The following is a 72,089-nucleotide window of genomic DNA, read 5'->3' on the forward strand; positions in this document are numbered from 1 at the left end:
TAGTAATATGGATTTTTATCCTTGCAGCTTTCATTGTTTGTGAGCTGCTTTGGATAGGTTTCATGTGGGAAAATGGCAAATCATTGGTCACTCGCAAAAGTCTAGTGTCTGTAGAAATCCAAACTTTTGTTGATCTGAAAAGATTCCACCAAACCTGATACAAAGAGTGTGTTTCACAAAGAGTATGGCTGGGTTTACAAAGAAACAATGTGTTCAGGCAGTTGATTTCAGACTCAGAAAGACACCATTTTCCTTTCCCCATCTTTGATTACTCTAGGGCCAAGCTAGACATGACATTAATGATCTGAGTGTAATTAATGCTTACATTTTTAAAAATGAAAATAGCATGGGGAACTGAGAAACATCTGGACCAGGGTAGGTGGGAAAATGAACCTCCCTCCCTCCACTGTGGCCCCAACCAAAACTGTCCCCCTGAAGCTTCTATTTACATTGATAGGGAAACCTCTGTTGCCCTGTTTACACCAATAGCAGCTGGAGAAGGCAGTTCTGTTTGTTGTACTGAAACCAATGAATTTTTTGTGGCATTTTGCTAAGTTCTGAATAATGTTGACATTTTGGCTGCATACACATGCACCATTCTAACCCAGGGTAGATGCAGGCAAAAGATCATAGGCAAGCGGTAGCAGCAAGTGGTGGGCAGAGGCAGGCTGGCAGCCCCTAGCAGGCAGCAGCAGCAGCAGCAGCAGCAGCAGGAAGATAGATACCAGCAGGTGCCAGGAGCATGCAAATAGGTGGGCAGCATAGGCAGAATGCTGCCAGTAGCAGTAATTGATATACACAAACTCGCTTAGGTCTTTTGACACAAGGCCCTGCAATATCGTGGGAAGCATGGTGCAAGCAGCAGCAATTCTTGGGTTGTGGTGAGGTGGATACTTTTGACTCTATTTTTTTTTTTTTTATAAATGTTTATTAAGATTTTTTAAATACAAATGCAAAAATAATCAACAATATAGCATATATCATCACATATTTTCAAAACCTCTTTGGACTCCCTCACATTTCCCGCTCCCACTTACATCGTCTTAAGTTTTAACCAGCAAATTATCATCTTATTTAAATTCTTAGGTCCCATTCTTTTAAACATAATCTAATCGTTCTCCAAATGGTTTATATTTTCCTCGATCTACTTATCATCCTAATTCCATCTAATTTAGTGGTGGTCAATTATTTATGATCTAGCATCCTTCTTAACATTCAACCAAATTACAATACTTTTTTAAATAAATCTTAAATTTCTTCCAGTCTTCTTCAACCTTCTCTTCTCCCAGGTCTCGGATTCTGCCAGTCATCTCGGCTAGTTCCATATAGTCTATCAGCTGCATCTGCCACTCTTCCAGTGTGGGTAGATCTTGGGTTTTCCAGTGCTTAGCGATAAGTATCCTTGCTGCTGTTGTTGCATACATAAAAAATGTTCGGTCCTTCTTTAACACCTTCTGGTCGACAATACCCAAAAGGAAGGCCTCTGGTTTCTTAGTGAAGGTATACTTAAATACCTTTTTCAGCTCATTATATATCATTTCCCAGAAAGCCTTCACTCCAGGGCAAGTCCACCAGAGGTGAAAGAATGTTCCTTCATTTTCTTTACATTTCCAACATTTGTTATCAGGCAAATGGTATATTTTGGCAAGTTTAACTGGGGTCATGTACCATCTATATATCATTTTCATTACATTTTCCTTCAAAGCATTACATGCAGTGAAGTTCAACCCAATGGTCCACAACCTTTCCCAGTCCTCAAACATAATGTTGTGCCCAATGTCCTGTGCCCACTTTATCATAGCCGATTTAACCATTTCATCTTGTGTATTCCATTTTAACAGCAGGTTGTACATTCTTGAAAGTATCTTAGTCTTAGGTTCTAACAGTTCTGTTTCCAATTTCGATTTCTCCACCCGGAACCCTAACTTTTTGTCATTTTTAAAAACTTCATTAATCTGAGCGTAATGTAACCAGTCTCGCACTTTGTCCTTAATTTTCTCCAAACTCTGCAATTTCCAATTGTCTCCATCTTTTTCTAATATTTCCCAATATTTTGGCCATTTGGCCTCCATATTGGGTCTTTTTCGGGCCTTAGCTTCCAGCGGTGAAAGCCACCTTGGAGTTTTATTTTCCAGTAAGTCTTTGTATTTTGTCCAGACATTAAACACTGCTTTTCTGACAATATGGTTCTTAAAGGCCTTATTGATCTTAACCTTGTCATACCATAAATATGCATGCCGGATACTTTTGACTCTAGACCCCATCAGAAGGGGGCAGTGTCATTTTGGCCAGATGCACAGAATGTACTCAGAAGTACACCCCATTGAGTTTAGCAGGGAAGTATTCAGTGGTGGTGCTTGCCCACAGACTTTAAAAGTACTTAATTTATGTTGTTCTGCCAGAGAAACCATTGCCTCCCTGCTGCTCAGTATGGCTTTGATATGCTTTGATGAGCAAGCAGTTGGTGTTTCAAATAATTAGAAGTCCATTAGTTGTAACAAAGGAAATGCAACAGGAATTCGGAAGACGGGTAAGGTTGTCAAAACAAATAAATTTATTACATACCAATATAATTTACAATCAGATGTTAATGATATGTTTACATGGAAAACACACACTATTATTTATGTATGCTAGTTATTTTGTATCTTTAATCAAACTATGCAACATAGGGTGAAACTTTTTGGGATTTTTTTTTTTTTAAATAAATTACTTCTATTTCTTTGGTCCCCACCCACAAGACATTCAGTTTAGAGATGACAAATAAAGTTGGATGGAAGAATTGCAGTAAGCAGCAGGGATGGCAAAGGAGTGAGTCATTGGCAGTGGAGCTACATTATGGGAATGGCACATAATAACATAATAGTAATGTTTCAGAAAGTAGACCGGGGGTATCTTTTATTTTTCAATTAAGTGGTAAGTAAGCTGAGAACCTGTCTATTCTGTTTACTGTACCTGATGTCCACACATTAAGCTGAGCACATAAGAGCTTCAGAGATCCTACTGTTCTGACCTAGACATCATGCTTATCTTACAGCAGGGCTCTTCTGGCTTTCCTACTGATTCCGCTGACTCTTGATGTCACTCAGCTCTAATGGTGAAGGCACACATCTAATCATATTTGCAACCACATTTGTTTTGCCACTGCTTTTCTCCACTAATTTATTATAGTACAGAGAGTGTGGGGGAGAAAGAGGATGTCAAGGGATATATACACAGTATTTTTTTCTGAGGGGGATTTTTCTTTTTCTTGTTTATTTGCTTTCTATTCCATTTTATGCATCAAGGCTGCCTTGCAAATTTGCCACTTTTTTGAAATGGCAAGACCAACAGTACTACAAAACTCTGCCCTTTATAAGGTGCCAGCACCAAGAAAACGATGGGAAATGAGTGCTCTTGAAAGTCTCCCTTTATTTATTTACTAAATTTCTATCCTGCCTTTCATCCCAAAGGAGCCCATGGCAGCAATCAACAAGTGATAAAACAACTAAAACATCTTTAAAAGAATTCCAACACAGATGCAGACTGGGAAATTAAATGTGTGTGTGTGTGTGTGTGTGTGTGTATTAAAAGGCTTGTTGAAGATGGTATTCAGTAGCTGTTCTGTTGGGAGCTGCCCAGAGTGGCTGGGATATTAATAATAATAATAATAATAATAATAATAATAATAATAATAGGTACCCAAAAGATGACAGAGACAGCCCCAGTATAATATTTAATGTGAAGGAAGTCCAAATAAGAGGTGCCACAACCTGGATCCGACCCATTGTGTATGGAAAAGACAAACTGTATTGTTTATAACTCTTGATACACTGATTTTATATTCTGAGCCTAATTTTGTGCATTTAGTTTTTCCCTTTTTCTTTTTAAGAAAAAGTCTCCATAGCAGATTCTTGTGACCACTTGACTTTTTAAATATATTATTGTTGACAAAGAATTGCTCCTGAACATTGCACCTTTTATCTAAAATTTCAAGAGCTGAACTGAAATGGCTTAGAAGAGATTTTTCTGAGAAAACTATTAGGGAGCCCAGCAATTGCACCACAATGATCTCCCCACTCTCTTGCACCTTTTCCTCTCCATAACAGGCAGCAATGCACAGTGTTGGGAACCCAGATTAGCAGCGCAGCCCCCCACCTGTGCTACCCTGCTGGCTATTACAGAGTCCCCTAAGCTAGATTTTGAGCTTGGCTCAGGAGAAATCCATCAGCTCCTCTATGCTGAATCACTTTCTTCCACTATGACACTGTAGAGATGAACCATTCTCTTTCTTTCCCAGTAGAGCATTCCCAACCATGGTGTGCTTAGGTTCACCAGAGGTTTGCTATGAAAGGTGCTGTCAGATCAAATAGAGACTGAACTGTTGAACTGCTATAGGTTTCCTGACATTTTCACCTACCCGTTGTTTTCATGCTCCTGCGCAGGCCAGACAGTTCAAAAACTACAGTGGCTTATGATCAATCACACAGGGGAAAAAGCAGCATTTTACATTGTTGAACTCTGCAGGAAAGGGAGGGGGGGGATATTTTAGGCATCTGTGATGCTGCCAACTCCTTAAAGCAGCTGACTTTTGATGAAACACTAAGGTGGGGTCTGATGTCTGGATGGGTGCCATTTTGCTTGCCAGCTGGCTTCTTTGCCTGCCATGGACTACTACACTGAGTAATCTCCAAAAGAAGGAGCCTATCAGAACAATGCTCAGAGGTCTATCACAGATGTCTCGGGTTCTCATTGCAGACTGTGTTGTACTGAAGCAGCTGGCTGGTTCAGACTTTGAGGCTGGTTGATGCTACTGGCTGTGTGAATTGTGTGTCATTTTCAAACCAGTGGGTGGGTTTCACGATTGCATTCTGTGGGGCTCTGCAACTTGTTGTGTACTCCTGCCATCCCTCATATTTCTTTGCTATGAATCTGTTTCTCCTTTTCTCCTGTTATGGGCTCTGCAACTTGTTGTGTACTCCTGCCATCCCTCAGATTTCTTTGCTATGAATCTGTTTCTCCTTTTTCTCTATGTTTCTCCTTTTTCCGAACTTAGCTTCAATTCTCCACATTTCTGCAGGGATTCGCATTAAAAAAAAAAAAAAAACCTTCAGGAAAATTAGGCAGAATTTTAAAACATCCCCGTTCATCAAAGCATTTGGTGGGTGAAAAACATTGTTTTGGGCAACTTTGAAATTAATAGTTGAAAGGATACTTGGTTTCTTATTTATTTATTTATTTTATTTGAAAATAAAATTATATTTTAAAACCATCTTCTTGTGGCTTGTTGTCCTTGGTTTCTTTGGGAGGGAGGGATAAAAATTATAAGGGAGATGGAAAATAGAACCGGGGCACCTAACCCTGCTCCCTTCTTTTTAATCCTGTGGTGTTAACCTTTAGAATGTACTTTGTATAGCTAAGCCTTTAGCTCTATCCTCAGTACATTGTATTTTATTTTATTGCTATGGCTAGTGACTGATGCAAATAAAGATTCTATCTATCCTGTGATCCTAGCGTAGCTAAAGCACCAGTGGGTATCCATTGTGATGAAGGCTGGTCTGCTGTTTGGTGAGATTTTATGCATCAGTCATACCTTATTTTTAAATATTCCTAGATATGTACCAAAGAGCTGTAGAAGTCTGGAACTCATAGCAACTGCTCTTCTCCTGCTACTGAGAAAATAATGAGCATCATTTTTTTCCAGTGAAACCCAAAGTGTAGCCCTTGCTGGTAAACTGTATCCATTTGACTGCTTAGGATGGAAGGGTCCATTCATGAGTTATCAGTCAAAATGTTGCCAGTGCTCCCAGTCACTGGGATAGTATAATTTTTAGAAGCCTTGGTGTCTGCAACTCCAAATCACCTATCAGATTGCGACTTAGCAAAATATTTAAAGGTATAAAAAGTCACATAAATAGTAACTCACAATGAAATTGTGGTTTTAAAAAAGAGAATGTTAATGATTGAAGGAAGGAATAGGTTAAAATGGATATAAATGTAAATAACTGAACTTATATGTTTCTCCACTTGGGGGTAGTAAAGGATTTGCCAGTGTCTGCAGGGAGAAGTAAAGTGTCCAGTGATTATTAGGATCCATGTTTATTTCAAGAGGTATTTTAATAGTGCACTGTTATTTTGTGTGAATTGGAAGTAGAGTGTCACATTTGTTTGAACTTGTTGCAGTTTAGCTGAACTGGTGAAGCAGCATTTCTCAATACATAAGTTTAATCTTTTCACTGATAAACACTGAGCTATGTATTAGTAAGATAGATGCCTATGTGTAGATACTATGGAAATCTCAACATTCAGATATATGTTTATGTATGGGTTAATATGTAGCAATGTGACCATTTCAAGAGTATACTTCAATTCCATTTGATTTTCCTTGTGAAACTCAGAATAACTTAGAAATTATGGGATGCATATGATAGAGGGATCACTGTAATTTGAACAAGATGTGCTTCCTTCTTTGAGCAGTAGAGAAGAAAGAGAAGGAACACAACTGCTGAGCTTTGTTTTGATGCATCCAATTTATCTACATGTACCAGGACTCTGTTCAGTGAGAAAAACACCTTACACATGACTAGTGAGAAGATCTTCCATTCCTTACCACATGTTGGAGTTTGGCACGTCACAGATTTGCCTGTTGATCTGTACATTACACACATAAATGCCACACTTGTATCTGGACTGGTACTATGCTATCAGAACCACAAGAACGAACAATACCAAAGCACTAATTATGCTCATTCCACAATAGATAAAATAGGTGAATATACAATACCAGAATTTGTAGAGCCAGTGATAGTCTCATCTCTCTATTGACACAGTAGACCCAAATCTAAAAGTGTGCAAACTTATGTACATGTTATGTACCTTGGAGAAAGTCCCAATGAATACAGTGGGAAAACATGCTTCATATTGCATTGTAAGTCTGGGAATCTGTGCTCTGTATTCACATGACTGCTCCCTACTCTGCCTGACTGAAAAAATTAGTATTAATGGGAATGCATTTGACTGTAGCAAATATGCAAATCAGAACAAATTCTTTCTGTCCATCTAATGCTTCTTTTTCTATGGGGAGTTGTAGCATGTTGTTTATTCATTTAGGCAAACTAAACCTGAGTTTAAACTAATCCAGATACTTGAAGGAGCACCCCTTCCCACCTCAGTCTGAATTTGCCTTTAGATCTTCAGCTGAGGCTCTTCCCCAGGCATCTCCTATACTGCATATACTATTCTACCCCAAAGGAGAGAGGGCTCTTTTAGCTCTGGTGTCTCAGTTATGGAGATTTCTAAAGAGCTTTCTTAAAGAGATTTTTTTCCAGTTAGGGGCCTAGGAAGGTGGGGGCAGTTCGCACCGGGTGCCATCTGTGAGAGGGGTGACAAAAAGCCACACCGTGGGGGGCTTGCCCTGCCACCCCTGTGCTCGGCGGATCGCCCTGCTGCTGATTGCCCTGTGTAGTGGATTGCCTCACCCAGCGGATCCTGGTGGATTGCCCCGCCCGGCGAATCACCCCGCCACCACTGCTGATCACCCCATGAATCACCCTGTGTGGTGGATCCCCCCTCTCCCACAACTCGCCCCACCCCCTGGGTGCATGGCATGGCCACCGTTCTGGGCACCCATGCAGCTAACTCTGCCACTGTTACCAGTATCTACCCTGCAATATTTTAGGCACCAGACAAAGAAGATTTTTATTTACCCAGGCAAATGAACTTATCATAAATTTTAATTGATCATGTGACCTTATCAGTTGCTTTATTATTGTTAGTTGTATTGGAACATGCTGTACCCCAATCTTGGTTTCCTGAAAGGATGGTGGACAGTTTAGGAATGTTTTAAATTAAAAAAAATAAGCAAGGGGTAGATCTGAATCATAATAATTACTGAATATGAATAAGGGAATGAGACAGTCATTGTAGTGTAATGGATAAAATTTCATACAGTCCTCAAAAATGTCCTCTGATCTCTTGAAATGTTTATTTTCTCCCATGAAAGAAGCTTCTGTCATTCTGTTCCATTTTCAGGGTGCTTTAGAATGTCTTTAGTTTGTATTTATAACACTGGTGAATGCAGGACTGAGCTTACCTTACTGTTGCAAGCTGGCTGAAGGTGCTGTGCATATATATTTATTTCTATTCAGTAGGGACATGGGTAGCACTGTGGTCTACTCTGTGGTCTACCACTGTGGTTGGCATTTCAAATCCCCGTCATAGGGTGAGCTCCCATTGCTCTGTCCCAGCTCCTGCCAACCTAGCAGTCTGAAAGCATGCCAGTGCAAGTAGATAAACAGGTACTGCTGCGGCAGGAAGGTAAACAGCGTTTCCGTGCGCTCTGGTTTCTGTCACAGTGTCCCATTGTGCCAGTAGTGGTTTAGTCATGCTGGCCACATGACCCAGAAAGCTGTCTGTGGACAAACGCCGGGTTCCTTGGCCGGCCTGAAGGCGAGATGAGTGCCGCAACCCCATAGTTGCCTTTGACTGGACTTAACCGTCCAGAGGGTCTTTTACCTTTTTTCTATTCAATCTTTCTTCCAGCAGTCTCTAACCTCTCTGGATGCTGGTGCTACTTGATCTTAATAGCTCCATGGCATGAGTTACCTCATGATGCCTTTTCCCTGGGAATTAACTGAAGCACCAGAAGTTGCAGAAGCTGGCTACCGGGTGTCTGAGACTGGTCTCTTGCTGGTTTTGTTTTTAAAGGAAGAGCTTCCTTTTATTTATTCATTCCTTTCTTTAAAAACACACTCACTTTCCGCACTGATTTCTTTAAAAGGAAAAATAACAGTGAACAACTGTCAAAGACATGGTAAGTGCCTCCTCTAGCTTCTTACACTTACAGGAAATCCCAGATGAGTCCATAAGAGGACTTTCTGGAAGTATAGATACCCGGGAAGGCTGTAGAATGAACACCAACAGAAAGACAATTTGTAGGGTGAAAGGGTGCTCCCCAAAGCCCCCCGTCTCCTCAAAAGGAAGTGTAATTTCTATTTCTCCTCACATCTCTCACGTGGGCCTCATCCTTCAGCATCCAACAAGGTGCCCTTATGCACGAGCATCTCCTGCACAGCTGGGAAACCATGTGGCTGGGGCCTGATTGTGTAGCCTCGCCCACGAAACGAGCCCTGCTCCTCCTGGTACCGTGCCAGTTTCAAAGGAAATAAACACACGCTTGGGTCATTCATATGATCTTTCAGCTGTGCAAGAGCTGGTCATGGATAAGTAGCTCCCGTGCGGCTGGGAGGACATCCAAAGGTCACATTAGTCACAGACCGCCAGACAGGTGAGAGCTGCAGACAGACGACCTCTGCGGATATGGATGGCTTCTTTCTTCTGCAGACCCTGCAACATTGAGTTCCCCAAGCATGAAGATGCTCCGCTGGGATGGGAGGCGACTGGTAGTGTGTCTGGGGTGCCAGTGTTTGCACTGAGGAAAGATGACACTCAGGAAAGCCATCCTAAAACGCCTGGACAGCAAATTGTAGATTATAGGGTTAACAGCAGAACTCAGATAGAAGAAAATGCCTAGGAGAGGGGAAACAGCAGAAAGAAACAGGGAGACAACTTGTGAGGTATAGTTCCTCTGCACAGCTTAACTGGCTGACAGGAACAAGGCTAGTCTTATCAGGTGGTGCATTTACAGCCCCTGTTTCTGCCTAATTAAAGGCAATGTTTTTCAGATATATTAGCTGCACTTGTTCTCCAAGACAAAAATTATTGCAGTGCTGTCAAAGAGATTACAGTGCTCTAGTCTGAATACAAAGCAGTTAAGGGAAAGGAGCTGTTATGTTCAAAGCTTGTAAGAAAATGATCTGCTACACCTTGGGACCAACCTAAGTTACCACATGACAGCTGATAGCAAACCTGTGTCTTTCAAAGACAGGTCTGCCTAATTATATATAAATTAAGGAGTGTGTGTGTGATTTAAAGCTGGAGTGGGGAAACTTCAAGAGCCGCCTTTCCTTCTGAGCAACCTTCCCCCCCCCCTTCTCATATGCCAGCAATGACTGGGGCCAGAGGCAAAAGTGCAAGGAGCAATGAATGCTTTGTTACACACAGCACTCTATCCTCCATTCAGACAAGCAAGAAGCACGAACAGGGTTCATCTGTCATGGTTGTGGTGTATCTGGTATTCAGCCATCATAATGGACTTCCACTAAATACTAGAGTTGCTCGGCTGGTGGTTATTGCACCCAATGTATTTGCATTGTGTCTGCAGCAGTAATAGAATTAGGTGCTTATAAACCCTTAGACCTACAACAAGAATTTCTATTATCTATCATCTATCATCTATCTATATCTATCTATATCTATCATCTATCATCTATCTATCTATCTATCTATCTATCTATCTATCTATCTATTTCTTCCTTGTACTTTCTAATGAGATTCCTTGCTTGGCTGAGAAATCAGCAAAGAGAACGTCTATATTAGAGATGGTCTAGTAGCAATAATAATGGGTTTTGCTTATTTTATGAGTAAAAATGCTGAGTGTGGGTCACGATGGCCTTGGGAAGTCATGCTTTTCTTAAAGATACAGGTCCAAGCAACTAGCATTGTGGCACCTTTGCACCTTCTCTGTTTTCTGAACCTTAGCACAGATTTATATTATGGTCTTTAAGTCACATCTATCAAGGACGGAGGGAGAGGGAGAGTATTTGTATTGATTTGCAATATAATGCTTCCCCCACCTACAATAGCACAGGAGCACAGACTTTGGAGGAAGAAAGGCTGGAACCTTCATCCAGTAGTGGACAGTGGAGCGGTGGCAATCATCAGAGGTGGGTTTAGGGCAGCATGACCGGTTCTGCTGCACTGAGCATGGAGCATGAGCAATGGATAGAGCAAAATGGAAGACAAGAGATGGGGCAAGGACTGAATTTTGACCTCGCACAGGGCGCTGCTGAAATTTGAAAGACCAAAGTCCGCCCTGACTTCAGTCACCTGCATCACTGCTGCATACCAGGATAGCCCATTGCAAATGTACCAGAGGAGCCAATTCTGTGCTCCTGTTAGTGCATTTGCACTGCACCAACCCTGCCACCACACCACCTCTCTGCCCTGGTATGCAGGAGCAACACGGGTGACCAGAGGTCAGGTGAGCACCCCACTTCACCCCACTGCCTGCTACTGCCTTTTGCCTGACCCACAGCCCTTTGTAGTGTGGAAGGGAGGAAGAAAACACATTTTCATTCAGCAGTTGATGTTCACTGGAGAACATTCTTTCCAGGTCTCAGTTTATTGAATGATAGTTTTCATTGGTTTATCAGAGGGTCATTTTATGTCATTCTGACTCAACTTAACCATCAGAGTTTTCTTTTGGGACGCTTTGCTTGTGCTGAACAAACTGTGAGACAAAGAGAAAGTTACCTGACACCACATGGATTAAGTTGAACATATTGGCAAGAGGTTCTGTCCAGTTTACGACAAAGCTGTAGAAGAGTCGGTCTGTGTGGAACGGAGCCCAGCATATGCCAAAAACGATTACTAGGACAACTGTCAGGGAGAGAAGAATGAGGGAAGAGCAAGACATATAGGCTGCTATTTTACTGCATCAAACCAGGTGATTCAAGAAAGCAAATGAATACTTCAGATAGCTTCCCACTTTAATCAAACAGAAATATCATCCCCCCCCATTTTTAACATTTACTTTCCTCTTTTCTGTTTTGCTCATACAAGATGAAATTAGCTTACAATAAAAGTTTGATTCTACACTGATATCAGGCTTCAGTATGTCATTGATATATATTTTAAATCAGTGTGTTATTTTACAAGTGGAAATAAATACTTTACTGGTTCTTATTGAACATTCTACTTAGAATAAATGAACTCTAGACAAGCCATTGCCAGTGCAAATTTGGATGGGGCTGTATAAACTGAAGGTCTGGCACTGCTTCTCATGGGACATTTTATTATTTTATCAGAGGAATGGGCAAATCTGTCAATTTTGGTCTCTCACCGTTCTTTTTCTTCTCTTTTTGGTAATACTAAGTTCAGTTATCCACATTCCCACATCAGCTTGTGATTTAAAAAGAACTCATCATGAAAATTCATCAGCATGTTAGGCAAATTTATCTTAGTATGAACATTTTCCCTAACATAATGCACTTTGGATATTGTTTTCACAAATATATGCCTTTTATGCATACTTTACCATCCTGCGTGCTTTTATGTACAAATCACTTAGCCGCAGGATGACAGCATATTGTTTTGGGAAGTATGAATCACATTTAAGTGGAAACTGAATTAAGATTCTGCCCCATCCCTATTTTAGCATCTGCCACATAATGTAACTACGAGATGCAAGACTCTCTCAGGACTCCTGTATCTGTTGGTGAGCTTGGCCTACATGTAGATTTGAAAAAAATCAGTCATGTGCCTGCATAGACACCAGATCTATCTCACCCACAGGTGCAAGAGTCCTAAAGGAGTCTTGCACCTAATGGTATCAAGACGGACACATGCATAATGCTTTCCAGCTGTATTCATTGGTTGTAAGTCACTTTGGGTTGCCTTGGGCAAGATATAATAATAATAATAATAATAATTTATTATTTGTACCCCACCCATCTGGCTGGGTCTCCCCAGCCACTCTGGGCGGCTTCCATAAGAACCAAAAATACACTAAAATATCACAGATTAAAAACTTCCCTGAACAGGGCTGCCTTAAGATGTCTTCTGAATGTCAGGTAGTTATTTATTGCTTTGACATCTGATGGGAGGGCGTTCCACAGGGCAGGCGCCACGACCGAGAAGGCCCTCTGCCTGGTTCCCTGTAGCTTTGCTTCTCGCAATGAGGGAACCGCCAGAAGGCCCTCGGCACTGGACCTCAGCACTAGTCCTTCTTCGAACACTATTGTTCGAGAACTATTGTTGCTGTTGCTAAAGTAATAATTATTCATGTGTGAAAGAGGTTAAAATTCCTTTGTACAGTTCTTTGTGGCTGTAATTGCATGGATGCTTCCAAGTCCTTTTTCAAAATTAATCACAAGCAGAAGTGGAAAGTCCTGGTTCAGGGCAACCCAATGCACATCTACTAAGCCAGGGATTGTCAGCCTGGTCCCTACCACCCACTAGTGGGCATTTCAGGATTCTAGGTGGGCGGTTGGGGGTTCTACGGCACAAGCTGAATCTTCCTTCCATTGAGCACTGGTGGGCGGTAAGGAAATTTTACCATCAAGAAAGATACATTAGTTGGTGGTAGGTATAAACAGGTTGACTACCTGTCAGGGAACTGCCATCGGAAAGACAGGAGGTGGAGGGGCTCTCAGAAGTCAGGAGAGACTCAGCAGCGGAGGAAGGCACCAGTAGGGGGAGAATGGAAGATCAGAGAGAGAGGGAGGCGAAGGAATGGCTCAGGGAGTCTTCTAGCGATAACAGCGGAGAAGTCTCAGGACCTCCCATAGGTACACCCACTCCTCGCCGGAAACTGTCGCGCCGTGAATCCAGACGACACGTTTCCGTCAAGGAGCTTTTATGCTGGAGTAAATTCCGTAAACGCCCACTGTCGGATTCTGCCAGCGATTGAGGGAGCCATGCTTAAGGGCTCCGCTAAAGACAGAGCTTTGCTAAACTGAGCAACTCTGAGGGACTAAGCTTTTACGCACAAGCAGCTCATCATCCCATCACAGCAATCCGACAGTCTCTGAAAGCAGCTTGTGCAAGGAGAGGCATCATGAGCAACCCAGCCGGAGCCGGAGAAGCGTGAGGAGCTGGAGCGGGTCCAAGCCTGGAAGAAAGGTACAGGATGTTGGAGGTCCAGCTAGCGCTGCAAACGGCTAGGCTCGATGAGAGGAGGGCTCAGGATGCAGAAAAAGGAAAAGCCACCCCACTCTCAAGGAAGGTGCCAGGACTGGTGCAGAAGTTTGGGGGTGATCCCAGGAACTATCAAGCCTTTAGGACAGAGATGCAATATGCCCTCAATCTGCAGTTTGATGACTTTCCTGATGAGGAATCAAGGGTAGCGTTTGTGATTGGCCATCTCGAAAGCGGGGCGAAAGACTGGGTGAGACCCCTGATGGCAGCTAATAACGACGCCCTAAAGGACACAAGGAAGTTTTTTCGCGCCATGGATCTGATGTTTTCCAGCGAGATTGAGCAGGGAGTGGTGCGCAGACAGTTAATGGGGTGTAAACAAGGGAGCCGATCTGTCCGTGAGTACTGGACTGAGTTCACCATGCTGATCCATAAATTGGGTTGGGATTTGTCGGCGGAACCGATACAAATGCTGTTCGAAGAAGGACTATCTTCGGCAGTGAAGGACAAACTTTCCCGGGCCCCCAGGGCGGAGTCTATGGACCAGCTGACTAAATCCGCGCTGGCCATAGGAGCACGCCAGGAGGCGAGAGCCTTGGAGAAGCGGGAAGGGAAGGGGGAACGTTGGAGGGATTTCCGCATTCCAGAGATTCCCGAGCAGCATTCGCCGCCAGCAGAGCCGATGGAAATTGGAACAGCGCGCGCGCGCGCAGTTTCAAACCCCAGTGAAGGGCGGAAGAAGGAGGGAAAGAGCGCCAAGAAATGTTTTCTCTGCCAACAGCCAGGTCACTTTGCCAGAGTCTGTCCGCAAAGAAAGGAATGGCAAGGGATGGCGGGAGCTGTTGGGGGGGAGGAGGAGGGAGCTAAGGAGCAAGTAAAAGCCAACGCCTGGCTGCCACCATCGGGGCACAGCAGCCAGGCCAAGGAGCAGTGAATGTGCCCACGCCGGAACCCCCAAGACCAGCGCTTGTAATAGAGGTGTCGCTAGAGCTGCCAAACGGGCACCCACTAAAGATTAAGGCGCTATTGGACTCAGGCAGCTCCTGTAATTTTATGAGTAAGGAGTTTGCAGCCGAACACCAGATACAGACTATCCCTTTAAGTAACCCTTTGCAGGTGACCACGATTGATGGGAGGGCGCTGTTGGGAGGAGAAGTGAACCACCAGACTGTCCCAATGATAATGAGGGTGGCAAGGCACACAGAACTGATAGCGTTTAATGTGGCCACCTTGGGAGGAGCGCCCATTATTTTGGGGATGAGCTGGCTAGCGCTGCATGATCCGCTAGTGGGATGGCACCAGAGAGTAGTCTCATTTGGGTCAGCGCATTGCCTGGCACACTGCAAGGAAAGGGAAGCCCAAGTAGGAACCCAGGCCACGCTAGCAGGAGTGGAAATAACAGACAAAGGGAAGGTACCACGTCAATACGCCGACCTGGCTAACGTCTTCAGCGAAAGGGAAGCAGATAAACTGCCCCCGCACAGACCCTTTGACTGTCAAATCAACTTACTCCCAGGAGCACAATTGCCAGTGGGCAAGCTGTATGCAATGTCAGACAGAGAGATGCAGGAGTTAAGGGAGTTCATTGACAAGAATCTCAAGCGAGGTTTCATCAGAGAGTCACGAGCGGTGGGGGGCAGCCCAGTGTTCTTTGTGGACAAAAAAAATACTAATAAACCCAGATTGGTCGTGGACTTCAGGGCCCTAAATGCGATGTCAGAACCAGTGACTTTCCCCATGCCCAGAATTGATGACATTCTGACCCGGGTGAGGAAAGGGAAAATTTTTACCAAGCTGGACCTAAGGGGGGCGTATAACCTGATACGTATGAGAAAGGGAGACGAGTGGAAAACCACTATGTTCACCCCCTTGGGGGCCTTTGAGTACCTCGTTATGCCCTTCGGTCTACAGGCGGGCTCGGCCTGTTTTCAATCATTCATGAATCACGTCCTGGGACCATTGCTTTACAAGAACTGCGTAGCGTTCTTAGATGATGTCCTGGTGTACTCAGAGAATGAGGAGCAGCATGTGCGAGATGTAAGAGAGGTACTGAGCAGACTGCAAGAAAACCAGCTGTGGGTGAAACTGGAGAAGTGTCAGTTTCATACCAGAGAGGTGGAATTCCTGGGGTACCGGTTGTCAAACAAGGGATTGGCCATGGATCCTAGCAAGGTTCAAGCGGTACTGGAATGGAAGACACCGAAAACTAAGAAGGACATGCAAAGGTTCCTGGGTTTCGGAAACTTCTATCGGAAGTTCATCAAGAACTTTGCCCACTTAACGGCACCCATCACTGATTGTCTCAGCAGCAAGAAGAAATTTGTCTGGACAGAAGAGGCGCAGCGAGTGTTCGAAAGATTAAAAAAGGCGTTTGCGTCGGAAGAACAACTTTTGCACGTGGATCTACAGCAACCAATGAGAGTGGAGACTGACGCTTCAGACAGAGCGGTGGGGGCTGTGCTTCTACAGCCGGGAAAAGATACGTCAGAATGGAGACCGTGTGCCTTCTTCTCGTGGAAGTTGAACAAATCCGAAAGGAACTACACCGTATACGACCGAGAACTACTCGCCATTCATGAAGCGTTCCGGAGATGGCGACACTTGCTGATTGGGGCGCAGCACAAGGTCCAAGTGCGGACCGACCACAAAAATCTAGAATACTGGAGAACTGCCCGAGGACTGAACCAGAGACAAGTGAGATGGGCCCAGGAGTTCTCCAAATTCCATTTTGAAATCCGTTATGTACCAGGACCAGAGAACGTCAGGGCGGACGCTCTCTCCCGAAAACCTGAGTATTTAGAGGGGGAGGGAGCGACTGAGGAAAGGCATATCATCCCCGAGGACCACTGGGTGTGTGGGGCGGCATTGGTGGGGCAAAGAGAACTGGTAGAGGGTACCGAGAACGATGAATATGCCCAAGAGAAACTCAGAGAACTCAGGGGGACAGGGGAGAACACCGGGGGGGGGGGTTGAGGAAAAAAACGGAGCGTTGTATTACAAAGGGGCACTGTACATACCCGATGGGGAACTGAGGGGCAGAGTGCTCAAGCAGTTACATGACAGCCCCACAGCGGGGCACTTCGGGCAGCACAAAACCATGTGGTTGGTTACCAGGGAGTTTTGGTGGCCCAAGGTGAGGGAAGACGTACGGGAATATGTTAGGGGGTGTGACAGGTGCCAGCGAGCGAAAGGGGAGAGGCTGGCACCAGCGGGGCTATTGGAACCCTTACCCACACCAGAAAGGCCATGGGAGGCGGTATCCATAGATTTTATGACAGATCTGCCAAAATCCAAAGGGAAAACAGCTGTCATGGTGGTGGTAGACCTATTAACTAAGATGTGCCATTTCATAGCCTGTTCACACGCAGTCACAGCGGAAGAAACCGCCAAGTTGTTTGTAAAGCATATTTTCAGGTTGCATGGTGCCCCCTTGAGGGTGGTCAGCGACAGAGGGAAACAATTTACTTCCAGGTTCTGGAGGAAGCTAATGAGCTTACTGCACGTAGAAGTCAATTTTTCAACTGCCCGGCACCCAGAAACAAATGGGCAGGCGGAAAGGGCAAACGGGATTTTACAACAATACCTGAGGTGTTATGTAAATGACAGAGAAAATGATTGGGTGGATAAGTTGGCCCTGGCAGAATTTGCCTACAACAACGCGGAGAACGTGTCCACAGGGATGAGTCCCTTCCTGGCAAATTATGGGTGTCATCCCAGGGCATTTCCAGGAGAAGGAGGGGAGAGGTGGAGTGTCCCGGCGGCGGAACACTTTGTTGAAGAGATGGAAGCGATCCACCGGCAACTCCAACTCAACTTAGAGAGAGCCAAGGAAGAATACAAGAAGCAAGCAGACAGAAGCAGAAGGGAAGGTGAAACCATAAGGGTGGGGAACCGGGTGTGGCTATCCACCCAAGGACTGCCGTTCAAGGGAGGGTGTAAGAAATTGAGACCCAAACGGCTGGGACCCTTTGAGGTCATACAACAGGTCAACCCGGTAGCATTCAAACTCAGATTGCCCAACCACATGAAACTGCATCCAGTATTTCACAGGTCCTTACTGTCACCGTACCGAGAGGGGCGAGAGTGGGGAGAACGTGAGAGGGAGGTTACTCAAACACCAGTCATAGAAGAAAGGGAACGCAACATGCATGTGGCAGAAATCATTGATTCCAGGTGGAAAGGGAATCAAGTAGAGTATTTGGTAGAATGGGAAGGGGAAGCGGAGTCAGAAAACACATGGGTACCGGCAGAGGAGGTCAATGACGAGATTTTAATAGAAACGTTTCATCAACGGTTCCCGAGGAAACCTCAGCCCGTGGCACGGTTCAGGAGGGAACACTTCGGCACCACCGATGAGGAGGGGGAGTTTGAAGGGTTCCCAGAGTCAGGGGTGGAGGAGGGAGTAGACTCCGACGAGGAAGAGGAATCAGGAAGAAGAGACGGGAGGCAGTGGCGAGAAGTGTTTGAATCCTCTGATGATGAGGAGTGTTCCTTCCGGGGTTTTCCATCCTCACCGCCAGTAGGGGAGGAGGCGGGAGGGGGTGAAGGGGGCCCTGGAGGGGAGGTGGATGTCAGGGAACTGCCATCGGAAAGACAGGAGGTGGAGGGGCTCTCAGAAGTCAGGAGAGACTCAGCAGCGGAGGAAGGCACTAGTAGGGGGAGAATGGAAGATCAGAGAGAGAGGGAGGCGAAGGAATGGCTCAGGGAGTCTTCTAGCGATAACAGCGGAGAAGTCTCAGGACCTCCCATAGGTACACCCACTCCTCGCCGGAAACTGCCGCGCCGTGAATCCAGACGACGCGTTTCCGTCAAGGAGCTTTTATGCTGGAGTAAATTCCGTAAACACCCACTGTCGGATTCTGCCAGCGATTGAGGGAGCCATGCTTAAGGGCTCCGCTAAAGACAGAGCTTTGCTAAACTGAGCAACTCTGAGGGACTAAGCTTTTACGCACAAGCAGCTCATCATCCCATCACACTACCCTTGTACTAAACAATGAACCTCATTGAATTTGATGGGACTTACTCCCTGGTTAGTAGTACAGGGTTCCGGGCTTGGTTCCTGAAATATACTGCACATACATACTCTGCATCTCTGATTAAAAGTGCAGAGACACAGTGCAAATAGGGATTGCCATGTTTGACTGCCATCTGGGAAATGTCCCTGGGAAATAGGGACGTCTGGTAACCTTATCCTAAAATACATTATCGTACATTGGCCTGCCTCACATTCATTCATAATGCAAAGCACAAATTTGTTACTTACATAACATCTTAGTGACAGACTTTCTGGATGGCCTTTTAACATTAATTCCCATTTCATCTACTTCCAAAGAACAGTCTCCTCTCAGCTGGTAATTGGAGAAGAAAAAGTCAGGAAACATTGCTGTAGGAATGGATCTAACAACATCAGTGAAAATCAGCCTGTCCTGGAAAAACTGGTGGAAAGTATTGCTAAAGATAAAACAACATATAGAAAAACAAGCATGACCACATTTGGAATACTGTGTAGTGTACAGTTAAGATCGCCTGTAGTGTACAGTTAAGGATATTGCAGAGATAATCAGACATTGTTGGACTTCAGTTTCCATTATTCCTGACTATTGGTCCTGCTAGCAGGGGCTGATTGAACTTACAGTGCAGCAACATCTGGAGGCACTAAGTTAGCAACTCCTAGAATTGTAGAGTTGGAAGGGACCCTAAGCGTCATCTTCTAGCCCACCACCTGTCATGGGAGTCTGTTCCACTGTTGAACAGCTCTTACTTTCAGAAAGTTCTTCCGATGGAATCTTGTCCAGTCCACAACATGCACAAATGTCCAGTTCTGCAACATGTACAACCAAGAAAATAGGGGTGTTCCACCCATATAGCAAGCATGCTGAAGGCTCATGGCAACATTAAATTTGAACTCCTTTGCTTGCCAGAACAACTGATGTTACATATATGGAGTTTAGTTTGTTTCTTTGTTTTTAATCCATGGACATCAGCTTGGCACCAGAAATGGGGAGTGGGTGGGTTCTTTGGTAACTCTGTCTGTGTATTCATCAGCTCTGGAGCTTTCAAAAGAAAGGACATCATGTATTGATGTAAGCCATACTATTTCTTGCCTAGGCTACCATTGATTTGCAGTGAAATAAAGCTTGTTAAGAAAGCTACCCTTTTAATTACTAAAGTGCTGTCAAAAAGTCTTAGAAAGAGAGAGAACTCTGAACGCCAGGAGAAACAGAGAGAAGCCAAGAAAGCCATTTTCTGGTACTTTGCAAATGACTGTCAGTGAACTGGGATCTTCACCTCCTCCAGCAGTTCATTAGCTCAGAAAGAACCAGTGGTTTATTGTGCCAATTTGTGCTCTTCACCCCTAGCGTCACACAGAATCTTATTAACAGGATAAAGACAATGAACTCAGGGAAAGGGGCATCACATGTGTAGAACATGCAAAAGTATTCAAAATCACTCAGACCAACAGCTGAAAGCCAAGTAAAGCAAAAATAACACCCCCAAATTGATAAGGAATAGAAGAAGGGAGAGCAATAAGAAGCACCATATCAAATATATTCTAAAACTGCATGTAAGAAGAATGACAATGTTCCGTGAACACGAACTTCCTACCAAGGATGTGAGCTCTAATTCCATTGGGGTGTTCCAATCCCACATGTGATCAGAATCATTTGAGAGACAGAGGAGGGGTGAGCAGGCTAGCTCTCCCCTGCCCATTACCATTTGCATCACCTTACTGAGTCAAAAGCAACCATCTTCAGTCGGAAGCCCATTCGTCTCAAGGTTCTAAATCATGCAAGGTCCTAAGTCTACAGGACTGGGGGGGGGGGAGGCTCCCCAATTCAGGAATTATGCCTCTGGTTCATGAAGGGTGCTGGCAATAGGGGGCAGAAATAGCAGACTCATCCCTGCAAGATAGATTCCAATGTCTGAATGGAGCTTTAGTTTCAGGAGTTAGCTAAATGCAATAAAATTTACAGAACCGGAAAAACTAATATCCCCTGCTTCCCATAAACCTCTTATTGATGTGGTGGCAAGTAATGTTTGAAAATGAAAATAAAATTCACTTTATACTGCCACAATGGGTTGGGTCCAGACTATGTTACTTGGACTGAGGGTTCTACTGAAGTTATTGTGAAGTTATTGTGTCATGACTAATAGGAACTGAATGCTATTAAATTAGCCTGGATTCAACTCCAGCCAAAGAAAAGCAAAAAATGAAAAGGTTTAGCTCAATTCTGAATTTAATGGCAAGAGATTATGGTTTGAACAAGTTCAGATTGCTGTTTAAATTATTATTTCTTTAGCTGAATGAGATGCATTATAAGAAAGTGTGAAAATCCCTGTCCAAGATCCTGTATGCATTTTATTTTCTGGTGAATGGATTGCGGAGGCATCTGTTCTGTGCTTTTTAAACTTCATTTCTTTCCAATACAGAAAGATGTACTTACACTTAACCTTTTCCATGGTGCTTGAAAAAAATGAGTGTATAGCAGGGGGTGGTGGAGGACACAAAGGAGATCTGAGTGGGGGGAAAACTATCCTAGAATATCTTGCCTCTATGAAACCTCTGGTGAAAAGTGGGGTACAAACATGCATGGGCAAATAGAATTTATTTATTCTTATTGTTCATTTGTTATTTTAATTTCTATCCTGTCTCTCTTATGTATATCACCACCAAAAGCTGCTGAGAACAGCAACATTGCAATACAGAAGTTTGGTTTGATTTTAAATCAGTTTTATATTTCCAATGGGCCTTAAACCTGGTCCTAACCATGTTTCTATGCACCATTGATTGTGGGTTGTAGCTAGACTCAGTTTAACTAATGAAGGTGGTAATCCAGAACGGGAGAGAGGAAAACCAAAGGAAAACAAACCATCATTTGCCAATGCCTTGCTGGGCTCATGCTACTTCCTGGTACAGTTGTATCATGTGCACCCTGATATTCACCACTTAGAAATTTTAACCCCCTCCCCAATGGATCTCAGACATTGGCAAGGGAAGGGTGACTGAGGTTTCTGCCACAGCAGAGAGAAGGCCACATATCTTCTTCCAAGGTCAGACCAAGGTGTCTACCCTCAGAAGTGGTATTCTAAAACATTCTTCAGGACACCTTCCCAGGGACCATTGTAGGACCAGTCTTGACCCAACCCTATGACTGGTATAAGATCCATATCAGTGCTCCACGATTGCAATATTCATCACAACTAATTTTATTCTGAATCATGTCCACCATGTAGCTGTGAGCAAAAACAAGGTGCAATAGAAAGACATTTATTAGCTATTACTAATGGTGATTAATTACTAATCAGATGGCAAGGCATTCTTATTGAGTTTTGCAATAAGTGTTTTTAATTAATAGCTTGGAATGCAAAACGTTCTGTAGCTTTTAGAAAGCAGGCAGCTGGATCTAATAGGCAGAATACTGTAAAGTAAAGCTGCACTTTCAAAAAATGGCTAAAAAGAAGTGTAGATAAGCCTCTTGTCTGGAAGCACAATATAGGTTTCCCATGATTTCTGTGGGCTCTGTCTTTGTCTCCACCTGCTTTATGCTATTGGATTTATTGCTCATAAAAGCTCTTTTATTTTGTTTTTTGTTTTTTTTATAAAATAATATGTATTAAGAGTTTAAAGATTACAAAAAGAAAGAAAAAGAATTAAACAAATCAATATAATACAATACAAAAACAGAAACAAAAACACTACATAAAACATTGAATTAACAAAACAAAACAAGAACAATTAAAAACACTTCCAATATGTTCAAGCTTATCTTTCATTCACTTGTTTCATTGACTTCCTCACGCCTCCCTTTTTGTATTCCACTTCAATTAACTGTTTCAGCAACTCCTTTCCATCTTCCTCTGTTTTCTGTCCTGTAATTAATCTTAACATATTCTAACCTTGTTTTTTCCCTTTAATACATTAACAGCCTATCTGTACCTAGTTCCTTATAACATTTCTGCCAAAGCCATATAACTTCATTCCACCATTTTTCTAAAGCTCATTAATTTTACAATATTTCTGTAAATAATCTTTAAATTTTTTCCAATCTTCTTCCACCGACTCTTCTCCCTGGTCTCGGATTCTGCCAGTCATTTCCGCCAATTCCATATAGTCCATCAACTTCATCTGCCATTCTTCCCGGGTGGGTAAATCTTGTGTCTTCCAATACTTCATGATGAGTATTCTTGCTGCTGTTGTTGCATGCATAAAGAAAGTTCTGTCCTTCTTTGGCACCAATTGGCCGACCATGCCCAGGAGAAAGCCTCTGGTTTCTTCAGGAAGGTATATTTAAATACCTTTTTCATTTCATTATAAATCATCTCCCAGAATGTCTTAATCCTTGGGCATGTCCACCAAAGGTGAAAGAATGTACCTTCAGTCTCATTACATTTCCAACATTTATTTTTGGGCAAATGGTAAATTTTTGCAAGCTCGACTGGTGTCATGTACCACCAGTAAATTATTTTCATTAAATTCTGTCTTAGGGCATTACATTCCATAAATTTCATACCTGTGGTCCATAACTGTTCCCAGTCAGCCATCATTATGTTATGTCCAACATCTTGTGCCCATTTAATCATAGCAGATTTCACCGTTTCATCCTGAGTGTTCCATTTCAACAGCAAATTATACATTCTTGACAAATTCTTAATTTTGGGATCTAACAATTCTGTTTCCAATTTTGATTTTTCCACCTGGAAGCCAACTTTTTTATCCAAATTATATGCCTCCATTATTTGGTAATAATGAAGCCAATCTCGCACTTTGTTTTTTAATTTTTCAAAACTCTGCAATTTTACCCTGTCTCCATCTTGTTCCAAAATTTCCCAATATTTCAGCCATTTGGCCTCCATATTGAGTTTTTTCTGTGCCTTCGCTTCCATTGGTGACAACCATCTTGGGGTTTTATTTTCTAACAAGTCCTTATATCTTATCCAAACATTAAACAATGCTTTCCTAACAATATGGTTTTGAATGCTTTATGTGCTTTTACCTTATCATACCACAAATATGCATGCCAACCAAATACATTGTTAAAACCTTCTAAATCCAGCACATCAGTGTTTTCAAGAAGCAGCCATTCTTTCAGCCAGCAAAAAGCAGCTGATTCATAGTAAAGTTTAAGGTCTGGCAGGGCAAATCCACCTCTTTCTTTAGCATCAGTTAATATCTTAAATTTTATTCTAGACTTCTTGCCCTGCCAGACAAATCTGGAAATGTCTCTCTGCCACTTCTTGAAACAATCCGTCTCGTCTATGATTTGCAATGTTTGAAACAAGAACAACATCCTTGGCAATACATTCATTTATATCACAGCAATTCTGCCTAACAATGATAGCTTCAAATTCGACCATATTTCTAAGTCCTTTTGCACTTCAATCCAACATTTTTCATAATTATCCTTAAACAGATTCACATTCTTGGCAGTCATATTAACCCCTAAATATTTCACTTTCTTAACCAGTGTTAACCCTGTTTCTTCCTGGAACGTCTCTCTCTCATTCAGAGTTAAATTTTTCTCTAAAACCTTAGTTTTCATTTTGTTTAACTTAAAACCTGCTACCTGTCCAAATTCTTGAATCAGTTCCAGTCCCCTTTTAGTACTAGATTCTGGCTCCTGTAAAGTCAATACTAGGTCATCAGCAAATGCCCTCAATTTATACTGTTTAGCTCCCACTTGTATACCTTTAACCAATTGGTCCTTTCTAATAATATTTAGCAAAACCTCCAGGACCGATATAAAAAGCAGTGGAGAGATTGGGCAACCTTGTCGTGTTCCTTTCTCAATCTTAAACTCTTCTGTAACTACATTGTTCACAATTAATTTTGCTTTTTGTTCTGAATAGATTGCACCTATACCATTTTCAAAACCTTGACCTACCCCCATCCCCTGTAAATTCTTCTTCATAAAGCTCCAAGAAATATTATTGAAAGCTTTCTCCACGTCCACAAATATCAAAACTGCCTTAGTATTAATATTCACTTGTAGTTTTTCTAAAATGTTAATTATATTCCTCATATTGTCATAATCTTTTAGCCAAAATATCTGCAAAAATTTTGTAATCCACGTTAAGCAGTGATATGGGGCGGTAATTCTTAAGCTGTGTCTTTTCAGTCTCAGTTTTCGGTATAAGTGTAATATAGGCTTCCTTCCACGACTCTGGTGCCCTTTTCCCTTCCAATATTTCATTACAGACTTGCTTCAATGGTTGTATTAGCCATTCTTTCAAAGATCTATAATATCTTGAAGTCAAACCATCTGGTCCTGGAGATTTACCCAGTTGCATGTTCTGTATGGCCCCTTCCACTTCCTGATCCGTTATTTTATAATTCAACATTAACTTATTTTCCTGAGAGATTTTCTGTAGACCATTTGTTTTCAAAAATCGATCAATGTCCATTTCTTTCTGCTTCTCCTATGTATAAAGTTGTTTAAAATACCTATGGAAGCACTTCCTGATCTCCACTGGATTCTGTATATTTTTTCCTTCCACTTCCAAATTCGTAATAGTATTAAGTTTTTGTCTTTTTTTCATTTGCCAGGTCAACAATTTCCCACACTTATTTGCCGATTCAAATGTCTTTTGTCTCATCTGTTTAATCTTCCATTCTATCTCTTGATTCATCAATTTCATAAATTGTACTTGATATAACTTTATCTCTCTCAGGATCTCCTGTGATTTTGGTTTTGTTCTCAGTTTCTTCTCTCCTTCCTTTATTTTCTCCAGGATTTTATCCTTTTTCTCATTTTGTGTTCTCTTCTTAATTGCATTCTGTTGTATCAAAAATCCTCTCATAACCGCTTTACTTGCATCCCAGATTACTCTTTTTTCCACTGTAGTATTCATATTTATCTCAAAATAGTCTCTCAAAGTTTTTTGGGCCTTCTTGGTTACTTCTTCATTCCTAAACAAAGTATCATTCATCCTCCATCTAAAGGAACCAATTGGCGTCAATTTCATCTCCATCTTCACAGGATTATGGTCAGAACACGTTTGGGGGCATATCTCCACCTTGCTAGTCTTCGGAACCAGGCCTCTAGTTGTCCAAATTTGGTCAATTCTTGTCCATGTCATTTTAGCTTCAGAGAAAAAAGTTCCCTCTCTTCCCAAAGGATTCTTCATTCTCCAAATGTCAACTAAATCCATATTTTCAGTCATGTCAAAAAAAGTTTTTGGTAGTCTACCATCTTTGGTGACTACCTGTCTCTGTGCCTTATCCATATTTGTAGACACCACTCCATTCATGTCTCCCATCAAGATCATATTGTAATCCATATAGTCCAATAGAGTCTCATGTAACTTCTTAAAGAATTCCAATTTTCCTTCATTTGGTGCATAGATACCTACTATCAAAAATTTCTCTCCTTGTGATTGAATTTCAATTGCAACAAATCTTCCTTGTTCTTCTTTAAACATAAATTTCGGTGATAGGCTCTCCTTTGCATAAAGTACTACTCTTTTTTTAACTTTATCCGATGAAATAAATTCATGGCCCAATCTTTTATTGCTCAATATCTTCCTGTGTAGCCTTATCACATGTGTTTCTTGTAGACAGATCAAGTCCAAATGTTCTTTTTTCAATAAATAGAAGACTCTCCGCCTTTTTTCCGGGGAGTTCAGTCCATTAACATTCCAACTCAGTACTTGCAACGCCATGGTGTAATTACTCTGCTTTTCCTCCAACTTAACCCAATGCTTGCTCTTCTTCTGTTGGTGTTGTTGGTGTCACATTCACTGGGGGATCCAATCCAAAGGAATATGTTGATATATCCAATATTCCCTTATTTGATGATCTTCTGTCCAGTGCTCTTTGCTCTAGTCCTCTGTCTGATGGTCTTCTATCCAGTACTTCTGGCTCTTTCCCAAGTCCCTTCTGGATATCTTCTTCGTATTTATCCAAAAACTTTACTTTGTCTTCTACTGATCTTATTTTTATTTTCCTTCCTTTGAAACTGAAAGATAGACCTTGGGGAAATTCCCACCTGAAGATGATTTTATTCCTTCTCAACAGGTCAACCAAATCTCTGTAATTAAACCTAAGATCCAAAAGATATTTCGGAACGTCTTTAAAAATTTCCACTCTTGACTGTTGTATTTCCAAAGTCTTCAGATAGTGCCAGCCCAAAATTCTATCCCTCTCTTCTTTAGTTCGGAGGGTGATCAAACAGTCTCTTATTCTACTCTTTTCTTTTCCCCCCCTCTTCCGAGTCTGAAGGCACTCACAATTCTGAATTCCTCTTGCTCCAAGTCCAATTCCCAAAAATCAGCAAATTCCTGCGTGAGAAATTCTATTAAACTGTCCTTCTCCAGTTCAGGTACAGCTCTAATCCTCAAATTTGTCTGTTTTTCTTTGAGCTCAATCATAGAAAGCATCAGCTTATGGTCATCAAGTTGCCTCTGTAGATTTGGGACTCTCTGCCTCCAGTTGTGTTACTTTATCTTCTACAACAGCAACTTTTTCCCTAGCTTCCTCTGCGGTCTGTCGAATCAAAGTAGATTCCTGTATCAATTTCTGGATAGTTTCTGTATTAGTATTTACCTTTTGTCCCAAGTTATTTATACTTTCTGTATTTAAGTCAATTTTAATAGTTGCAACATCCACTTTTGCATTTGTCGCATCCACTTTTGCATTTGTCGCATCCACTTTCACATTTGTCGCGTCTGCTTTCTTATTAAGCTGTTCCAATGCCTCATTAATCTTGCCCAGTGCAGCCGCTAATGCCTCTTCTGTTGATATTCCTCTTGGTTTAGAATGTACTGATGCAACCGCTGAGGGAGCAGGGGGACCTGATGTTGAGGCTCTCCTAGGTTGCTGCCAAGACTTCCCAGACCTTGTTGTTTTTTCTGGGATTGACTGGTTTATCTTTCCCTTTCCATCTGCCATAACTCTTAAAGAATTCAAGGTCAGTCCCACAGTCCCACAGTTTTTATCTTACAGCTGGGAATTACCTAATCCAGCTCCTGTGACAGTTTCAAAAACTTCCTCTAGAGGGAAACAGTTGCAATTTGTAACAGTCCATAATGTCCCCTTTTAAAATTCAGTTCAAGCAATAAAGTTAATTAGTTACAGTTTTCAGTTACTTTTTTTAAAGTCAGATGGACACAGTCAAAACAAAGTATCTATCTTATTTGGCAAGCTGTCAAAAAAAGTTCTATTTGCAGTGCGTAAACATTTCAAGGCACGTCAATCTTAATGGCAGCCCCACTCCAGGTTTGGAGCGGTAGTAATCTAACTTCCTTCACTCTCTCCTGCAGTCATGTAAGATCCACACTTCCCCCCTCTTCTCCTGCTTCCAAGGGGGGGTTAGATATTTTTTACTGATGGAAATTTAGTCTTTTAAGATAGGCTTTCCAAGACTTTAGCTTACACCCTCTTTGCTTCAGTCTATTTACAAAAGGGGAAGGCGGACTTCCTGTTTTGAACCTCCCCCGTTCGATGCCAAATTAAGACGTTTTAAAAATCCAATTCTCCACTCTACTCATGGGTAATTGCTTTAAAATCAAATTGTCCACAGGAAAAAGTCAGCGCTCTCCGGCAACAGCTGTGCGGCTTCGCTCCGTGAAGGAAGCAGTCTGTTCGAAGCACCGCACCACTCACCCTACGTCGCTCCGGACCCCTGAAACCGGGTTTCCCCGCGAGTAGGGGGGCACAGAAGGTGCCAGCCGAATCCCACATTCACAGGCTTCACCCGCCTGTGATTTATAGTGGGTCCCCGCCTTCGCCGTGGCGGCCAGACCCAAATTTTCACGAAGCAAATTCCTCCTAGTCAGAGGAATTCCGCCATTGCCAATGGCGCTAACCCGGAAGTCTTCCATAAAAGCTCTTTTATGAGCTTTTAAGCTGTGGTCAATATGAAATCATTTCTGTCATTTATCAACTCATCACAGTCTTCCAGTGTTTAATATACTCAAAATTCATTTCTGTTTGGTAATATATTTTTACTGCTTTAAGATGCAAAGCAACTAATGGCTGCTATTTTTGCTACATGATTCAGTGGCTGGCCTTTTCTGCCTGAAAGTTTTTTTTTTCACCCCAGCAAAAGCCATGGAGTATTTATTGTGGTAGCATGGCAATAAACTTGAAAAATGCTCCATAGGAAAAATTATCTTTTTGCCTACATATTTATTAAATAAAAACATAGTCCCATATTGCAATTAACCTTCAGGCATTTGTGAACACTATATGACTTTTTTATTATTACTCTGCATTCCTTGCAGCAAAACTCTTGGGATTTATAATATTCACAGTTTAAAACTGCTATCATGCCACTAGCTGAATAAAGTCACATGAAGCGGGTGGGATTCCAACGATTGTACACTTACACTTAAGGGTGTGATCTTAAAACATACCTACTGCTATGAACACATTGGGACTTCCATGGAATTTCAGTGTAAATTGACTATTTCTGAGGTCTGAAACAAATTGACTTGGATTTCAGTTTCATGAATTGCATCAGAAATATCTTTGTAGTTACAATGTGTACAATCTCATGGAAATCACTAATGCACTTAGGGATCATCCAGATGACCTATTTATTGGGCAAAGCTTATGTAAGGGTTAGAATAAATCAGGTAGTGATTGGCAGAGCAGAATGTTGTAGGGCAGTGTTGCTCACCTGGTTTCCCAGTGTGGGGGTCACTGCTGGTAACTGAGAGGGAGAGAGGTTAGGGCAAGGTGAGGAAGCAGGGATGCAATGGAGGTACAGCAGAATAAGTATTGGATTGGCTCTGCCACTGTGCCAGCACCAAACTGACCTCTCTGCTGTCACACCCCTTCCCATATCCCTATCAGATACCAGTAAAAAGGTAAAGGGACCCCTGACCATTAGGTCCAGTCACGGACGACTCTGGGGTTGTGGCCCTCATCTCACAGTAGCAACCTCTATTTTGGGAAGCCAGGTGAGCAACGCCACACCACCCTGCTCTGCCCCACCGACTGCTACTGGTTATATTCTGATTTCTTTTCCAGGAGGATATAAAAAAATGAGCATGCACCCTGATTTGCTTGTAGGGTGTTTATGCATGTTTCTGTTAGTCATTTGTTCAACTCACACTTTTCAATGCATTTTCCCATTGGTAGCAAATGGCATGAGTGTATTGATCAATAACGGAATAATCAAGGAAATGGCAACCAGCCCTAATCCTGTTACATAATGTCCTGGGATATCAATGTAGCTGATTAGCAAAAGTTCTAAACACATAACTCATGCCTTCTTCCTTCCCTATATGTTTACTAAGATTGTCAGCATCACTTTGTTTTTCTGCCAGTGGAGGAAAATAACTCATTTGCAATTAGTTTCTAAATGATTGAGAGCTGTATGTTGAAAGGCTTTCTGCCCCCCCCCCCCAACCTCCGCTAATTAATGGAAGCATTGTGTGTTGAATGCTAGAGCATGCTGGTGGGGAATGAGTGATTACTAGGGATAGACAAATCTGTCCATTTTGGTTTCTCTCAGTTTCTCATTTTTCAAATCTTAAGTTCAGTTCTCCACATTTACACATCAGTGTGAGGTTGGGGTTTTTTTTAAGTCCTCATGAAAATCAGTTGGCATTTTATTGCCAGTTTCTCTGAATATACACAATTTTGCATGATTTTTTTTGCCTAATATGCACATTTTTGCAAATTTCCCCACATAGAAAGTATTTTTTGTGCATTATTTTCTCTAATCAATGCATTTTTATGGACACTTATAATAATAATAATAATAATAATAATAATAATAATAATAATAATAATTTTATTATTTATACCCCGCCCACCTGGCTGAGTTTCCCCAGCCACTCTTGGCGGCTCCCAATCAGTGTTAAAAACAGTACAGCATTACATATTAAAAACTTCCCTGAACAGGGCTGCCTTAAGATGTCTTCTGAATGTCAGGTAATTCTTTATCTCTTTGACATCTGATGGGAGGGCGTTCCACAGGGTGGGCGCCACTACTGAGAAGGCCCTCTGTCTGGTTCTCTGTAGCCTCACTTCTCGCAATGAGGGAACCGCCAGAAGGCCCTCGGTGCTGGATCTCAGTGTCCGGGCTGAACGATGGGGGTGGAGATGCTCCTTCAGGTATACAGGACCGAGGCCGTTTAGGGCTTTAAAGGTCAGCACCAACACTTTGAATCGTGCTCGGAAATGTACTGGGAGCCAGTGCAGATCTCTCAGAACCGGTGTTATGTGGTCCCGGCGGCCACTCCCAGTCACCAGTCTAGCTGCCGCATTCTGGCACAGTGTTTCTACCTCAGCACAGTGTTTCTCAAACTTTAGTCACCACATGTTGTTGGTCTACAGCTCTGACCACTGGTCCTGCTAGCTAGGGATGCCTTAGTATAAGCATTTTCGTACAAATTATTTTGTGTACAATCATGATTCTATGATTCATTGGAGTCCCCATGACTGCTATTTAAAGAACAAAAATCAGGCTGACACAGCATCTCATTTAGCTTTGCTCTCTCCAAATCACCAAAGGGGAAAACCCCCAGCCCTAACTTCTAGTGGACATGGGGGAAGCAAGTTGTGTAAGGTTACTTCATTCCCCCCCCCCCCAACCTGGAATACAAATTGCTGCGCCTACCACAAATATTCCCTGTTTTTTCCCTGGGCATAACTGTAAAATCAGGTAGCTTGGGTCAGAATCTTCCATAACTCAACTAGAGCATGACTATTACAGAAGAGGCTGGGTCAACAAGGGGAAATCTGTCACTTTCAGTTTCTTGTTTTCCCATTCTTCAATTCAGTTCTCCACATTCCCATATCACTTTGCATTTTTGCTTTAACCAAATATCCTCATGTGAATTCGCACACAGATCGTGTTATCTGTGTGCCACCTTTCCACAGTTCAAACAATGCTCAAGGTGGCTTGCAACATGAAAAAAACAATCACAAAATTACAAACGTAACAAAAGTAGTCATAAACAATAAATAAAACACCAAAAATATAAAATGAAACTGAACAATTTCCATATAAATCACAAGATCCAAAAATAAAGATACAAGAAAACCAACAGCAACAACCCTCCCCTCAGTAACCCCCCCAATCAATACCTCAACCCAAGAGTCTGTTCAGCAGCCTCAGATCTTACAGCCTCCCCTAATATGCACGTTTCTGCACAGCAGTTTTCTGTAACATAATGCATTTTTGCATGCTCCTTAGAATCATAGAATTATAGAATTGGAAGGGGCCTGGAACACCATTCACTGATAAATGCATTTTTGTGCACATTGCTTGCCTAGGAATCTGCATTGCAAAATTAAGAGAAGTGCATTTTTTTTCTGCTTCACTTCATGTATTGTTTCAGAAAGTGTGAATCAGATAAGTTCACCTTAAATGCAAACTGAACTGAACTTCTAACCCATCCCTACTCTCAGCTGAGCTTTTAAAGCTTTCAGGGAACTTGCAGGTTAAATAAATCCTACTTTCCCACTAAGGTTTCAGGATCTCTTCTCTTCTTTGCATTCAAATCCTCACAACTAGAGAGAAAGAGAGAAGCTTGTTGTGAAACAGAACATAATGGACACAAATATGGTGCTAGGGTGTGTGTGAGAGAGAGAGGGGGGGGGAGAAACGTCGCACTCTATGTGATTATCTCAGTCCACAGTCAAAGTGTTATCTTCTCTTTCTGAATGAAATGGCATATTTTCCTGTTTCACACAGAACAGGTCAGGATGAAAGCCTGTGCAGAATGAATTTGATGCTGGACATGCAAGGAAAACAATACTTTTATACATAATAGGATTAATCCCTACTTACGTGCACCTTAATCTTACAGAACCAGCATCAACACAAAAGGTGACGTTTAGATCAATGATTCCACTGCTGTTGCCTTTTGTGAATGAAGCCAGAAGAATATATCATAATGGAAGAGCATACGCCATAAAGAATAGAGCATCTGTATATAAAAGGCTGAAATGGTAAGCAAAATCCTTTTCAAATCATCCGAAAAGCTCCTAACTGTGGATTTGGTGAAAGGTTTGACCTAGTGGGTTTTTCCTGTAACACAAGAAGTGACTTCATTTTAAATGGATTATTATCTGAAAAGTGTCTGATGCTGTTATAAAGCACCAAGACAGCCTTATGGTGGGTTTTGATTAAGCAATTTCTGTAGGATCCCTTTGAAAGAATAACTTCCTGCCTGTATGAGGGCAGAGGGAATCATTTTGTGGCAGTAATCAAACAGTAAAGAAGGAGAGTGATTGATAATGCAAACTTAGCAGAACCATTCTGGTTTGTTTACTCAGCTCAGGTATTCCTTTTTCTAGCATCCATGCCAGTTGTTTTATTATTAGCCCATAGATGCTCTTCTCCCTACCTTCTTGAAAAGTGCACATGTGAAATTGCATCGTACAGTGATGTGGTATGCTTGTGTGATCTCATTCATAGGCAATATTGAGTTCAGTGGGACTTATTTCTGAATAAGCCTGTTTAAGATTAGGCTATAAGAAAAAGATGAAAAGTACTAAATATTCTTAGACTGATTGCACTTTTATTCTTAATCAACATGCACTGGCTAAATGTTGATTAAAAAAGCAAACTTACATGTGGATCCTTTTGCAAATGTGAAAAAGGGTGATGATGAAATAGGAGTTGCAAGAGTGCTGGAAGAAGATATGTGTGTGATTTTTAAAAGTCATAAATAGGTCGGGTAAATGGGTTTCCATTAATTATTGGGTAATGAATGGTTATGGGAAGTGAATGTCCAAAGCATTACTTCCACATGGCAGAATCTAAACTTCTGTTGCATTGCCAGAAAGATAATGGTAAGCCAGTAGAGGCTCAATTTTAAACAGTTTAAAGTACAGGATGAGATGATTTAAGATGAGATGGATCATTAAAGAAAGTTACACAAAAAGAGAGTGCAGGACTCACTTTCATCCCCATCAGGCAGTAGAGCACACTGATGACACTCATTGGCAGCACGTAAAAGAGGAAGGAGCTTAACTGGATGATACAGTTGTAGATCCACATGGGCTGAACCACAGCACACGTTGCTGAGCCAGGGACTTCTGTGTGATTTGGGAAATACTGCAGTACAATGCCGTGGGTGCTGGTGTTGGGAAGAGAGAAGAGGACAGATAGGAGCCACAGGGCAATGATGATCCTCAAAGCGCGCCTCCTGGTGCTCTTCAGCTTGGCTCGGAAGGGGTGCATGATGGCCACGTACCGCTCTATGCTGACTGTGGTGACGTTCAGGATGGAGGCGAAACACACTGTCTCAAAGAGAGCCGTCTTGAAATAGCACCCAGCCAATCCAAACAAGAAGGGGTAGTTGCTCCACATTTCGTAGACTTCCAAGGGCATCCCGCAGAGCAGGACCAGCAGGTCGGAAATGGCAAGGCTGAAGAGATAGTAGTTAGTGGGCGTTTTCATGTTGCGGTGCCTGAGAATCACCAGGCACACTAAAAGGTTGCCCGACACTCCAACCAGGAAAATTGAAGCATATATCCAAGTCATAGGCAGGAACAAATGGCTCCGTCTGGGTCCATATAAAAAGGTAAGGTAGTCCTCAGTGCTGTTTAGGTATCTTCTAATCAGTGGCTCCACTTCATCTTCTGTTTGGTAGACACCTGAAGATATGTTTGTGATCCAATCCATTGCGGGTATAGTGGATGAAGAATCTCTTTCCAGGCTCCAGACTGACCTAGATTGTCCAAGATTTTCTTGTTTCAGATGGCTCACTTTTCCAAGTAAAAATGGGACAGAACAGAACAGAGAGATAGAGCAATAGAGAAAAAGAGAGAAATTATGGGGAGAAGGTCTGGGGGGAGGAGAGAGAGAGAGAGAGAGAGAGAGAGAGAGAGAATGTCCTTTCAGACTCAAAAGCATAAAGGCACTGAGAGAAAAGAAGTGTGTGTGTATATATGTATATACAGATATGTGTATATGTCTGCCTTGGCTATTTTAACTGTTCACTTGTGAAGAGTCCCTTCGATAGCAAGCTCCTCCCTTCTCCCAGATACTCATTGGCTGGCTACGTGAATCAAATGACATGTTGATCGAGCTGGTCTTTGCTTTCCTGACAGTTACAGTCACTGAGCTGGGAGTAAAGGTGGAGGGAAAGAAGATAAGAAGACTAGAGCATTGAATCTGAAAGCTTTGGTGTAAGGCCACCTGTAAAATTCTTCACCTTGTTTGAGGCTAAGTGTCCCTGTGGAGGGGGGTGCAGGCTGTGTGCTGCAATCAGAAGTTCTGTTAAAGTGAATTATTTTGGCTGGAAGTTGGCGTGGTGGTGTTAAAACACTGCAGTTTATAGGTTTATTCCCTTTATAGATTTGAGTGTTCCGCGTTAAGCAACCATGGCAATAGGCTGGCTTTTCATTGTAGAGATCTATTCAGAGAGCAGTCCTCTGCATTAGTCAGTTTCAACGGTATTAACATAACACCAGTGCACGCCTGGAGGTGGAAATTCACCACATGAGAGCACTATATCAGTGCAGATCTGGGGAAGTAGAAACCCTGGAATGTATTTTAAGGCAATCAGCTAAATGGCAAGAATTGCATGCTGCATATAATGCGGTGTCAATTTTTTATAACAGCAACAACATTATCCTTGAGGATAGTTCTGAGACCTGGTGATCCAGAGTGTGGGATCTCACACCTTCAGTTCATCTCTGACCAAAGGGAATAAATGTTGCTCATTTTAAAAAAAATAAAATCCAATTCTAAGCAAAACAAACAAAAACACCCCACCAACTAGCAAGGTAGATTAGAAAGTTGCTTTCCAAAGTGATTGGCATGCAGAACATTGTATTTCAAATTGGTTTAGGACTGTCATTTTTTTGTCAAGTGGTTTGGGTAATGAAAATGAGCATTAAGAAGAAGAAGAAGAAGAAGAAGAAGAAGAAGAAGAAGAAGAAGAGTTTGGATTTGATATCCCGCCTTTCACTCCCCTTCAGGAGTCTCAAAGCGGCTCACATTCTCCTTTCCCTTCCTCCCCCACAACAAACACTCTGTGAGGTGAGTGGGGCTGAGAGACTTCAAAGAAGTGTGACTGGCCCAAGGTCACCCAGCAGCTGCATGTGGAGGAGCGGAGACGCGAACCCGGTTACCCAGATTATGAGACTGCCGCTCTTAACCACTACACCACACTGGCATGCATCAGAATAACTCCAAGCAGTTTCATATGATTAGCCCTGTGTTGTTTAACAATAATCCATGGTTTTCTGTTGCGTGTCAAGGCCCCCCAAGCCACCCCCAGGAGAATAAAGACATAAGGACACATAATGTTAGGTTAAATGTTAATGGGCAAAATTTAGGCCACAGCTTTATTGGTTACAGAATGTGAGCGGTATTGGCTTAGGCACTGGCATCAACAGACTATATCTGACTCCTGCCTGCCTTGCAGGAAATCTGGTAAGGGTAAACCTCCAGTAGGGGGAGCCCCGATGATGTGGATCAACTCGAGCCCCCCTGGGTTCCTGCTGGGGTTGTGGCATGGCCCTAGCCCCTCCCCAGGCTTCAGACAAAAACCACACCCCCAGATTCCTTTAACGGAATACCCTAGGGCATGGAGGGGCAGGTAGTGGCCGCACCTCCCCTCCCCCCCACACCGCTATTCCAATGCCTAACCGCCAAACCTTACAAAGTTGTGATGATTGCTACGAGGTAGGCGGAAACCAAGTGGTGCGAGGCTGCCTCAGAATTGTGCCAAGGCTTAAATTGTCTCCACCAAGCAATCTGATTGGCCACCTGGCAACCTGACATGGCCGGTGTCTCCCCCAGCGCGATGCGGGATACTGTTCCGCCCCAACACTGTGGGAAGTGGCTAGGTGGCCGGACCACAACCTGGCCCCACCAGGAAGTGGACCCATTCTATATGAATACTAATTCCCATAGGCTTGTGTGCTTCCCTCACCCTGTTTCTTCACTATGCCAAAAAAGAGATCAAAGGTTCTGCTTTTCCTGCTAAATAAACTTCATTTCTCTCCAATGGAGAAACTCTGTGAACTGTAGTTTGTTTAAACCATGATTAGTGAGAACATGCCTTAGTGTCATAAGTTGGCTTGTTCTGATTGTGCTCTGGGCTGCTGGAAAAAATGGATGCTGTATCAAATAGTCTGGCAGTGTAGTTTAGAGCAATCAGTGAGAGCAAAGACTTAACATTTTTAAAAATGAAAACTTTGTGGCTCATACAGTTTCTCAGCTATCGGCAATAATTTCCCCAAGAATAAAAGGCTTGATGTTACACAGCTTTTGCCTATTCACATACAGTGAATAGTGCCTGATCTGATTAATGCCTGATCTGATAAGCTAAAAACATTTTACATTGAAAGCCAGAGAGCAATTCCTCAAGGGAAAGGAACTTGATTCAGAATGCTTCTGAGAGCATTATGAGCTGGGCAAATTCTTTTTCTGAGCCAGATAATTATGACCTTTAGAGACATCACTACTCCTGGATATCAGCTTAGGTATTCTGTTAAAAATCAGAATGGTCTCTCTCCCCCTGCCCCACTACAGGGGGAGAGATGCATGTGTTTAGCAGAGACAAAAATCTGGGTACACTTTCTGACAGGTTTTGGCAATCAAAAAGAAGCTTGGCATTTATTAGAAGTTCAGACAAATGCTTCTGCATTTGTAATCATTGGATTACAAAAGCAAATGAAAAGTTCAGACCGTGAATATCATAAACGAGATGCAAGGAATCTTGTGCTTCCAAAGTTCTTTCAGTCGCAAGAGACCAACCAAAAACTAATTAAATAAAATATGCTGGGAAGGAAAAATGTGTCACAGAAAATTTAGGCATTTTGATTGGAGCAAATCAGAGAATGGAGAATAGCAAGCGTAGCCGAAGTGAATATTGTAACCTGTTTGGGAATGCCTTGCACGCTTCATTTCATGGAGCTAATATCATTTAAGACCCTAGATTTTTAAAACAGTATTTTTTTTAAAGACAGCTATAGTGATAAGATAACAGAGTCTTCAAGTTTAATGATGATGGAGAAAATAATTTCATTAAACTGTATCTCTCAAAAATAATTTATAACCTGTTAAGCTCAAAGGCTGAGAGAGCAGAAAGTGGGGTGACTGCCCAGAGTATTTGTTTTCCTCATTCCCTGCCTGCTTTTTTAATTTTATTTTTACATAAATTTGTAAAAAAGAAATGCTGTTCTGTTGGTATTCTTGTTGGAAGGCTGACAGGGAAACTTTTGCTGTTCATTTACTCTATACTGGCTAGGATTAACATTGACAATAGACAGTGACTAAATTTCTGAAAGGACAATAACATCTGCATTTATTATAAGTGATCGGGACATTAAAATGTTAGCTGTCAAATAATTTGCTCTCACCATTCTTCAGTGAAAACGGGCCCAAATGTAAAAGAATCCTTAAAAGGCTATAATGAGCCATTATTGAGCCACCTGTTGACTATATTCAAAGAGGAAATGGATGGATAATTCCTCAGTTCATCATTCACCTGGCAATCTGTTTAGGATTCTTTAATTTATGAAAATGGCTTCCATTATAAGAAGAAGCTTTTATACACCTGTTGGGAAGGCAGTTGTTGTAAAATTTGTATATTGTCATTTAATGGGGCTTTTGTATAAAAAAATATTTTCCTCAGAATTTGGCTCTAACATTTCCCCCCCTGCTTATTACAGATCAGAAACCTGACTGTTCCAAGGAAACAACCTCTTAGTAGAACTGTGTGATGTTCTTGAATCTTTGTCCTCAGTTTTAAATGTAATAAATGGGTGACTAGTGGCAGAAAAAGTTAAAACCAGTTACAAATGCAGCAAATATTCTCCAACAGTATTACAGTGTTTTCTGTCCTTGGTTGCAGGAAAGCAATGCTTGTGTAGCAACTTGCCCTGGAACAGAAAAATATTAGTTAAAAATCCAATCCAGTACATTTGTATTCCCCCAATATTGCAAGTTGCTGAGCTCATCACTCCTATCTATGCCTACACCCTGACTGGAGAATTGTTTGTCTTTGTTTATCTCCTGTGATATTGTACCATTCTGTGTGACAAAATATGTGGTGGAGGGATTTTCTTATTTCTGAGGATCTTTCTATGTTTATTGGTTCCTCATTGATGCCCTTTTTCTATATCTAAAATTGATTCCATCCTTTTGCTTTTAGGAAGTAGGAGAGCCAAACATACTGCTGCTCTTGGTTTTCTGACACGGTTCCTGGTTGTTGCGTGAATTTTCATTTATAATTTCTAACTAAAAAGATGTATGATTTTCAGTAATTGCATTTTTATCCTCCAAACGAAAATAATAAAGAAAATGGAACTTGTAGCTTTATTCCTGGTGACATTTATAATATTCCTGATTTTGGTTCATAATCATGCTCGGGTGTCTTATAGGCCACATGAGTATGAAAAGGGGAAATACTGAAATATTGTTATGCATTATGTTTATCATTGATAATAAGTGTTTATCATAAAGTATGAACACCTCTGATTAAGTGTACGTATAGGATCTGATGGTTTTGCGTGGACAGGCGGAGTCCCCAGATCCCGAGCGGTCCCCCCCCCCCGTCATGTGGAATAACGACTCAAGACAACGTGCTATGGGATTAAATTGGCCACAACTTTATTAAATTTCAAATGTGGGTAGACCTTGGCTCAGGCATTGGGCGTTCTCCCTCCTGAGTCCCCAGCCAGGGACCTAGGGAGCATCAGGGTTATCCAGTGTGTGTGTGGGGATGGGCCGGCTCTGGAGAACATATGTTCAAGCAGACATAGCCGCCCCCGTTACGCCGTCGCCGCAGGGGAGAGCAATGACGACCTTTCGTCGTACGGTCAAAGCCTCCCTTCAGAAACCCCTTTAACGGGGAACCCTGGTATCACCGCCGCAAAGAGGAAGATGGACTAAAGGATTCCGCCCAAGGCCTGATACTGCCAAAGTTGTGATGTTTTGCTACGGGAAAGGCGAAACCTGCCAATGCAGGGAAATTCCTTTCCAGCCCTTTAACAGCGACCTTAACATAGCAGCGCCCGCATACCTGTGAATAAAAGTTAACCTGCAAAACCTGTGAAGAAAAGTTAACCTGCAAAATAATCCATTAACTGAGGGTGGGTGGGGTGGGAGAAGCTCTGGAGCCAAGTGAGGATTCCAAGGTAAGATCCTCCCTCTATTGTGTGGGCAGGTAATCCCTCCCCTACCTGGCCTGGTCTCCTTGGCAACGCTTCCCCTAGGTGGGATTGGACAACTGACTGAGGTAGGCGGAGACCTCCAGGTATCCCACCTGAGGGAAGGCAAAACCAAGCCTATGCTGGTGGAGCCGCTCCAGATCTAGGGGCTGCGCGCGTCCACGCAAAGGGCGCCCCCCCCCCCGTTTTAAGCGGGGAGCGGTCATTGTTGATATTCCCTTGAGTTGTGTGTTTAAATGATTTTCAGGTAAACATCAGAATGCCAGTACCCTGACTTTATAGTTGAAACAAGAAAAAAAGTTTCCAAGGATTTGCACACAGAGCTGATCAAGTGTTGCTGGTAGTTTTCTCTTTTCCCCAGAAACAATCTGTCCCATTGGCCATTCCAGCCATCCTAACAGAAAGAGTGAAAGTGAAAAAAACCCTTCCAGGCGCTGTTGGCAACCAAAATCAAATTCCAGGCCAAGGAAAGATGTTCCTGGTTCCACACAGCTCACATGCACTGGATGGCAAATCCCACAGAATTAGAGGATTTGAATGCAGAGCTGTGGGATGGGTATCTCCAGTCCAGGAACCCCCTTTAAACTTCTCCATCAATGTTACAAAATACAAAATGAAGTCTGAGGCTGCTCAGTGTTGTAACATCAGATCAAACTAGCAGTACATTCCAGTCAGAAACACCCATTTGATGATGATTGTATTTACTATTACAGTGGTACCTTGGTTCTCGAACTTAATCCATTCTGGGAGTCCATTCGACTCCCGAAACCATTTCAAAACCAAGATGCAGCTTCCGATTGGCTGCACTCAGTCAGAAGGCACAGAAGCCATGCCAGACATTCAGCTTCCAAAAAACGTTCACAAACCAGAACACTAACTTCCAGGTTTGCGGCGTTTGGGAACCATTTGTTCAACAACTAAGTCTTTCGGGAACCAAGGTACCACCGTATTATTTGCCATACTTCAGCCAAAGATCACATGGAATTTTCACAACATAATAATTATTATGTTGGCTGCAAGGAATATAGAAACCTGACAATGAGCAGGTGTGAAACAAAATGTCCACAAGGCAAAATAGTCCCGTTCCCCCCGTCTCACTTAGGCTAAGCTTGGTTTATATAAGTTTGAATCATGAGGGCTGTTATTCCTTCCAATATTAGACAAACAACAACACACCCATAAACACAACATTATTTATTTATTTATTTATTTATTTTGGGTGAGTAGCCGTTCCATACCAGGTGCTTTCAGACCATCTGGTGCCATATATCTGCCCATGGCACATAAGCCAACAGAGAATTTCTAATGGAACTGTCAGATGAGAAAACAAGGGCAGATTAAACAAAGGGAATAAATGCATTTGTCAATGTCAAAGCACATGATTTGAGAAGGAAGCATCCAGGCTCTCATCAACAGCTGCACCTAATCACTGTACAACCTCATCTGGCTACTGCAGTCATTGGAGCATCTTTGTATAAATCATGTACAGTGGTGCCCCACAAGACGAATGCCTCGCAAGACGAAAAACCCGCTAGACAAAAGGGTTTTCCATTTTGGAGGTGCTTCGCAAGATGAATTTCCCTATGGGCTTGCTTCACAAGACGAAAATGTCTTGCGAGTTTTTCCGACTTTCCCCCCTTCCCCCCCTTTTTCTAAGCCACTAAGCCGCTTATCCGCTAAGCCGCTTATCCGCTAAGCCGCTAAAAGCCACTAATAGCCGCTAAGCTGCAAATAGTGCTAATCCGCTAAGCCGCTAATGGGCTTGCTTTGCAAGACGAAAAAACCGCTAGACGAAGAGACTCGCGGAACGGATTCTTTTCGTCTTGCGAGGCACCACTGTATTCCAGATGATACCAGAAGTTGCAGAACTGCATGAAAGTCCAAGCGTCAACACTCCTTTTTGTGAAGTCAGCCTATCTGACTTTCTCTTAACATTCTTAAGAATGTAAGAAGAACCTGCTTGGCCAGGCAGGTGAACCATCTGGGCCAGCTCCTCACAGGAGGAGCACTCACCCTCCTCCGTGGTTCCCAACAACTGGTGTTCAGAAGAATAAGGCATATGACAGCTGCCCATGCATCCAAGCAAAACCAAAATTATGGAATCTTATGCTCTTATGTGTTCTCCCATGTGTACTCCATGGTCCCTTGATGTTTTGACTGTTTTTCACCTCCTGCCATTACTCAGTTTACCTGCTTGCCTTTAGTCTTCTTTTCTGCTATCGCTGCACATGCAAATCCATGTGCCCATTTTTCTTACCTGTCAACCAGCAATCCTGTTGATTTTTTTTTCTGTGGGTACAGGTGTTTTGGGAGTGAGCCCAGCAGAATTTACTAGTGTTAACAGTCACCAATTGGATGTCAGTGGGCCAAAGTTGGTCTCCCCACCCCACCCCGATGCTTGTCAGCCTAGAATCAAAACAAATGTGAAGGAAGCAGCATCTATGGAAACAACTTGATCTATTTTTGAGATGGGGTTAGGCAAAAACAAACCCATATTTGAACGTTTTCCAAAGTGACTAGCTGGGAAACTTCATTGCTGGCAGAAGCAGTGGTGATGCTTACATTTTGAAACACCCATCCCCCACTCCAACACTTTATCTTACTTCCTTTACTTATTTAGTTGCTTACTATACTTACTGATCTCATTTCAACTCCAATGGCACCCAAAGTCATTTGCAGTAATACAAAAATATTAAAACTATTCACAGCCTGAACAATTCAAATCTAGAAATATATCTGGAAATGAATAGCCCCACAGTCTAACTTGAGAGTTGGAACAGCAGAATAATTGAAACAAAAAAAATTGTGAGTAAATGCAAAACAGGAGCAACAGAACCAAATCTTGCTTAACCTAACTACGGAAGGCACAGAGATATTATTTATTTTCACTCCTCTCTGGGAAGAGAGAAGAGACTGTGTCTGCCAAATGTCCAGAGAGAGGGAGTTCAAAATGACAGGGTCCACCACAGCAAAAGTTCTGCCCCTTGAAGTTAGTTTGGCATTCCATATGTGATGGTTTTTGTAACAGGGTTTCATTGGCAGATTGTAATGCTGTGTGGGGTGGGTTTCATATGGAAGGAAGCACTGATACAGACTCAGACTCATCAATGTTTCAAACAGGAGATTCCTAGAACATGTTTGGCTTACATATTTCATAGTTTTTCTGGTTGCTTTGTTTTTTTAAAAATTGTTTTCCATATTTATACAACCCTGCAGTCCTGGTTCTTTTCCTGCTCTTTAGATACGGCACCTATTTTGCGCTATGACCCCCCACCCCGCATGGCAGTCATTTTGTGACTGGGAACCACATCCTTAGAATGCCAAATATGCCCAAGAGCCCTCAAGCACATCTATAAAGCCCAGGGAAGAATTTGGTTTTGGGGCCATGAAACCATGATTGTGGAAGCTTTTCATGTCTTCATTTCATATTCAAATAAATAGTCATTGTCAAAACAGAGAATTGAATTATAAATCTGCTGCCCATATGAGAATTGCAAGTATACGATTCCACTACTTGAATTTTTTCCTCTCATTAAAGAGAAATAGCTGGGGAAAGTTGGGCTGCATATCAAGCAGATCAAATCTCGGTGTATATGGTGTGTGTGTGTGTTTTAAACATCAGATTAAAAGAAAAGAACCAGATGAACTTGCTGGAGTTATTCATTAAACTGGACCCCAAACTTTAAATAGTGCAGAACAGTGTTCTATATTACAAGCAAAATTGTGTGTGGGAGGTGGGTGGGTAATAAAATTTTTCAACTTCACAATTTGGTGGACTTGCTTCTTCTTTGTGTTTCCTTGTAGTGTTTAAACATCCAACTGAATATGCCTCTTAACAGGCAACTGTGAGAGTAAAGTTTTTAAAAAAGGTAAAGGACCCCTGGATGCTTAGTCCAGTCAAAGGCGACTATGGAGTTCCAGCGCTCATCTCGTTTTCAGGCTGATGGAGCTGGCGTTTGTCCACAGATAACTTTCCAAGTCATGTGACCAGCATGACTAAACTGCTTCTGGCACAATGGAACACCGTGACGGAAACCAGAGAGCACGGAAATGCCATTTACCTTCCTGCTGCAGTGGTACCTATTTATCTATTTGCACAAGCATGCTTTCGAACTGCTAGGTTGACAGGGGCTGGGACATAGCAACGGGAACTCACCCCATTCTGGGGATTCAAGAGCTGTGCAAGGCTCTCCCTGATCCAGTTCTGGGCCAATTTGACAGTGGATTCAGCACCAAGACAAGTATAATCACACTAGTTATTCAAATTTTAAAGAGGTGCTGGCCCATCATAATATAATTGACTATAATATACTTCTTCTGGTCTTCAAAGTATATCTTGTAAAGGTACAAGTATACAGAGAAATCAACTAGCAGTTTACCATTCTAGCTCAACATGCTATACTTTACCATATAGCATGTAACTCTCAGTTTCACTGCTGATACCTTGCACTACACTCCCTGAATACCTCACACACCTCCTGAATTCAGTCTTGGATTTATATCCACCACTGCACATAGACACATTCCTTAGAGAAATCATGCTCCAGGAATTTATTCTTGGACCATTTCTAACCAACCTGTGCAGCTGGATCTTTCTCTAAGCAGAATCCAGGCATGGGGGATGGGCTGCTCAAGACATGGCAGCATAGTGGGATTTCACCAATTTATCCAGATTACACCAACATTCACCAAACTTGCACACACCAAGGTACTAATGAAATTAGACACAGGGTTGTATCTCATGCTGGTCCTGTGGCTGGCTAATAGGGCAGAGGCATCTGCCTTGATCCCTCCTGGAAAGCCTGAACATAATGATGGACTAGCATGCTTTGTTTTCTTTTTCTGAGCAGTGCCTTCTCACCCATTCTTTACGTCCAAGATCATAGGACAAATACACTTGCATTTACACAAGTACTGTAAAGAGCTGTTTTCTCTCACTCCTGAGGTGAAAGTGGTGTGTTTTCTGTTGCCAGTAAGTATCCTGGGCAAACAACAGGTTTGCAAATAATATGGTTGGGCCTGCGTGGGAAACTGGTAGCTTGATGAGAAAAGCTATTGCTCAAGTGTACCAACTTCAGAACAGCAAAACAAATTGGCTTTATAATAGCAAACAATGTACAGCTCAGCTCAGCTGCTTTTGAATGGGAATGACACCAATTTGACCCGATTGTGCATGCAATACACCAAGACAAGTCCTGCATGGGTCTACTCAGAAGTAAGTCTTATTGAGTTTAGCAGTGCTTACTTACTCTTGTCTGATGCCTTGCTTAAATAACTGGTTGCTTTTTCTCCCAAGAAAAAAATAATAATACTGGTTACATCCAACTTGATTTCCAGAGGGATGGTGAGACTAGCCTCATGGCAATCAGAATGTCCCCAAACATATATCAAAGGCAAATGAAGTGAATTAAAATGTCCCATGGATAAGTTATCTTAATGCAGACCACTGGTCCAGCTAGCTCAGTATCACCTACACTGATGGGCAATGACTCTACAGGATTTTAGACAGCAGTCTCGCCCAGCCCTGTCTGGAATTGATGGGGACTGAACCTGGAACTTTTTGCATGCAAGGCAGATGCTACACCACTGCTTTTGTAGAGAACACAACAGTGATGGGGAAACTCAACACCTAAACATATGCACCAGTGTGCCTTTTGATAGATTTGTTCTCATTTTAATTTCTTCTTCTTCTAGATTCCAAGAAGTGCTGTGCCAAATGTCCTTTAAAAAGAGGGGGTGGGGGGAATCAATAGGAAATATTTATCTGAAATTAAATAAGCAATAAGCAATGATAGTTAATAATGTTCTCATTGCATCCAAAAGCACCGTCACGTCTTCCCTCATCTGACTGCTTCCTTTTAGCAGAACTTGATGCTGTGGTCATGCAGGAAGACAGAGGGAAATTAACTGACATTATTATCTGAAATTTCCCTCCTAAGGTCTGTGAACAATTCTCCTTGTGAGAAGGCCCCTGTGTAAGGACAGTTAATTCAGAAACCAGTGTCCAAATTAGGCCCTTGTTGAAATGTCCAGATGTCACACAGCCAAGGTCTATTTTTCTTCTTTTAAAAAATTTCTAACTTGACATCCTTGACTGTTTACCTTCCTTTCCAAGAACCCACTTCCATTTAGAAATTAATGTTGCTTGTTACATATGTAAAAGGAGATTAGGTCTTGCATGCTGGTTTTCAATGAGCATGTAACAAAATTGTGGGAGACCTTTATTTTGCACCATTAAAGCACACTGCAGCTTTTCAAATGCTGTCATTTTTGTGCAAGTCACACATTTTCAACAAGATCTTAATGATAAAAAATTATTATTGCAGTAAGACATGAGAGCAGAGCATGTATATCTCAAGTGAAGTGCATAGTGGGGTGAGATTGAAAACTGTGTATGTAACCTTCATAAAGGAGGACACCATGCAACGCCCTTGAAATTCTATAAGCAACAACGAAAGTACTTTATCTGCACATGGACTCTGGGAACTCATAATACGATTAGAAGCTCTGCAGAGGCATCAGCAAATCTGTTAGTAGCAAATAGGTTATAGACTGAACAACAATATGAATGGATCTCCGAAATCCACTGGAAGGGTACCTCTTAAAGGACCAAATATGCATGGTATTAAATGCATCTTTGTATTTAATGTGCAGGTTTCAAACAATACAAATAGCACTAGCTGCTGGGGAACAAAAGAAGCTCCCTTATATCGAGTCTGACCACTGATTCATCCAGTTCAGAATTGTCCAAAGCGACTTGTAATTGCTCTCCATGGTTTCAGGCAGGGGAATGCTACCTGGGAATGCTAAGGATTAAATCAGAGACTTTCTGCATGTAAAGCAGATGTTTTGCCACTGATCTATCTCCCTGGAGATGATAATTGTGGACAGTGCTTACCGTAAAGATGTTCCAGGATCTGCCACATTTTTAACATGGGGTGGGGAATGCAGGTACTGAATACCCTTGAGTAGCCCCAGAAAAAAGCACTGATTGTGGGGATCCCTGCATGGTTCAGCAAGGAAAACAAACATGAAGAAGGCATGTAAGCCTTTCATTCTCTGCTGGGATCCTGAAGATACTATATACATTGGGAGGAAATTCCCTATTGGTGTCACAGTCCCCACCCCCAATGCAGAGCAAATACCTCAGGGAACCCCCTAAACCTGTTGTGAGAAGCCTGCCATGCTAATATTCTGGCAGCCTCCTGGTTTAATATTCTGGACACAATTGATTTTGTAATGGTAATAAATCACAATTTTAAGGCACCCTTCAAAAAGCAAGTCCACACAGGGCACATTACGGCAGTCTAGTCTGAATGTCACCAGGTCATAAACGTCTGTGACCAGGTCATTTATCTGTAGGAAATGGTGCAGGTAACATATCAGCCTGAGCTGAAAAAAGCAGACTGTTGGTCACTGAGTCACTGAGTCACATTGTGCTGGATTTGAAGGGGAAAGCACACACACACACACACACACACACACACACACACACACCCCTCTGGGTATAGGGAGGTATATAAAATCAATCAATCAATCAACTTCATCCAAAACAGGATGTACTGTACACCTAGTTTCACAAGAACATAAAAAGCCCTGTTGGATTAGCCCAATGGCCCATGTACATACATACATACATACATACATACATACATACATAATTGCATATTTGTATGCTGCCTTTCCACAGTTTAAACCATGCTCAAGGCAGCTTACAATATGAAAAAATACATAACTACAACATAAAAAGTAGTCATAAACAATACATAAAATATTAAACAGATACTCAACCAAACTGAACAATTTCCACGTAAATCACAATAAGATCAATACTAAAGATACATAAAACCAACAATAAATGCATCTAAGACACAGAGGTCAAGATCCTGCAGCTTCTGCTCTGCAGCCACACATTGTGAAGTTTTTATTCCCAGGGATAAAAGAGTCTCCATTTTCTCTGCTGGATGAGCCTCTTCCACTCTTCTGGTACCTCTGATGACCTGGGAAGCAGAGGTCAATTTGCTAAGCAGCAAGGTTAAACTGGGTTTTCTTCTCATTAGTTTTTGATAGATTTTGCAACACAGCAGCCAAACGATAACAATCTCTAGTGTGATGTGGACCCAGATATGTGTGCGTCCTGAACCTGAAACAGGGTTATTAAGGAAGAATTGAAGCACACAGGATTCATTTTGCTGATAAAAAAGCTGGTACTCTCCAGTAAGTCCTTCATAAGCATTCTTGATAGCAAGGCTGCTGTCAGATACATAAACATGTAGTGCAGCATCCTGTTCGCACAGTGGCCAACAGTAATAGCCACTGTTAGCCTTAACCTGTGTGAAGTTGTCCAAGGTGGTCACCATCACTGGCTCTTGTGGGAGAAAATTCCGTAGTTTCACTATATAATATGTGAAAAGTCATGTTGTTGTTTAGTCGTTCAGTTTTGTCTGACTCTTCATGACCCCATGGACCAGAGCATGCCAGGCACTCCTGTCTTCCACTACCTCCCACAGTTTGGTCAAACTCATGTTGGTAGCTTTGAGAAAAGTCATATTCTGCTTCAAAGGATGTGCACAAGTCCTGGTGTTATGAAGATAGGGAGAAAAACTCCATGCCGTACATAATTTTACATGCGTCTATCATGTTGCCTCTTACTCGCTGTAACCTTTTCACCCAGGGGAGTTGCTCCCTCCCCTTAATGATTTGGGTGGTCCTTTTCTGAACCTTTTGCTACTCTACAATGTGTGGGAAGGTTCAGGGGGGCAGGAGAGGATATATTGTTTATTAATATCCTTCCTAACTTGCGCTAGCAAGTTTCTTTATGTAGCAGAGTTACATTCCCCTTTGTGACATGCACAGCACATGCATAGCTGGTTGCAGGCTTGTGTAAGCCTCTCACTATTATACAATTCAGTCTGTGTCAGACTGAATTGTATATTCCTGGTAAATTCCCTTTAATCCCTCTTAAAATGAATAAAGACATGACAATCTTATTCAGAGTCAATAAAAGAAGTTTACTCACATCAGCTCACAGTTGGATTCCTGAAGGCAGACTTAGTTACACATATGTACATGTGGATCTACCCCATATGGGGGAATAATCCCAGTACTTATGCTATCTGAGAAACTAGCATAGCATTCCTAGCTAAAAAGCTGGTCAAATGAAGAAAGAAGTCAAAGACAGGGAGAGTGCTGTGTGACCTGTCCTTTTGTTACCTGGACAGGTAAGGTCATGCCCACCTCTAGTCACATGCAAGGAAGGATGCTCCAGCCCAGGAGCAAACAGGGAGTTTCGACTGGCTGGACCAACATCCCCTTGCATGTCCACTCTAGGAAATCAAGGAATGTTGTATTTGACTGCTCCCAGTGGATTACATCCCACACAAGGTCCTTTCTGAGGTGAGTCAACCAGAACTGTACACAGTTTCAAATGTGATCACATCACAGATTCGCATACCCCTCAATGTTCCAACATTCCACTTAACATTGAACAATGAATGCAAATCTTTGACTTATTTAGATTTACAACTCATTCTATTTCTAAGGTTCAGAAATGTTTGAAAGAAATCTGTAACAGTTTGGACATGATCAGTTATTAATTCTGAAGATTTATGGTGTCATATTATTTCCAGCTTTTCTGGATGTGAGATTGGAATCAGCTCTCTCACACTGTTGCTGGCATTCCTGTGTCCTGCCTGTCAGATACTTTATTTGGCATTCTGTCCAAGGCATGATGAGGATGGAACGTGATAAGTGGGTAGCGTAAGCAATTCTGCTGCTCCTTGATCCGCAATATCCTTTCCCAGTATCAATATAATTTGTTTTTGCACATCTCAGCATTATTCATAAGCAGTGCTTATGTTCCTGATTTATATCTAATTTACTCAGGATATCAAGTCACAAGCTCTTGCGTTTGTTATTACTTTCTTTTCACACTAACTGCTGCTGGAATGTTCTGGTTTTCAAAATATGCAAGGTCCACACACGCCCCAAGAGGCTTCCCATATGGAACACAGAAATCATATTGAGTTTCTGAGAAATTCAAGCTCTATTGCTACAGCAAGAGCGTAATAAATTATTCCGGCTCCTGAAGAAAGTGACACATTAAAATGTTTGTGAATATGACAGTGTAAAATAAATGTTCCACTTTGAGCATCCATTTGAGGCTTCCCCTTCCTTTTTTTGGCAAGTTTAAATTGTTAAGGCATGCCATTTTCTTTAAAAAATATTTATCTACCTCTGTGATGGGCAATATAACTTCTATACTCATTTTAATATATTTGCATCCACAAATATTTTGCTTTTCTGAAAAGCCCACAAACATTGACAAATGTAAAGAGCAGGGAAACTCTTTTTCAGAAAACAAAGAGTTTCTTATTATTATTATTTATTATTATTATTCATTTCATTTCTAAACTGCTTTATATTTATAAGGAAAGAAAATCTCAAATCAGTTTATAGCCTGCATTAAAACATCAACTAAAACAATCTAGAATAAAACATTACTTAAGAAAGTCAAATATAAAGTAGTAACATAAATAAATGAAAACTAAAATTCAGTGGTACCTCGGGTTAAGTACTTAATTCGTTCCAGAGGTCTGTACGTAACCTGAAACTGTTCTTAACCTGAAGCACCACTTTAGCTAATGGGGCCTCCTGCTGCTGCCGCACCGCTGGAGCACGATTTCTGTTCTGATCCTGAAGCAAAGTTCTTAACCTGAGGTACTATTTCTGGATTAGCGGAATCTGTAACCTGAAGCATATGTAACCTGAAGCGTATGTAACCCGAGGTACCACTGTATTATCTTATTTCAAAATAAAACATTATAAAGGTCAACTACAGAATGCAAATTTAACACAGCAAAGTTAACCAAAAAATCATCTTAAACATTTCGAAATAAAACATTACTAAAGGAAGTCAAATATAAAATGCACATTAAAAATAGCATAATTAGCAAGAGAACAAGATAGAACATATCTGCTGCTGTTGCTGCCAATGGTGGTTCAAGGAGGGTGATAGCAATGACAGCTCAGGCTTGATGACAGCCAGGTTTAAAAACAGTGAACCAGTTTTAGAAAAGATGTTCAAATTGGTTTTTTAATTTCTATTTCTGTTAAATAATACCAGTCTACACAGTTCTGGGATGATAGCTTTGAGATGCTGGGCTACTTCAAATGCAATGGAAAACTCTGCATGAACTGCAGCTAGCCATAATCTTGTGTACTCCTCCTAGAGTTGCCATAGTCCCCAAAGTGAAAATCCAGACATAGTGGCCTTTTTTTGAATTTTTAAATGATTCTTTTAATAATATTAACACCCCTTGCCATACGTCCTGGTTTTCCTGGACATTTTGCTGATGTGCCCAAAATCCATCTGGACATCATTTTCCTGCCCAATTCCCGGAGGTGTCCAGGAAAACCTGGATATAACACTAACTCCTCCATTAGGCACATGCTTGAAAGTATCTATCTTTACTTTTAAACAAACTACAGTTTCCAAAGCAGGAAATTGTGGTTTATGTAGTTCAAGGATGGGGAAACAAGGAGCCACCCAGATGATGTCCTATCATTACTGATACTGAGGCTAGAGCTGATAGGAGTTGGAGATCAACAACATTTGGAGAACCTCAAAGGAACAAGACAGAATTTGAAACCATGTTTGCACTGATTTAAACAAAGCACACTTCTCCAAGTTACATAACCGGGAATACAGTGGTACCTTGGTTCTCAAACTCAATCCGTTCTGGAAGTCTGTCCAACTTCCAAAACATTCGAAAACCAACGTGCGGCTTCTGATTGACTGATTGGCCCCAGAAACAATGCCGACAGCTGAACTGGACATTCAGCGTCTGAAAAACATTTGCAAACCGGAACACTTACTTCCGAGTTTGTGGCATTCAGGAGCTGATTTGTTCATCAACAAAGCCGTTCGGGAAAGTGTGTTCTCCCTCATGGAGAGCACAGGTTGCGGGCGGGGCTGACAAGACACCTCACTGTTACTAGGCAAATGGTTTGGCCATCCTGCAAGCAGGGGCGGGCTGTTACTGGGGAAATTTAGATGTTGCCAATTAGTGATTGACAGCCCTATTTGTTAAATACAAGGCACGCAGCAACGGACGTCCTCTTTCGCTGCATGCTTCGGATCACCCTCCCTCCCTTCCCTAATGTTAGGCTGTTTGCTTGACCTTGCTATTGCCTGTCATGGGGTCGTCTGCTTTGGGGCAGGGGCCCAGTAGGAATTTTGCCATTTGGCTGATTAGTGTGTGCCACTTGGTTTTCGCCTACCGCGTAGCAAATCGTCACAACTTGTAAGGTTTGCGGTTAGGCATTGGTCTGGAATTGATTGCTGGGGGGTATGGATTCGGCTGTGCCTGCCCCCCAAAATGCTGCTGCTGGTGGAGGGGTATGGATTCGGCTGTGCCTGCCCCTCCAAAATGCTGCTGCTGCTGAAGGGTTTTACCGTTAAAGGAACCCAGGGGCTCCCCCATGCTTTTGTCCGAAACCCCCTGGCAAGGGGCTAGCCGTTCCTCATAAGGCATCGTTTCCAGGCCTTTGACCATTTTGGTTGCCCTCCTCTGGACACGTTCCAGTTTGTCAGTGTCCTTCTTGAACTGTGGTGCCCAGAACTGGACACAGTACTCCAGGTGAGGTCTGACCAGAGCAGAATACAGTGGCACTATTACTTCCCTTGATCTAGATGCAATACTCCTATTGATGCAGCCCAGAATTGCATTGGCTTTTTTAGCTGCCGCCTCACACTGTTGGCTCATGTCAAGTTTGTGGTCAACCAAGACTCCTAGATCCTTTTCACATGTACTGCTCTCAAGCCAGGTGTCACCCATCTTGTATTTGTGCCTCTCATTTTTTTATTTTTTTTTTGCCCAAGTGCAATACTTTACATTTCTCCCTGTTAAAATTCATCTTGTTTGTTTTGGCCCAGTTCTCTATGTTAGATAATGAAGCTTAATTGGTTTACGACCCCAATTAACTGCAATTTATAGCGGTCTGGCACGCTCCTCAGCCAAGCTGCGCCGATCTGCTTCTCTCCGGTTTCGCCTTGCAGAGTAAAAACACAGCGGAAAAAACTGTTGCTTGCTTAGATCCAGGCAAACACACGAAACGTTTGTGTGTCCATTTTATCAGTCTTTTATTACAGCAGAATATTTACAACTCAGCATTTCTCAGATAAACTCTCCCGGACTTCTAGCACTCATGGCTAATGGCTTCTGTCTCTCTCAAAAACACAGAGACAAGTAAGGCAAAACTCCTCCCACCTTCCAAATTACACGTCAGAATGTGAGGCGTCACAGAACATCTTAACCCTGTAAGTTCTGAATCCCAACACCCCCTCTCGCCGAGCATTCTGACGAGACCTGTGGATGTACCTTTGCAGACCTCTGTGAGATCAATCCCTTCCCTAATGCCTTGCGCCCTCTCTTGGCATTCCTGTCAGGCATCTGTGGAACATCCTCACAACTCTCAGATTCGCATTGTGCGAAACCTACCCACGCACCTGTGGCTTGATACCTCTCAGGTGGAATACCCTTCGTTGTGCGACTGGACCGCCTGGGCACAAACTCAGGTGTTACCTCTGACTCACTGTGGCCAGTTGGTGTGTCCTCTGCATCACGGGATTCCCCCTCTGACTTAAAGCGTCTTCGAATCCTTTGCATTACGCTAACAGGAGAACTAGGCTCACTCTTGGGCTCTCTTTTTACAACTTGTGGAGACGCCCCATACTGTTCCTGACTTTGGTCAGTGAGCTGATCGTCATCAGCAGACTCAGCCTCTCCTTCCTCCTCATCAGAACCTTCCTGCTCTGAATCAGAAAAACATTCTGAGAGAACATCATGTCTGGCAGGAGTCTTTGACCTTTCATCCTGCTCATAGAATTCAGCGTGTCTACTGATCAGCAGCTTACTCTGATCACCTGATAGGTACGCAAACCTCCATGCACACGCTGCTGGCTCATACCCACAGAAGATCATTTTCTGTAACTTGGATCCATCTGGCCCTTGCAAAGCCTTAGACACCGGCACAGATGCAACAGACCCAAAAAAACGCAGAAAGTGAATCTGGGGTTTCCTGCCGTGCAACATGAAAAAAGGTGTGTCACCTACCACTGAATTGTAGACCCGATTCCAGGTGAAGCCCACATATTTAACTGCCTCCATCCAAAACCTTGGAGGTAACCCAGAGTCTGTCAGCATCACCTGTGCAGCCTTAACTAGAGCCTCACTCCTAAGCTCTGCCACCCCCCTCTGTTGAGGAGAAGTCACTGTGTGACGTATTCCTTTCTTGTGAAAGAACCTCTGCAAAGCAGACCCAGTAAAATGTGCACCTCGGTCACTAGTGACTGCTTGCACCTTGGTGGAGAACCTTAGTTCCACCTCCTCAATCCAACTTTTAATCAGCTGTGCTGCATCTTCCTTGGATTTGAGACCATGAGTCCAGGTGTTCTGCGAAAAATCATCCTGCATCGTCAGCAGAAACCTGGCCCCTCCCAGACTTGGTTCCTTCATGGGACCCAACAGATCTATGTGCACAAGATCAAAAGGTTTTGTGGTTACCCTCTCCTCCTTTGGGTAACTGCACCCTTTTACCTTTGCCTGTCTGCAAGCCTTACAATTTATGGCTTTCCCACATTCCTGAATTTTACAGCCTTTGGAACACTCCTGTAACACCTGGAGTTCTTCAAGAGAACTATGAGCTGTCTTCCTGTGCCAAACACATGCACATGAAACATGAGTGGGAACTGTAGCACGCAGGGCTTGTGCTCTCTCAACCTTCCCCTCACCCTCCAGAGACGTTTTAAGAATGAAGAGATCATTCTGCCCCTTTTTAACTTTGACAAGCTGCCTCCCTCCTTTGGAGATTGTGCAGACAGCATTCTCAAAAGAAACCTTAAACCTCTTTTTTAACAAATAAGGCACAGATAAAAGACAGTGATGCATCCCTGGTACAGTGCAAACCTCCAACTGCTCCTGCAAAACAGAAAGAAAGATTTTTGCAACATTAGTTACATCTCTTTTTTCTCCATTAGCAAATAGTACAGTTTTTCCAGCTGGAATTGCCTTGCAATTCCACATCTCGACAGCAGGGGTCTCTGGAATCAAATTGCGGTTAGCTGCTGAGTCGATTACAAAGCAGAGCTCAGTGTCTCTCTCAGAGCTGTCCTCAAACATTGCAAGACTGGCTGTCAGCTGATAAGCTTCTTCATCGTCTCTAGCACCAAAAGTCTCGCTGCCCCCTCCCTCTGGGCATCTGCAGCAGTTCTCTCTGGTTGCCACGTCAACCAACTCCCCCTTGTTCAGGACCTGACCAGCTTCAGCGGAAACAACGTCCTCTGTTGCCTTGGAGACCGGACTGGCCTCTGCTTTCCCACGCAACTCTTTGGGGCTTATCTGGACTTTTCGCAGGTGGCTGGCCTTGAAGCGTCTCAGCTTCCCAGACCTCTGCGCACGACGAAAACAACTCTTGGTAGCCTTTGGAAAATAAGCCGTTTCTGAGCTTTCACCGTTCACTGCCCCCCCACTGCTCTCAGGGCTCCCAGGACGTTTTCCTGCACCCCCTCTGGTGGGTAAAGGGCTCCCAACGCTTGGCCTCTGGCCTGGCTCCTCACACAGGTACGGTGCAGCACTCAAACAGCTGCCAGCAACAGTCCCTTCGTCCCCCTCTGGGGGCCCACAGCTTCCCTCAGCTGTGTGCTGGCTCTCAAGAATGTGCCCAGCGCCATCTTGCCTCTCCCCTTCGGATGCAGCCGCGTCTAGGCTCTGGCATTCCACTCCTGCTTCACAAGCCTCACGGAGTGCCAGCCATGCAGCCATGCTGCCTCAGGCCTCTTAGCATCTTGGACAATATGCTTCAGCGCATCGCTTACATTCTCTTTTTTTTTTTTTTTTTTTAAATGATATTTATTAAGTTTCACAAAATATAATCAGAACAACAAACAACAAACATCAGAAATACAAACGATATCAAAAAAAGCATAGAAACAAAAAGAAACATACAAAAAAATTCAACATAATAATAAAAGAAGCATTAAAAGACAACTCTGGTTCATTCTAATGGTCTTCAAAACCTTATTTTCCTTGCTTCCTCCCGCCTTCCCTTCTTGTATTCCACTTTAAAAGTTTTTTCAGCAAGCTCATTCAAATTCGTTTTATCCTTTCTCTTTCCCTTTATACACTTCCTTATCCTAATCACTGGATCCCCGTCATTTCATTTACACTGCCCTTAGCACTCATAAATTTTACAATGATTTTGTAGATAAACTTTGAACTTCTTCCAGTCTTCTTCCACCAACTCTTCTCCTTGATCTCGGATTCTGCCGGTCATTTCTGCCAGTTCCATATAGTCTATTACTTGTATCTGCCATTCTTCCAAGGTGGGTAGATCCTGTGTCTTCCAGTGTTTTGCGATGAGTATTCTTGCTGCTGCAGTAGCATACATAAAAAAGGTTCTATCCTTCTTTGGTACCAATTGACCGACCATGCCCAGGAGAAAGGCCTCTGGTTTCTTTAAGAAAGTGTATTTAAATATCTTTTTCATTTCATTATAAATCATCTCCCAGAAAGCCTTAATCCTTGGGCACGTCCACCAAAGGTGAAAAAATGTACCTTCAACCTCTTTACATTTCCAACATTTATTATCGGGCAAGTGATAGATTTTTGCAAGCTTGACTGGGGTCATGTACCACCTATACATCATTTTCATAATATTCTCTCTTAAGGCATTACATGCCGTAAATTTCAAACCGGTGGTCCACAACCGTTCCCAGTCAGCAAACATAATGTTATGACCAATATCTTGTGCCCATTTTATCATAACAGATTTAACCGTTTCATCCTCAGTATTCCATTTCAGCAGCAAGTTATACATTCTCGACAATACCTTAACCCTGGGTTCTAATAATTCAGTTTCCAACTTCGATTTTTCCACCTGGAAGCCAATTTTCCTGTCCATATTATAGGCCTCTCTTATTTGAAAATAGTGTAACCAGTCACGCACCTTATCTTTAAGTTTCTCATAACTCTGCAATTTCCATTTATCTCCCTCCTGCTCCAAAATTTCACAATATTTTGGCCATTTAGATTCCATGTTAAGTTTTTTTAAGGCCTTAGCCTCCATTGGAGAAAGCCACCTTGGGGTTTTATTCTCCAAAAGATCTTTATATCTGATCCAAACATTAAACAACGCTTTCCTGACAATATGGTTTTTGAACGACCTTTGTACTTTATCCTTGCCATACCACAAATATGCATGCCATCCAAAAGCATTATCATACCCTTCCAAATCAAGAATGTCTGTGTTCTCAAGAAGTAGCCATTCCTTCAGCCAGCAAAAAGCTGCCGCCTCATAATATAGTTTAAAGTCCGGCAGGGCAAACCCCCCTCTCTCCTTCACATCAGTAAGAATTTTATATTTAATTCTGGGCTTTTTGCCCTGCCAGACAAATCTAGAAATTTCTTTTTGCCACTTCTTGAAACAATCCATCTTGTCAATTATCTGTAATGATTGGAACAAAAACAATATTCTTGGCAATACATTCATTTTGATTACTGCTATTCTACCCAATAAGGATAATTTTAAATTTGTCCATATTTCAAGATCTTTTTTCACTTCAGACCAACATTTTTCATAATTATCCTTAAATAGATTAACATTCTTTGAAGTCATATTCACCCCTAGGTACTTTGTTTTTTTCACCACTGTTAAACCTGTTTCTCTCTGAAACCTATCCTTCTCCATTTGTGTTAGGTTCTTCTCTAAAACCATAGTTTTTGATTTGTTGAGTTTAAACCCTGCCACTTGACCAAACTCTTGTATTAATTCCAAGGCTCTTCTAGTACTAGGGATTGGCTCCTGTAATGTCAAAACTAGGTCATCTGCATAGGCTTTTAATTTATAATGTTTCACTCCGACCTGTATACCCTGAATCTGTTGGTCCCTTCTAATCATATTCAGCAATATCTCCAGGACTGAAATAAAAAGTAGAGGGGAAATTGGGCAGCCTTGTCGTGTCCCTTTCTCTATCTTAACTTCTTCTGTAACTGCATTATTCACAATTAACTTTGCCTTTTGTTCAGAATAAATCGCCCCTATACCGTTCCCAAACCTTTCTCCCACCCCCATCCCTTGTAAATTTTTCTTCATAAAACTCCAAGAGATATTATCGAAGGCTTTCTCAGCATCAATAAATATCAATACTGCTTTCGTATTGATATTAACTTGTAATTTTTCCAAAATATCAATTAAATTCCTTGTATTATTTGACATATGTCTTCCTGGAAGAAAGCCTGCTTGGTCTTTATGTATAATTCCTGCCAAAACTTTTTTCAGTCTTTTAGCTAAAATATCTGCAAAAATTTTATAATCCACATTAAGTAGGGAAATGGGGCGGTAGTTCTTAAGCTGTGTCTTTTCCGCTTCATTTTTCGGTATAAGAGTGATGTAAGCATCTTTCCACGACTCCGGCGCTCTTCTCCCCTCCATAATTTCATTGCAAACCTCCATTAGTGGTTGAATTAAATAGTCTTTCATGACTTTATAATATTTGGAGGAAAGCCCATCTGGGCCTGGAGACTTGCCGAGTTGCAAATTCTTTATTGCACCTTCCACCTCCTGTTCAGAAATTTTCCCATTCAATATTAGTTTGTTCTCTTGCGAAATATTTTGTAATCCATTTGTTTCTATAAACTCGTCAATCTTGGTCTCATTCTGTGGCCCTTGTGCATACAGTTGTTTAAAATATCTCTGGAAACAATCTTTAATCTCCTGTGGGTTTTGTACATTCCTTCCGTTTACTTCAAGATTAGTCACAGTATTTAATTTTTGTCTTTTCTTCAGCTGCCATGCCAGCAGCTTTCCACACTTATTGGCTGATTCAAAAGTTCTTTGTCTCATTTGTTTAATCTTCCATTCTATGTCCTGATTGACCAGTTTCAAATATTGTGCCTGATATGATTTAATTTCTCGCAGGATCTCCTGTGACTTTGGTTTCGTCCTTAACCTCTTCTCTCCATCTCCAATTTTCTCCAGAATCTTTCCCTTTCTTTCTTCTTGAAGTCTCCTCTTTAAAGTATTTTGTTGAATCAGAAAACCTCTCATAACCGCCTTACTCGCGTCCCAGATTGTTCTTTTTTCTACAGTTGTCTTCAGATTTATTTCAAAATAGTCTTTCATAGTTTTTTGGGGCTTCTTGATAATTTCACCATCTCTAAATAAGGTGTCGTTCATTCTCCATCTAAAGGAACCAATCGGTATTAATTTCATGTCCATTTTCACCGGGTTATGGTCGGAGCAGACTTTTGGGCAGATTTCCACTTTCCGTATCTTAGGTGCCATCCCTCTTGTAATCCAAATTTGGTCAATTCTTGTCCATGTCATATTGGCTTCAGAGAAGAAGGTCCCCTCTCTGCCTAGGGGATTTTTAGTTCTCCAAATGTCAATCAAGTCCATATTGTCTGTCAATTCAAAAAAAGTCTTTGGTAGCCTTCCATCCTTTGTAACTACCTGTCTTTCAGATTTATCCATATTTGTTGACACAACTCCGTTCATATCTCCCATCAAAACGATGTTTTGGTCCATGTAGTCGAGCAGCGTCTCATGCAGTTTTTTATAAAAGTCTGATTTTCCCTCATTGGGTGCATAGACTCCGATTATTAAAACTTTTTCTCCATATATTTGTATTTCAATTGCAATAAATCGTCCCTGTTCATCCTTAAACAAAAATTTTGGTGCCAATTTCTCTTTTGCATATATCACTACTCCTCTTTTTTTGACTTTATCCGATGAGATAAATTCTTGGCCTAGTTTCTTATTTATCAATAATTTCCTGTGGAGTCTAGTTATATGTGTTTCTTGTAAACAAATCAAGTCCAATTGTTCCTTTTTTAATATATGAAAAATTCTCTTCCTCTTACTGGGGGAATTTAAGCCCCGGATATTCCAAGTTAGCATCTGCAGAGACATGTTGTAATTATTGTGGCGTTCCTCCGACTGCTCCTAAAAGTTGTTCTTCCTCCGATGGTTGTGTCTCTTTCTCTGGTCGATCCAACCCCAGGGGGTGCCTGTCCAAGTCAGGTGGTCCCAATCCTAATGCCTCCAAATCTTTTGTTCTTGCCTCTTTTCGTAGTTCTTCACCAAAATCTTTCAGGAAACTCACTTTGTCTTCCTTTGATCTTATCTTAATTTTTTTCCCTTTGAATGTGAACGAGAGGCCTTGCGGAAATTCCCACCTGAACAAAATATTGTTTTTTCTTAGTAGCACGACCAAATCACTGTAATTGGCTCTAAGATCTAATAGGTATTTTGGAATATCTTTAAAAATTTCAATTCTCTCACCTCCAATCTCAAGTGCTTTCTGATAATGTAGGCTCAATATTTTATCTCTTTCTTCTTTTGATCTTAACGAAATCAAGCAGTCCCTCGCCTTATTCTTCCTTCTGACCCTTCCCAGTCGGAAGGCACTCACTATCTTAATTTCTTCAGGGTCTAAACCCCAGAAAGTCTCAAACTCCAGTGTGAGGAACTCTATTAATTCTCCTTCCTCTGTTTCTGGGACTGCTCTTATTCTCAAATTGGTCTGCTTTTCCCTAAGTTCAATCAAAGAAAATTGTGCCTTGTAGTCATCCAATCTTCTATTTATTGGCGGTAATTTTTCCTCTACCGCCAAGATCCTCTCTTTCGCTTCCTCTGCTGTCTGTTTTGTCTCCTTGGATTCCTGCAGTAGCCTATCAATTGCCTGGGTATTGGAGTTCACTTTCTGCCCCACATCATTCACCTTTTGTCCAAGGTCTTTGATAGTTGAAGTATTTAAGTCTATCTTGGTTGACAAATTTTGTAGAGCTGAGAGAATCTTGTCCAATATTGCAGAATCTGATCCTACTGGTCCTGCTCCTTTAGCTTCTTCTCTTTCTGTGGCTTGTGGGACAGAGAGGCCTGTTAAAGATGGTCTTCTGTGATGTTGTTGTTGCTGCGTCAACAATTGCTGCTGTTGTCTGGTTTTATATTTTATAACTTTCTCTTGCACTTTCTCCTGAGCCTTATCTTGTGGTTTGTCTTGCTCCATTCCTACGGCTCAAGAAGTCAAGGTCACTTACACAGTTCTCACAGCTCCCAGGAATGTTCTCAACAATAATAAAAAGACAGCTGCAGTGGAAAATTCCCAGCTATAACGCAAAATGCCTCTGGGGGAGCAGAGTAGCAAAATGTTCCATGGATGACGACTATAGAAACAATGTCTTCGTAAATATAATAGTGTTACACAGAAAGCAACAATTACAAGTTTAAATAGTCCCAAAATGTTACCAATCTTTTGCAGAGGTCTACTGTAATAGTTACAATGTCTATAAAACGGTGCAATCAAAGTGGCCTTTCAATTATTTAAGGCAGACCGAAGTCAAGGATTAAGTGGTAGATTCAATCCCCCCCTTTCCCTTTTTTTTGGGGGGGGGTTCTTCTATCAGGCAGTGAGATTTAGCTCTTTATAAGATTTCAAATTCTTTGGTTTCCAGCTCCGATGTCCCTTGCTTTAAACTGTCTACAGGTCGGCAAAGCAGGCTTCCTGTTTAAACTTTACCGATTTCAGGTTCAAATTCAAATTCAAGTTCAAAGTCCCAGGATCAAAGTGTCAAAGTCAAAGTCAATGGTTCGCTTCTATTAAATCCTTTCCTTTGATCCTTTCAAAGTTTCCCCAGTCTTACTCACGGGTAGATGTTTCAAATCGATGTTACAGGAAAAAGGTCAGCGCTCTCCGGCAACTGCTATGCAGCTTCACTCCGTAGAAGTAGCGATCGACTCCCAGCACAGCGCAGCCCCGCTCCGCTCCAGAGCTCTTTTGCAGGGCTCCTTTGACAGTTCGGGGTGCGCTCCTCGTGCCCACTGAGCCCCACGGCCTCAGGCTTCCCCCGCCTGCAGGTTTTTTAAGGGTCCGCCGCTTCGCTGCAGCGGTGGACCCGATTTCTACGGAGCTTCTCCCTCCGGCTAGAGGGAGTCCGCCATTGCCGATAGGCGCCGCCTCCGGAAGCCCAGCGCATCGCTTACATTCTCTGCCAGGAAAGCTAGTACACACTCTTCAGCTTCACTCAGCTCTGTAGCTGCTCTAGCCGCTTTCTGTGGCGGCTGGACTGCCTCCCAAAGGCTTTCTCCGACCAATAACAGTTCTACATGGAGGCTCCACGTCCACCAGCCTTCACGCGTCAGCTTTTCGCATGGCAGCTTAAGCTCAGAGCCATGCTTCTGGAGCTGCGCCATCTTCTCCCCCAGTGCCCCAGCTTACTCACGTTGAAGCAGCCTCCGGCACCTGTCTCTGGAGAGGCGATTCTCAGCTGCTCTCAGCTCCTCAGCATCAGGCAAAACAGCGTCTTTCAGCGTCTTTCAGCCAGCTGCTCTGCCTCAGAACGCAGACCTACGCTTTGGTAGCGTCTTCCCAGCTGACCCAGCTGACTTCAAAGCAACAGATTCGCAAACTCAGCAACAGTTTTACAAGCGGTAATTAGGTCCATAACCTGTTAGATAATGAAGCTTAATTGGTTTACGACCCCAATTAACTGCAATTTATAGCGGTCCGGCACGCTCCTCAGCCAAGCTGCGCCGATCTGCTTCTCTCCGGTTTCGCCTTGCAGAGTAAAAACACAGCGGAAAAAACTGTTGCTTGCTTAGATCCAGGCAAACACACGAAACGTTTGTGTGTCCATTTTATCAGTCTTTTATTACAGCAGAATATTTACAACTCAGCATTTCTCAGATAAACTCTCCCGGACTTCTAGCACTCATGGCTAATGGCTTCTGTCTCTCTCGAAAACACAGAGACAAGTAAGGCAAAACTCCTCCCACCTTCCAAATTACACGTCAGAATGTGAGGCGTCACAGAACATCTTAACCCTGTAAGTTCTGAATCCCAACACTCTAATCTGTCAAGGTCGTTTTGAAGTGTGATCCTGTCCTCTGGGGTGTTAGCCACCCCTCCCAGTTTGGTGTCATCTGCAAATTTGATCAGGATGCCCTTGAGTCCATCATCCAAGTCGTTGATAAAGATGTTGAATAAGACCGGGCCCAAGACAGAACCCTGTGGCACCCCACTAGTCACTCTTCTCCAGGATGAAGAGGAACCATTGATGAGACCCTTCGCGGGGGGTGCGAATGTCAGAGCTGTCCCCGTGCGGGGGCAGTTAGTGCTACCAATGCCAAAGCAACCACTCACATTGCTGTATTTGAATAAAGTTGTGGCCAAAATTATGCCAAAAACCTTAAACAAAAATTAAGTGTCAATTGTGTTTTTCTTGGGGGGGGTGTCTTGGGGACCTTGACGTGCAACCAAGGTACCACTGTAGTGGTTTTCTTAAAAGAGAAAGCAGCTGTTTATCAGGGCAAGTGTATGAGCCCAAGGAATATTATCTATTGCCCACTGGCAACTTTACCACATTAAAAACACATCAGGGATTTCTTCTTCCCCCACCACAAGTAAGAGCCTAGATGGATGGGAGCTGTGGTTTTTCATTACATCTAAATGGGCCCTCTGTATTTCTCAGTGATAAATATGCCAATAAGCACAAGGAATATACAAAAGTTCATCAGAAAAAAAGCATCACAGATCACCGATAGCACTAAAAACAAATAGCCAAATTTACTGTGATTTGGGTTTTTTAATAGCCATTTTCAGCACTGCATGACCCTTTAACAACATTTCCATTTAAAAAACCTAAAACCCCATACCTTCATTAGAAATTATGTTAGCAAAATGTTTGAGAGTGACCATGCTATTCTTGGCCTTCCATCAACACACATGTGTCTTTATTTTAGGTGAAATGAAATGCTTGGGGCAGATTTTCTTACTACCTATTTAGAATTGCTTTATGATTATGATATAGTGTTTCACAGCACTGCTTTTCACAGCTTGTGGACCAGTGCAGATTAAGATTCACTATATCAAAATGGATCTAGGATGCGTAATATTTTCCCCTCTCTAAGGCAGAATTTATACATTTCTGTTACATTTATTCATTTTTATGCTAGGGACAGAAATGGATAGAGGTTGATAATGTAATGTATAAGAAGTCACCTTATAGTGTTTAGGGATCTAGCAGGGCTGCAGCAACCTATACATTGGGGGAATACTTGCCTTGAATACAAAAGAAAATAACGAATGCAGAGAAGTGGCAAGGGGAAGAGGAGGCATAGAAGGAATCTAGAAAAGGTTGGAGAAATCCGTTCTCATGAAGTAATCTGGGTGTCAAAAAGGACAGTGGAAAAGCTTGGGTCTGAAAGACCAAAAATGGGCTCTGATAGGCACAGGACTTTCTAAAGAAAAGGAGCCTCTAAAATAAAAGATTATGGAAAATGAAGATAGATGCAATAGGCTCTGAATGACAATAGACACAGGCACTGAATCCCATTCGGTAAAACAATAGAGATTTTCCACCTAAGCCACATTGGGCTGCTTCAGGGGTTTCCTAAACATATCAGACCAAATGACCAGGAGTCCAGGTTGTTCTATGTGGGAACTAGAGGTGGTTTATTCCCAATAAATGCAAATAACAACCTGATTAAATTACTGGTGAACCGCTTTGGTTGGAAGTAGGCCTTTGTTCTCACTGGGACTAATTACTGACTAGCTGGAGTTGTATGCTTGCATTAGGAATGACAAATGGTGTGGGTGGTTAATTAGGCGTCCGGAGCCTGTGGTCTTTTCAGTCACCTACATACTGCTGTTGAGGGTAGTCTGAGCCAATGTGCATGTTTGCTGACTGCACACAGAAAAAAGCTGAAGGAGTCTGGTAGTTTCAGAGTATGTACAGAATAGTGGCAAAACTAAGCTGCTTAGTAATAGTGCATGATCAGCATGTTTAGGATCAAAAACTGGCAGATGCAACAATGAATAAGATGGCCATCCCCACCAGTCTTACATCTCTGCTGATCTTCATACAGCTGCACCAATGGAACTGGGCTAGCAAAGCTGCATGTCATAAATGGCCGCTCACCATGTGTGTGTGTTTGTATGTGTGTGACAGTTGCAGCCCCTTTGTGTTCCACCTTCATCCCCAGCAGCCAGGCTGCTCTCGCTCACCAGCTGCTCCTGGGGGAATTCCCCTGGGCTGCCGGTATTGGGGGCGGTCTTCCCACCAAAGAGGGCAAATTTGAATGGGCCAATTGTAGGCCATGCTTGGAGGGTGGTGTCTTACTGGTTGGCTGGGCATTGGCTGTTTAAGCATAATGGTGATTAGTAGCTACATTGCAATAACACAGAGAGTTCAAGTGTGATGTGATTTACTCTGTGAAGTAGTTGGTGGAATGGCGGATCATATTAAATCTATGTAAGACTCCAGGCTTCTGGAAGTAATACGAAGCAAATTTACTAGGCCGCGAGCACATTGGAATTGGTAGGGCTTGCTTTGGAATAAACATGGTTAGGGGTACACTGCAGAAACACCAAATGAATAGAACTGAGGGGAAACAACAGTTGTATAGAAAAAGCATTCACAAATTTGATGTACAATGAAGAATACAAAGAAGAGAGTCATATTTATGTATTGCAGAGGAGTTGCAGAAAAAGTAAATGTGAGACAATGATGACAAAGAATTACAGAATAAACAAAAAGCACCTAGCAACAAAGAAAACAACAGAAGCCTTGAAGAGAGTGGAAGTAGTATTTTTCAAAAAACCTATAATGATAATAATAATAATAATAATAATAATAATAATAATAATAATAATTTATTTGTACCCCGCCCATCTGGCTGGGTTTCCCCAGCCACTCTGGGAGGCTTCCAACAAAGATGAAAGATACACTAAAATGTCACATATTAAAAACTTCCCTGAACAGGGCTGCCTTCAGATGTCTTCTGAATGTCAGGTAGATGTTTATCGCTTTGACATCTGCTGGAAGGGCGTTCCACAGGGCGGGCGCCACTACCAAGAAGGCCCTCTGCCTGGTTCCCTGTAGCTTTACTTCTCGCAATGAGGGAACCGCCAGAAGGCCCTCGGCGCTGGACCTCAGCGTCCGGGCAGAATGATGGGGGTGGAGACGCTCCTTCAGGTATACTGGACCGAGGCCGTTTAGGGCTTTAAAGGTCAGCACCAACACTTTGAATTGTGCTCGGAAACGTACTGGGAGCCAATGTAGGTCTTTCAAGAGCGGTGTTATATGGTCTCGGCGGCCGCTCCCAGTCACCAGTCTAGCTGCCGCATTCTAGATTAGTTGTAGTTTCCGGGATTAGTTGTAGTTTCCGGGTCACCTTCAAAGGTAGCCCCACGTAGAGTGCATTGCAGTAGTCCAAGCGGGAGATAACCAGAGCATGTACCACTCTGGCGAGACAGTCTACAGGCAGATAGGGTCTCAGCCTACGTACCAGATGGAGCTGGTAAACAGCTGCCCTGGATACAGATTTGACCTGTGCCTCCATGGACAGCTGTGAGTCCAAAATGACTCCCAGGCTGCACACCTGGTCCTTCAGGGGCATAGTTACCCCATTCAGGACCAGGGAATCCTCCACACCTGCCCGCCTCCTGTCCCCCAAAAACAGTACTTCTGTTTTGTCAGGATTCGACCTCAATCTGTTAGCCGCCATCCATCCTCCAACCGCTTCCAGACACTCACACAGGACCTTCACCGCCTTCACTGGTTCTGATTTAAAAGAGAGGTGCAATGCTCAAAAGGGCGCAATGCTCAAAAGGTAAAATGAAAAAGAAAATTAAAGTAAGTTTGAGACTGGGAACACAGACTGTTAAGGAAGAAGCAAGATTAGTGCATATTTACTTTAAATGTGAAACTGAAATGAGCTTTTTTGTCATAAAATAGAGCATTGCTTCTGTTTAATCTTGGGTTTCATATGCGATGTCAGCTTTGGCTGAATAATAAGGGATGCGTCATTCTGTTCACATTATCAGGGCATCCTATATATATATATATATATATATATATATATATATAGTCATTTTTGTTCCCTTTTCCTTTTGGACTTGTATTTCACTGTTATCAGACATATCCATGGATTCAATTCAGTGCTAAAAGGCTGTTTCAAGGATATCAGCCTTTTAATTCTCCTGGCTGCAAGCTTGGCATGCCAAAATCTCAGAATTATGGTCCTTGCAGAGGCTACTAAACTATTCTAACAAAACAAGGTTTTGTTCTCTGGAACTTTATTAAAAGGTAAAGGGATCAAGCTACTGCAAAAGATGCCTTGCCCTGGGTTGCGTGTCGAGGTCCTCAAGCCACCCCCCAAATAACTCACAACGCACACTTAATTTTTGTTTAACGTTTTTGGCATAATTTTGGTCACAACTTTATTTAAATACAAAACCGTGAGTGGTTGTTTAGGCATTGGTTAAGACTATCTGTCCCCCCACCTGGGGACAGAACTGACTTCCGGGCACCACCAAAAGACAGTGCGGGGGAAAGCAAGTCGGGGAGAAATGGAGCTGAGTCACAGACCCTCAATTCTCATCCGCATGCTCCCCGAAGGCTTGCCAGCCCTAGTCCCATTCCAGGGATTGGGCGAAAAGATGGCAAGCCCCAGGATTCCTTTAACGGAATTCCCTTTCCGCAGCAACCATGGAGGGGCAGGCCCAGCCTATCCTAACCCCTCCTCCACCAATTTATAACCAATGCCTAACCGCAACCTTACAAGTTGTGACGATTTGCTACGCAGTAGGCAAAAACCAAATGGCCCAGCCAATCAGCCAGATGGACAAAATTCCTACCAGGCCCCTGCCCCAATGGCAGACGACCCCATGACAGGCATAGCAAGGTCAATGCAACAACCCCTTACTGAAGGGCGGGTGGGCGGGTGATCCATTGCATGCAGCAAAGAGAAAGCTCCAGGCTGCGTGCAGAGTATTTAAACATTTTACCCCTCCCACCAAAATTGTAACATAACTTTTACCCCAGCAACCCAGTGAACCAATCACTGCCCCAGGCCATCTTTAGAGACCCTGCCTGGTAACAGAGGGGTGGCTCAGCAGACTCCACCGCAACACGTGCTCTCCATGAAGGAGAACACGCTTTGGTAAAACAGCACATAGAAGAGCTATGGCAGAAGTTCACTGACCCCATATAAACAATTGCTGATTCAACCTCCTTTGTTTTGCCAGGGCTTTCAAAAGTACTCATCCATGCCTTTTATCTTCTACAGCACTTGGATTTGCTGCATATAATGTTCATGTGAGAAAAGCTTGTTTTTCAAGTCACCCTTTATTTGCATAATTTTGCAAACTATATAACAGATTAGCTTCAAACCTGTAGTTTCTAATTCTGATCAATGACTCACATACTTTCTGCAATTTATCACACAATCATTGGCATGCATACATATATCAACACACAAACGCACTTATAAAATGGATTCTATTCACTCTCATGTCTCAGAACTATCAGAGCCTGACAAACAGTAAGTTCATTTCCATAATTAAAAAATTTCTTTATGACTTCAAACATGATGAATTCTATTCAGAAGCAGGAGCTTTTAATGTGTTATCTTTCATTCACCTGTTTCCCAGCTTCTTGTGCCCTAAACAGAATATGGCACAACTTTGTGAAGCCATTAACTGTAGCAGTTCTTAAATGAATAATGCAAAGAAAGAGGAAACCACCAAGCTCTCATGTTTCTGTGAGATTTGGTTGTTAAATGGAGCTCATTTATGACTTCCTGGTCATAAGAGATACGATCATTGGCTTGGCCATTTTAATTCCAAGTTAAAATGAAAAACTGTGACTGTATACACACTTTAACTTTAAAACACATTTGAAGCACATTCTTTCCCTCAAAGAATCCTGGGTACTGCCGTTTACCCCTCAGAGAGTTACAATTCCAAGCAACCCTTAACAAACCACAGTGCTCTGTTCATGCATTCTGTGGTCAACTGAACAGGGCTTTTGAGTCCCACTGTTCTATCCAGCAGTTCAAGCAAGAGAGGACTTTAAGGCAGATGGCCAGAGCCACACACCACAGAATGGAAAGGAAGGAAGAACTGGGGGTTCTATGCAGAGCAGGCCAACCCATAAGACCATTAAACCCAAAGGATCGGGGACATGAAGCCCAGAGTCAATAATTACACAAACTGCAACCCTGTTTCTGCAGTTTGTTGATTTTGAGCAATATGTCACAGAGATTTATTCAAGAGATTAGCATGCCAGCCTGAACCGCTGAGAAGGATGAGCTATCATTTGAAATGTCTTGGGAACATCATCATTATACTTTGGGGATTTATTTTTTTTTTAAAAAGTAGTTGAATACATTTTGAAAAAGCAATATGCAATCTCTTCTAGAGACTCTTTTATGAACAAATGACTAATATTTGCCAAAAGAAGTCATATTTTCCTATGGCATGAGAGTAGGTTTTTTAAAAAAATACACCAGTAGAGAAAGTTACTGACTTTAATATTTGTAATGGCTTCATTTTTTTAAAGAAAATGCATCCAAAAACTATGTATCTGAGAGAACAGTGAGGTTATTAGCAGAATGGTTTTTAAAGTAATGTTAAAATGGGGGGGGGGGTTCAGAGATTAGTACTACTAATCTCCATTGATTGTGCAAGGTTCTGGAGTGAGTGGTCACAGACCAGATCCAAGTGCTCTTGGAAGAAGCTGTTTTTCTGGATCCATTTCAGTCGGGGTTTAGGCCTGGTTTTGGCACAGAAACTGTTTTGGTCACTGAGGCACTGTTAGTGGGTGGTTGCTCAGACCAGATGGCTGGGTGGTTGCCTGCTCTTGATGGGGTTACACTTCCTCTGAGGGAGCAGGTTCGTAGCTTGGAGGTTCTCCTGGATCCTTTGCTGACGCTTGAGGCTCAGGTGGCCTCAGTGGCCCTGAGTGCCTTCCATCAGCTTCTGTTGGTGGCCCAGCTACACCCTTATCTGGACAGGGATAGCCCAACTATTGTTGTCAATGCTCTGGTAACCTCAAAGTTAGATTATACGTTATATGCAGGGCTGCCTCTGAAGACGATTCAGAAACTTCAGCTAGTGCAGACTTCAGCGGCCAGGTTGCTCACCGGCGCAAGACAGTTTGGGCATATGACACTGATCCTGGTAGCACTGGCTACCAATTAGTTTCCAGACCTAGTGCTGGTGTTGAGCTATAAAGCCTTAAATGGCTCAGGACGGCAATACCTCAAGGACCGCCTCTTTCCATATGAACCTACCCGGACCCTGAGATCATCTTCTGAGGCCCTTCTTCGTGTGCCTCCTCCTTGAGGTGTCAGGAGGGTGGCAACACAAGAATGGGTCTTCTCTGCAGTAGCTCCTCGTCTGTGGGGGTTTTGTGGGGGTTATTGGATTGTTGCTTTTATTTTGATTTTATGTATGTGATCCTATCTGTGAACCTCCCTGAGACTTTCGCGTATAGGGCGGTATAGAAATAAAATAAATAAATAAAATGAAGTAGATATGGTAGCGATTCCCATCTTCAGTTCAGACATTTTTTTGTTACAACATAGCAGAGAAAAATGAATGGAAACCCACCATATGTGCAGCTCCTTTGTCTTCTATTGTACAGATGAATTGTTCTCTAAAAGAAGATTTACTGCTACTACTATGGCCAGCAAGGTTGCTGACCTGGCTTCCTGCCACCGTGCACCACTGCTGGTTACCAAGAAAAGGAAGGGCAAGGCATCAGGAAGCTCAGCATAGTGCAGATGCAGCCTTGCTCCCCCTCTTGGCAACTGCCAATGGCACAAAGCAGTGGGAAGCCAGGTCCCCAGCACAGCCGCACCTGCCCTGCCTTGACAGCTACTGCTGACTACTGTTACTCCTAATAATAACCAAGGCACCGCCCCACTGGTGCCCCACTACTGCTGCTCTACCCCAAACGCCTTATCTGCATTGTGAAGTGGTGCCTACAAAGCAGCAGGTGAGATCTCAGTAAGATTTGGGGGGGATCTCACAGGAAACCAGTGCCACTACTAGCACCTGTTCACCATGGGTGGCAGAACACCTGCCAAGGTGCCACCCCTGGGTTTCTGCCACTTGAGGCATCTGCCTTACTCCACCTCATAGGCAAGCTGGCCCTGCCAATAACAACCGTAGTCCAATGCAGAGATAGATTGCAGAGCTTTGAAATTAATGGGCCATCTATCTGACTATGATCTTTCACTTCCCTATGCAAACAGTGATACTGCTTCAACTGCTTCCCACGTGAGGCCCTATGATCAGTTGGATGACATTCACCTCTGTAGCTATGAGCAATTACAAGTGTTTCAGGCAAGCGCTCCCCTAATGCAGCAGTGCTTGTTGTTTTATAGGTATTGGGGCAATGGGGCATGTGCTTCTCTGGCCAATGGTGTGCCTGGGGTTTGGCAGGGCTCAGATGCCCAGGGGTTTGATCCAGACTCGTTCTTCCCTGGATGAAAAAGCCCCTTCTGTTTTCAGAAGCAACCAAGATCCAACAGAGGTCCCAGCCCCTGCATCCTTCCTAATATTTTAATCTGCATTCTTTCCTCTGTGACAGTCCGCTGCTTCTTTCTCTGCTTAAAAAACGTTTCTTCTTCACACGGGAGAAACTTAAAAGACAAGAGAAGCACTCAAAAAAATACAATCAAGATTCTTCATAGCTGAATGGGAAGCAGGCTTTTGTGTGCGAGAGAGAGTAGGAGGTCATTTGCAATCTATGTGCAGACCTTGAGAAAAACAGTGTGTACTCGAATATACACAATTTCCCCCCAGTTCTGCTTCTGCTTAAATATCAGGATCTCATGGTCACTTGAGAAAAGGCGTAGGAGTTGGAGGGAAGAAAATGCTTCTCCAAAGCACCAAAGCCCACAATTAGATTGGTTCAAGGATCCAGGGACTCCAGAAATTGTTTTGCACCTTCCTTCCTTCACTGTATCTCAAACCATATATTTAAAACTGTACTGAAAATCAACTCTGAAACAATGCTGCAAGCTAGAGTGTTAAAAATAGACCACTTTGGAACACAACATACCTCGAGCAACGGTGATGAGTGGCCTTCAACTGACAGGCAGACAATTGCCTCTTTAAAACTTCAGCAAATGTCACCATATAATGTTCTTACACCTAGAAACCATTTCACCTTAACGACTTCCTCCATGAAACAATGACAAACACTTGTCTCTCTTCTTTCTTTCTTTTTTTTACTGTGGCTAAGATGTACCCGAAAGAAAGCCTATCCCCTTCTGACAAGTGAGATGTCCACCAGGAGCTTTCCAATATATCTTTTGAAGGTATTTGCTCATTCTTTTCTCTCTCTCTCTCTCTCTCCCCCCCCCTTTATTTTTATTTTTTATTAAATTTTTAAAAAAGATTTTT

General features: G+C 42.5%; 1 protein-coding gene across 1 annotated transcript; it reads right to left on the bottom strand.

The window, feature by feature from the left end:
• Positions 1 to 8,357: 8,357 nt before the first annotated feature.
• NMUR2 (neuromedin U receptor 2) lies at positions 8,358 to 34,576 on the bottom strand. Its single transcript, XM_079968262.1, has 4 exons — positions 33,600 to 34,576; positions 19,001 to 19,085; positions 11,353 to 11,478; positions 8,358 to 9,507 (listed from the first exon to the last, which is right to left on the bottom strand). The coding sequence occupies exons 1-4, from the start codon at positions 34,554 to 34,556 to the stop codon at positions 9,248 to 9,250; spliced, it is 1,428 nt and encodes a 475-aa protein (XP_079824388.1). The 5' UTR covers positions 34,557 to 34,576; the 3' UTR covers positions 8,358 to 9,247.
• Between the last annotated feature and the right edge of the window lie 37,513 nt (positions 34,577 to 72,089).

Source organism: Podarcis cretensis, assembly GCF_951804945.1.
Source record: "Podarcis cretensis genome assembly, chromosome: 2".
Lineage (NCBI taxonomy): Eukaryota > Metazoa > Chordata > Lepidosauria > Squamata > Lacertidae > Podarcis > Podarcis cretensis.

Excerpts from the sequence above, each read along its gene's own strand:
- NMUR2 (XM_079968262.1), bottom strand. The coding sequence starts at position 34,556 with ATGCTTTTGAGTCTGAAAGGACATTCTCTCTCTCTCTCTCTCTCTCTC. Across the intron at positions 11,479-19,000 it reads GTCTGTCACTAAGATGTTAT|TTGTCCTAGTAATCGTTTTT; the intron begins GTAAGTAACAAA and ends TCTCCCTGACAG. Across the intron at positions 9,508-11,352 it reads CTTAATCCATGTGGTGTCAG|GCATTTTCTTCTATCTGAGT; the intron begins GTAACTTTCTCT and ends CCCCTCTCCTAG.